The sequence below is a fragment of the Notolabrus celidotus genome, chromosome 22 (assembly GCF_009762535.1).
Source record: "Notolabrus celidotus isolate fNotCel1 chromosome 22, fNotCel1.pri, whole genome shotgun sequence".
In the NCBI taxonomy this organism is placed as follows: domain Eukaryota; kingdom Metazoa; phylum Chordata; class Actinopteri; order Labriformes; family Labridae; genus Notolabrus; species Notolabrus celidotus.
The window spans coordinates 10,092,549-10,154,267 of record NC_048293.1 but is presented as its reverse complement, the minus strand read 5'-3'; the positions used below and the strand labels follow the sequence as shown (position 1 = coordinate 10,154,267).

At 39.5% G+C, this 61,719-nt stretch overlaps 3 protein-coding genes across 4 annotated transcripts; 2 read left to right on the top strand and 1 right to left on the bottom strand.

Moving 5' to 3' along the window:
- Positions 1-4,795: 4,795 nt before the first annotated feature.
- Positions 4,796-11,290, top strand: LOC117806742 (peptidase M20 domain-containing protein 2-like). Of its 2 annotated transcripts, XR_004629737.1 has the most exons (8): positions 4,796-5,334; positions 7,332-7,480; positions 7,569-7,711; positions 9,531-9,685; positions 10,029-10,155; positions 10,327-10,434; positions 10,548-11,027; positions 11,139-11,290. XR_004629737.1 is itself a non-coding variant. In XM_034675784.1 (7 exons), the coding sequence occupies exons 1-7, from the start codon at positions 4,936-4,938 to the stop codon at positions 10,685-10,687; spliced, it is 1,221 nt and encodes a 406-aa protein (XP_034531675.1). In that variant the 5' UTR covers positions 4,796-4,935; the 3' UTR covers positions 10,688-11,290. The 2 variants fall into 2 exon arrangements, 1 of the variants encoding a protein (XP_034531675.1); XM_034675784.1 differs by having other exon boundaries at positions 10,548-11,290.
- Positions 11,291-12,386: 1,096 nt separating this feature from the next.
- On the bottom strand, positions 12,387-29,823 carry LOC117806741 (gamma-aminobutyric acid receptor subunit rho-1). The gene is made up of 10 exons (XM_034675783.1): positions 29,249-29,823; positions 22,241-22,291; positions 22,047-22,153; positions 21,020-21,087; positions 19,283-19,506; positions 18,437-18,519; positions 17,103-17,243; positions 16,480-16,632; positions 15,205-15,401; positions 12,387-14,053 (listed from the first exon to the last, which is right to left on the bottom strand). The coding sequence occupies exons 1-10, from the start codon at positions 29,353-29,355 to the stop codon at positions 13,748-13,750; spliced, it is 1,437 nt and encodes a 478-aa protein (XP_034531674.1). The 5' UTR covers positions 29,356-29,823; the 3' UTR covers positions 12,387-13,747.
- A 5,376-nt stretch (positions 29,824-35,199) lies between these two features.
- tonsl (tonsoku-like, DNA repair protein) lies at positions 35,200-53,476 on the top strand. Its single transcript, XM_034674925.1, is given in 30 exon segments — positions 35,200-35,535; positions 35,621-35,716; positions 39,119-39,261; positions 40,922-41,105; positions 41,234-41,363; positions 41,461-41,632; positions 41,731-41,845; positions 41,934-42,085; positions 42,173-42,325; positions 42,962-43,087; positions 43,167-43,365; positions 43,456-43,511; positions 43,595-43,684; positions 43,890-43,962; positions 44,051-44,214; positions 44,362-44,485; positions 44,569-44,813; positions 44,936-45,419; positions 45,500-45,699; positions 47,299-47,405; positions 47,598-47,754; positions 47,839-47,917; positions 48,006-48,026; positions 48,029-48,312; positions 48,989-49,160; positions 49,419-49,594; positions 49,678-49,751; positions 49,871-50,004; positions 52,924-52,994; positions 52,996-53,476. Coding segments are annotated over 30 exon segments (4,338 nt in total). The 5' UTR covers positions 35,200-35,510; the 3' UTR covers positions 53,128-53,476.
- The last annotated feature ends 8,243 nt before the right edge of the window (positions 53,477-61,719 follow it).

Sequence of the window (61,719 nt, the reverse complement as noted above, 5' to 3'; positions counted from 1 at the left end):
GCTCATCTGAAACAGCTGGTTCCCTTGAGTTCATGTCAGGAATACTCAACTATCTTTAGCGATAGTTTTTTGTAAACTACAGCCTTATTAACCACTCCGTTGAAGCCCACTATGACACTTTATTATAGGTAAATACTTTTTAACGGTGATGATCTAAGCCACAAAGCATGGTTAAAAATACACTTTTTGACTATTCACGGAAACAAATTATTTATTTCTGAAGCCGTTTGGTCTGAAGCCGTGTACTGTGAAGCCATTTCATCTGAAGTCAGACACCTCACTCTAATATGTACCCCGTAGTTTATGGTGAGTGTACACTGTGCATAATTCAGTGGCATAACCGTTTGCTCTGTTAGCGGATGGCACAAACCAAAACAGAGTTTCTATCCAATAACAATACAATTTAAAACAAATTAACTTTGTTACAAAAATGTATGAATATCAATACAAATTATTTTGTGCAAAACAACAACAACAACAACCGCTCTCTCTTCTTCTCTGCCTGTCCTCCAAGGTGAATATCTGGACCGGCAACTTGGCAAAGAATAACAAAATGTGTTTTGCTCTGTTTTGTCCATTTTGTCCATTGTGAGCTACTGTAGAAACATGATGGTGGTTCGTGTTGGCAACCTCCGTCAGGAGACCCACTCCTGTAAATCTACACACTTCTAAAAAAAGAACTATAGTTTTATATATGTGATTATACACACATTTTAACATAGCTATATATGTATAATCCCAATTCCAACAAATCTGTCTGCTAAAATACTTCTGAATGCTGCTAACTTCTACACAATGCACCTTTAAATGCACTGTCAAAACCTACCATCACACCGTCGTCTAGAACTCAATTTATGGAAAGAGATCAACAACTAAGACGTTGTGAAACAAAGTGTAGTGTTTATTGAATCAAAATAACATTTTACAAAGTTAGATATTTTGAAAAACACCAGTTTGTTAAAGCTGGGGTTGGTAGTCACGGAAAACTAGCATGAATTTGAATGTAGCATTTCCTCAGGACTCCGTCTAACCCCTCCCCTCCTCCCCTCAGAGCTCCAAAACCGGTCCTCAGAACATCGTTTGTGTTTTACACTACATACACAACTTATGTGTCACTCAGCGGTAAGAAAACACCAAAACATTATCATAGTGAAAGTTAAAAACACAAACAAACATGTCATGCTAGCATTATCCAGTTGTACCGGTGACACAATATCAGGAGAAAAGCTATAATACATATAATACATATACATTTCTTTAGGACTTACTAAATGTCATTAATTTTGCTTGTCAGAGCCCCCGTGGTGAGAGCTTTTTAGACTCTGATCCGGACTACAGTCCTGATCAAAGCACCTCATCGGGTTAGAGGGGACAGGCCAGAGGTCGAGCGAGAGGGTCAGTAAATAGAGGCAGGGGAAGCAGAGGCAGGGGACGGGGAGTGCACGCCGGGGAAATGTACGCCGGGGAAATGTACGCGCAGTAGGCGTGCAGAACGGACAGGATTTGATTGGTTTCATAAATTGGACCCTAAAGGCGGGGATTGGATGGTGTTTTCCCAGGTTTACTCCGGCTGTAGATAGCAGCTTTTTTTCACTCTTTTTTAAGAACACATTATGTAATGATTGCCATCGGGACATAAAGATCATTTCAACCAGTATAACAAAAAGTGTATCTAAATCTGACTACCAACCCCAGCTTTAAAGCACTGACACACTGAACTATATATTTTCAATAGAAATGTGTATGTTATTGTGGTATTGGTGCTTACATGGGAGCCATTTACAATTAAAAAAAAATGACAGAATGTCAAATATATTTGATAGGACACTTTTTATTTGTATCTGCTAAATAGAATGTACTCGCGGATACACCACATGAGTAACAGTAAGGTTGGAAGAAAATAACCTGTTTTTCTCTCCCACCTGGTGCTATTAAGTGCTGTGGCTGGATGCACAGAATCTTTTGCCTTATTCCGTTCATTAAGTGACCCCAGTGCTAAACTGACATAGACATAGGCATAACCCCTAGTAGACTGTGCATTAACAATCAGCCATAACAAAGGGAAGTCAAACAAAATACTTTCAGCTGAGTAACAATATAAATTGACCAACTGAGGCAATGTTTACAGAAAACTAGCTTGTATTGTTGCCACTTTCATAATTTATTTTATTTAAAGAAGTAAATACATCTTTGTGTGATTGTTGTGAAAGATAGCTCTGTGTAGTGTATACACAATGAATGTATGTGTGTGTGTGTGTGTGTGTGTGTGTGTGTGTGTGTGTGTGTGTGTGTGTGTGTGTGTGTGTGTGTGTGTTTGTGTGTCCTTGGTGAGTGGGACTGAGTGTTTTGCGTCCGAGTTTACAGGGAAGGTACAGCAAAGTGGGTTTGGGGGATAAAGTGGGTAGTTACTTTCTTGTTGGATGTGCCAATTCAAAATTTATATGAAAATAAAGGAACACATATCTTGATTTTTCAGTTATTTGTATAATGTATGTTTTCTGCTTTTGTATTAGTAACAGGAGTGTAAACTGTAAATCAAATATCAACCCATCCAATGAGATTTGTTATCTAGATTGTTACTATTGTGTATATTGCTTTTTTGTGTTATGTTTGGAGAAAGAAATCAACGCGATTAGTTTAATACAGTAGCTTTGGTCCTCTTTACCCTTCCTTTCAAAAAGAGAAGATGTGCTGGAGACTGTGAGAGTTATTTCAAAACAATTTGTAAGACCTTTTTCAACTTTGACACTTTTTAACAGAATGAAACATAAGCACAGCTTTTACAACACAATAGTTAAACACACCACATGAAAGATAAGCCATTTGTCTTTTTGATAAACCTGTACCCTGTGATTTGACTTTAATAATTCATATCTCATTTCTCATCATTCGACAACTGGCGAATAGAGAGGGTTGATCTCGCTGAAGAAACATAATTAACTTATGTGGCCTTTTGTGAGTGGGTGTCTGATGCTGGGTTGTCATGACTACATATATTCATAGTGAAGAAGTTTGTTCTATTTTTCATGTACTTTTTCGGTCTTTTAAACCAGGTCTTTTGAACTGTTCTTATTGGATAACACTTCACACACTTCCTCACATCACTTACACGACTAAGACCAAGATACTTTCTTCAGAAAGTCTTATTTTCTTTTTACACTCTGTTTTGATAATCTTTCATGAGATGCAACTAAGATTTAGAAATAATGCATTTGAAACAATATGGTGAGGTATGCTATTAGCAGGGGAAAAGAGGCTTTTATTATTTTAATTTTCTTTTTTGTTTGAGGTGGGAACCACTGTTTGGGCAGCATAGGTGCCTTGCTGTTCTCGGCTCAGAAACATTTTGTCATAGTGTCTTTACCTGTAAATCTGTACTTCAGGCTAGAGTTGATTTATGAAAATGTCTTATAAATTGATTTATGATAAAGAAAACATGCCTGTGCCTAAATTTTTTTATTTCCCACCTCACCACATCATTACTGATACCCAAAGAGCCATATATATATATATATATATATATATATATATATATATATATATATATACACACACACATATATATACCCACTGTCTGATGCCACCTTATTGGTTTCCAACCTAGGGTCCAGGCCCCCTGGAAATGCATCAGTTCTTCCTTTTCTGTGAGAGTCCTTGAGGGGAAGTTGGAAAACAATGCCTTTCCTGACTGATTATTGATGCCTTACCTGCCTTCCTGAATGACTATAGCTGGCAAAGTGATACCTCACCTGCCTGACTGATACCCTACGACTGATACCCTAGCTAACTGACTGACTGACTAACTGACTGACTGACTGACTGACTGATCCTATAATGACAAAGGGTCATTCAGTAGACAATTTTAATTGTTTGCCACTTCAGATTTGGACAGTTGAGGTCAAAAATATGTTCAGCTATGTGTGGTTCTCATAGACAAGGATATTGTAGAGATAGCACTATGTTGTATTATTTTTATTTTTGGAATTGAACCTTCATCTTTTGGCATTAAAATGAACCAATATTATTTGTGAAAACTACCATTTAAGTTATCTTTTGCACAGTTATGGTTAGAAATTGAGATAACAGTCTATGGTTATACCAAGGGGAATAGCAGACACGGGCTCCATGGGGTGCACGTCCCTTGCAGCTGCCGTATCAAGCTCGTTTTTCCAAGTTATCCTGAACGCACCATGAGTGGACGGGAACTGAGCGCTCTTGCTGCGTCTTTACCTTATACAGTCTATGGTCTTTACCATACAGTCTATGGTCTTTTCAAAAGGCACGCTCCAGCAGTTGCTTCTATACTTGGTCAGGATGTGCTATAGATTCACACTAAGTATTTTCGGTGTGCACAACTTTACAAACGGCGCCCCATATTTGCCCCATAAATAGATGGGGGAAATAAAAAAACGGTGTATATGGGTTTGGTCAGTTATCAAAAAATGACTTTTCATTCCGACTTTAGATACCTCTTTCTCTCATTAAAATGAAATAAAAAACAGACTACACTTTGCTAGACGCAAACAAACGCCCTGCATTCACGTCCCCCGGTACTGTTCGGAGTTTTTACTTTGGCAGGGTGTTTATGGGTTTTTGGCAATGCATTAATCGTGATGAGAAAACTCTGTGGACGCAAGATATCCAATATTTTATTTACCCGAAATAAAACAAAGTTACATCCTAATAATTTATTAAAAATTAAGTCAACATTTACTTGGTCGCGAGTTTCTACGAAGATCACGTCATTTTTTTCGACTTTCCAGGTTGTTCTATAAAATGGAAAGTGCCTCCAGATTATTTTCAAAGTCGGAAGCTGTTTTTCCGATTGTCCCACCACCACGTGAATGCTTTGTCAGCACAAGGTCCGAAGGGTGCATATGGACGTTTGTTTTCAACCAACCTGAAACTGTTGAGTAAAAGACTTTATAAGGGGACATGGAGAAACGACAGCAGATGAAAGACGACCTCCAGCTATGCATAGACAGTCAAAAAAACGAGCTGTACAGTTTAAGTCGGGACATTTGGAGCCAACCAGAACTGGCCGGAGACGAGACGCACGCGCACGGTAGGCTGGTTAGCTTCTTCACACAGGACCAAACATGGACGGTTGAAAGTCACTACAAACTACAGACCGCATTTCGTGCAAGCTGGGGCCCGATGGGTGGCAGGGAGGGTGAGCCAGTGCTTAACGTGGGATTCCTGTGTGAGTACGACGCGTTGCCGGACATCGGGCACGCGTGTGGTCACAACCTGATTGCGGAAGTGGGAGCTGCCGCTGCCCTGGGACTGAGAGCTGCTTTGGAAAACCAGACCGAACTCCCTGTCCCAGTCAAGGTATCCTGCAATGTTGAGGCAGGGGGAAGAGTGGGGTGGCCGACCTGGGGAAATTACTCCTGGAGTGCATCTCAAAGCTCTAAACGTCCATCCTCGCGTCCTAGTCCCGCCCACCAGAGATGCGAGGATATGAAACCAGAGGAGAGAGGAAACTTGTATAGGAGATTTGTATTTAGAGAAATGACAGATCCTTTCCTCCGGAGCGTCACTTGAAGCGACGTCGGATTGTGATGACGGCTTTAACAGCTGTTTGTGTCTGCACACATGTTCACTGTAATAACTCTGATCAATATAAACAGTAGCGGAGCTCTGTCTCTGTGTTTACCTGTTTAACACACACCTGCACATGAAGAGAATCTGCTCTCTGTTTATTCTGTCCTAAAGCATCACGGATCGATTCTCCTGTAAAATGCCTCATTATTAAATTATTTATAGCTTTAAGGAAAAATAGAAACCATGCAACTCTTTTCAAACCCGTGCTCATTAATGATCATCCTCATATTAAACGTTATTAACCTGACAGGAAATATAACAAGTGTTTTTGCTAACAGACAAACTTTACTGTCAGACTTAAGTTCTCTTCATGAAGAACACAAGAACAAACGGGGAAATTAACAGGAGGAATAACTGATCATGAATATACATTCTATCTATGATATTAGATGTTATGGCTCTTTCATTAGACAGTGAATCTGAAATAAACAATCAGATATAAAACGAGTGATCCTGTTATTTTGGTTTGATGATTTTGCTTTTATGTTCAGTATTTTGTGTTTGAAACTCATATCAAACACTTTTTAATCTCAGCTCATCAAACACCGATGATCTGTCTCAGGGCACCCTTATATACTGTTTTAAGGTCCGTCTTTTCTCTATTATTAAACTCAGCTGATGTGAAGTTTCAGACCGAGCCGCTGCAGCGTTCAATCAGTGAGAACTATTCATTAAGGGGGCGTGTCTGTCAGAGAAAAGACTTCCGCAAAGCCTGGTGTCTCCTCGATAATCCCTCCTCCGATAAGTCTTCTCTTTCCTCTCTCCTCCAGCAGAATTAAGAGCTTTTGGACGCAAGTTAAAATGGCGGGTCAGTAACTACTTCCGGTTCGGCAGAGGAGTAAGGAGAGAGGAGACTGCAGTTAAGAGCTTTGAGACGCACCCACAGTCTCCACTAATCAATCAATCAATCAATCAATCAATCTCAATCCTTCCTTCCTTCCTTCCTTCCTTCCTTCCTTCCTTCCTTCCTTCCTTCCTTCCTTCCTTCCTTCCTTCCTTCCTTCCTTCCTAGTGGGGTGGCCAACCTGGGGTCATGGCCCCTGAGCTCCACTAATCCTACCTGCCTGCCTGCCTGCCTGCCTGCCTGCCTGCCTGCCTGCCTACCTACCTACCTACCTACCTACCTGCCTGCCTACCTGCCTACCTGCTTGCCTATGCAATGGGTAGAGTATCCTTCCTTCATTCCAACTACCTACCTACCTACTTACTACCTACCTACCTACTTTGCCTCCTTTCCTATGCGATGGGTAGTCATTTCATTCAATGACATGATATAACATTACCATGTTTAAGAATTACCCACTGAATTAAAAAATCTGGTTGTGCATATGCCCCTGTTTTTTTTTAAGGGATGCTGGGATGAAAGTTAGGGGTGCACCCTTAAAGAGGGTCTAACAACGCCCATGCATCCCATGTACAAAGGACCCGAAAAAGACACATGTCCAGAGTCACCATGTAAAATACAGACAAAAGAAAATGTGTCACATTAAAATACAAAGAAGCTACTGACAGCCAGTGTAAACACAACTCAAATAGTTGACTTCAATATAAGTGCGGCCTCTGACAAGGCAAAAAGCCAAAAACAAAATTACATCAAAAAGCAAAACATCAGACAACAAAAAGTGAAACGTTTGAAATTTAGCCTAACACAGTTGTCTCGTGACTTGGCAGGACAACAAACAGCTGATAACTACGTCCTATAACTGGTTCAAATTATTTATCAGATAACTGTTCTGGGGACTCCCGCAGAGGAGGATATTGGAGGAAAGATCGACCTGATGAAGGCTGGAGCCTTCAGTGACATTGACTTCGTCTTCATGGCTCACCCAGCCCAGCAGGACGCTTCTTTCCTGCCCTGTGTCGCAATGGATGAGTGAGTTCCTGCTTACTTCACAGTATGTATGGATTTTCTCTGTCTTAATGCAAATAACTTTCTAACCTGCTGTTTTTATGTTACACAGGGTATCAGTGAAGTACTGTGGGAAGGCATCACATGCCTCTGCATACCCGTGGGAGGGAGTGAATGCGCTGGATGCTGCTGTGCTGGCCTATAATAACGTCTCTGTTCTCAGGCAGCAGCTCAAACCAGAGTGGAGGCTTCATGGTGAGGAAGAGGTAGAAACAGGGTTTAGCTAAAATTGAGACTTATTTTAAATAATATTAAATGAGAAACAGTTCTCTTTCAATCAAGTATGAAACATAATATGATAATGATGAAAGGCTCTGAATAAGCTTCCAAATTGAAATTGAAAACATTTCATCCAACTAGTTATTTGGCAATAATTTTAACTGTAGCCGCTAAAACTAGCCCTATAGAAGATCATAGAAAATATAGAACTTTTATTAGAACGTGCTGTCGGCTTCAACACAGTAATTGCAATACGATGAAGTGTCTTACATCTTGGATTAAAAACTTTAGCCACTGTGACATAAAAGGGTTTGAAGTCTTGCTTTCAGACCACTCTAGTGTAGCAGTGCATCAATTATTTGAATGATAAATCTAAAAGTCAAGATCATGAAGTACATTTTATAGCATTCATTTAATTCTCAAATCAAGACACAAATCGTTAATATGGATTGTTTTGAAATGCAAATAGGTTAGAATTTTAAACGTGATTTAAAAAATGCAGTTGATCACGATAATTATTACACTATTAACATTCAGCAATAATTCATCTTGATTTAAAAATCATTTTTTTGACAGCCCTATTTAATACAATTTCTTTGGTCCAATATAAATTTCTGTTATATTTAAGTCAAAATAACAACCTCTCTGATTCCCTGATCTAGTTTTTGAATAATGATGATACAAAACAAGCAAACCAAGGATGTAGTCATATAAGATGGTGTTAATGTCAACTTTCACAATTTTATATTTTGTTCCTTGACTTACAGCTTCATACACTCAATGAAAAAGGAATGAGGAGACTTGTCTGTATGAAAATGATTTTGGTCCCACTTCGAACTACCCCTGAAGTAGTAATTTGTTATGCACCAAGCAGTCCACACAAATTTAAATGTGTCCACTGCTGCTGCTTTTTGCGCTGGAAGCCCACAACCTCAATTTCAAAGCAGCAACCTCCGGCTGCTTGGTTGAAACTGTAGTTCCTCTAGTGTCCACTTGAGGCTGGCTTCCCAAGTACAAACCACATACACACAAATTCTTGTACACGCAGATCTTTACAGCAGAAATAAACATGTTTACAGCCTGGTACGAAACTTAGTTTAGTCTGGATAGCTCATTTCTCGGTCGGCACAGTAGAGGGGGTGATTTCTTTCATAAAGCGGCAGTTTTGCAGATATTCAGATTACGAGTTTTCCATTATGAGAGGCACAGCTGACTTGACTGACAGGCAGGAACACTAGCTGTTGGCTAGGAAGCTCAAAGCCCGCCTCTCTACCTCACACTAACTCGACAGAAGTTGAGTTTAGCATTTCCAACATGGGTCGGCTTCAAAACAGCGCTTCAGAAACAGATGGGTGATGTCACGGTTACTACATCCATTATTTATACAGTCTATGTTTTCAATTTAAAGCGCTGAGAGCACTGCGACAAAAATCAGCTGATACTGATGGCGCTGAATGTTGAAAACACTGAATCACAAATTATTTCTATGTTTCAGTCAGAGGACTGCAAAATCAAATTAGAAACTACCTTAGACAAGAGCATAAAAAGGCAGGGTAGTGACAGGTTTGTTTACTGCAACACATTTTAATTTTGACTGTCCAAAAAACTAGTGCAAACATCTGCCTCTGTGTGTGTTGTTGTTATTTTACTCTGGTGTCAAATGCACACTTATTTTAAGCTTGATTTTTGAACTGCTGTTTCAAGTGTAGGCAGATATTTTATCTCTCTTATGGTAATCAGAATTAATACAAAAATGTGGTCTCTAAACCCACACTACACATTTTCCTCACCACAGGCATCATCAAACATGGAGGAGTGAAGCCAAACATCATCCCTGATTTCACAGAGTTACTGTTTTATCTGCGCACCCCGCTGGTGAGGGATCTTTATATTCTGAAGGAAAAAGCTGAGGCCTGCTTCAGGGCGGCCGCTGTCGCCACTGGCTGTGAAGTAAGCCTAAAAATGTTGTATCCTATTTACTTGCTGTTGATTGGACACATGTTACATCCCTGATGTGGAGATGAACAGTCCAGCACATTTAGGAACAAACATTGTATGTAGTTTAGAAGGCTGGCTGTTATATAACGTTGCCCTTTTAAACATATTCCTGTAAATATGCTCTGAGTGCTAGAGTTATATAATTCCCAGTTATCTTCAGGCTACTTTTCTCCTACAGCTGCACTTGCTTCAGGCAAGCTCACATTACAGCGCATGCATGGAGCTCTACAAGCTGTTAAATGTGATCTCTACCTGTGCCCTGATCTTGATTTTATTTCCCTGCATTACATTTTAGGTGGAGATAACCTACCCAAGTCATGAATACCACAATATTCTGCCGAATGCCACACTTGCAAACCTTTATGAAAATAATGGAAACATTTTGGGGATGGAGTTTGAAGAGCAACCTGCCAACTTCTCTGGTAGGTGAAACAAAAAATATTCTTATTAAAACAGACATTTCAGTCTCACTGTGTCAATAGAAATGTAAAACATTACAAGAGTAACCCTAGAGCTGTGATCTTGAGCGTCCTTTAAGTTGTTCACTGAACCAACACACCTGTGATCACAGTGAATTTCTAATTGTCTGGCAGGTTCTACAGACTTTGGCAACGTATCATTCATCGTTCCTGGGATCCATCCTTTCTTCTACATCTACACTGACGCACTTAATCACACTAAGGAATACACAGAAGCATCAGGTATCGCAGCATGTGTCTGTTTGGAAGAAATGAAGCTGTCAGGTCTTTCCAGGTCACTTGGTTTGTCTTTTCAGTTTCTTTATCCCTAATGTTTATTTTCCGTCCTGTTTCAGGAGCTGAGAAGGCCCAGTTTTTCACCCTAAGGACAGCCAAAGCTCTGGCTATGACAGCTGTGGATGTTATTTGCTGTGCTGATCTACTGAGGCAAGTGAGAGAGGACTTCAGGCTGGCCAAACTGAAAGAGAAGAGATGATGGCAGGGCAGCAAAACAGCTTTGACAGCTCCAAAGATACAATGACTTTGAATTGTTAGATTTTTGTATTGTCTACCTGGCATCTGCCAAAGGGACAGCAGTTATGAATCAGCCTTTTGGCTAACACTAGCATCTTTACTCCAATGTTGATCAATGTGCATGGATCCTGAAAAATGAAAAAAAGAAAAAAAAATCAGTCTGAAAAGTTACATTTTATGACAGATCGGATAACCATTGCTAGTGTGATAACAGAACCTTTGTATTGCTACTGACTGATGCCAGGCAAATGGATATTTACATCTTGGATCCTGTCCATCATCCCTAGCAATGAGCGGAGCAGGTGAGAGCAACTTTAAGTTACTGATCGCTAAAAACAAACATAAATCATCAGGGGTGGTGATGATAACAGCAGTGTTCAAAGTTGTGACATTTGCCTTGTTTATTTTTAAAGGTGTGTCAACCACAGAGCTCAGAGAAGAAGGAGAGCTGAATGAGGACAGTTTCATGTTAAACAGACCGCAATAGATAAAAATCCATCACAATGGAGTGCTAACTGCAATGGAATCAAAATCAATTTAAATCAATAAAATTGTGCTAATCAAGGTTTTTTGTCACCGTGTTTGTATTTTAAGTTGGAAGCCGGGTAATAAACCTGATGATGTATGAAATAGAGCCCATTCAGAATGGCCAAGACCCCGACGCGATCCCTGTAAGGATTCTATTTCCCATAACTACCTGCTCACCATACATTATCCCTGACGTATTAACCTTGTCAACAATGAACAGTGAGTAATCTTTTTTTTAAAAGCACACCAAAGAAGCTTGTGGAAGGTTAGCAGGCAGCCCCTCCGGATTTCTTGTCTGCCAATAAAGAGCATTGGAGAGACAGTAATCAAACTGCTTTTTTTCAGCCTTTTCTACTGGTTTCAATTGCCTGAGTTTTTTTTGCGATGACAAAGAAAAGACACTTTTTTTATAAAGTTTGTAGCATGGCATGCCTTTGCTCCTGCTCCGAAAAACAAAAGCCAAATTGGTGTCGTTATCAATGGTGATTCGACTTTTAACGGACAACCCTTGGTTTTTTCCCTTTGCTTCACCAGCACACGGATGATTTTAAGTACTCAAGAGATCACATATTCAATAAAAAATCCTGGACATCTTACAGCTTAATTCTGCCATTTCTTTATGCTTGACCTATGTCTGTGTTATTTTGAAAAGTGTTGGAGCACATTCTTCAATTTGTCCCATGCTCTATTGGGATGTTACTGGGCATAAACAACAATATTAAAAACAAACATTTCTTCACATGGTGGTCACTTTGGCCCTTGAAATTTCCTTCTATAATATACACATAAACTAGTATATATGTCTATATGCAGAACATGTATATGACATTTTAGACCGCATGTGAATGGTATTACAGAGCATGTTTAAAAGATTCGATATGAACGCTCGTATGCAATCAGCTCTATACTAAAGATCTGAGAGAAAGCGTTCTGGCAACAATCCAATGTATAATAAGTGTGAAAGCTGCCCTCCAGCACTATTTAAATATACTGTACAAGAGAGCAGGGAAATAGGATAGGAATTTGGGACCAAGTCTGTAGAAGATTTATCATCAAAATTCAGCCAAATGCCTCTAAGTGTTTTTCTTTTAGGGTTTGTGTTTTTGTTGATTGGAATCCAAGTCAATTTATTTCCATTTGTAAAAGCAATGTTTATTGCATAAAAGAGATGATGTACATTAATGTGTCTGTTTCGCTCAGCACCTACGCTCTGTAAAAATGACTTTCGTATTTCCAGAAAAAAAAAAAAAGGCAAAAATAAATGTAACATTTTCCAGAGTTTAATATCTTTTTCGTTTGGTCTTCATAATGTCATAGACCAACAAGATATTTTTTTTTGAACATATCTTTATCTTACAAAGTATAAAGTTGTTTTAAGTTGAAAAAGACAAAACTAGCAACTAACAGGTCAGAACCTCAAAGCCTCACGACACCAAACAGAGGACATGAGCTTCATTTGTGTTTAAAAAAGAGAAGAAATTAGGACATTTGGAAAAGTAACACCATCATTTGTGTGTCAGATTTCCAAAACATGTTTTAACATTTTTTGATATTTTAATGGACTGCGTTAATTTGCTTCAAATAAATCCAACCTTTCAAATCACAGTAGTTTGACAGCACATTGAATTAAATGCTACAAAACCACAATAAAATGAAACCCACTGAATCATAGAACGTGTTGCAAAAGCAAAAGCATACTTCAATAATAAAAACAGTCAAGTGTTTGAAGAATTAGTACCAGGTTTCAGGGAACTCACTTTTAAGTGATTTCCTAACAAGGTAACACTTTCACTTTCATAAAGTCAGCTAAATATGAAGCCGCAGTTATGGGGTGATTAGCCTAGCTTAGCATAAAATACTGGAGAAAAGGAGAAATGGCTAGCAAACATTGTCTGAGGTTAAGTTTTATAAATGCTGGCTGATTGATTTTCTACCTCAAGACAGAGCCAGGCTAGCTGTTTCCCACTTTTTACAGTATTTAAGCTAATCAGCTGTCTGTACCTTCAAATACTGACATGACAATTATATCAATCTTATCATATAAAATTCCACAAGAAAACTAATAAGCTGAACTATTCAATGAAATACTCTCAGTTTGTCTCTGATTGTCAAGAAGGGAAACAATCCAGGAACATGCAATGTAAGAAATCCCATTTTAGTTCAACAAAACCTGAAATGATGCTTCAACTGCAAAAATACAAAGGTCTGTGTTTGTGCATCCATCTGTACAGTTCTTCTAAGCAGTCGACATCCAAATGTGCATCCACAGCACCATTATTCCAGTATGAAACACAGGTCCGAGTGTGACAAAATAAGCGAAAATCCTGTTCATAGCTCATCTCTAAATTCTTCAGTTTTAAGTGGCTGGGTCAAGAAGGCAATGGTACCCAATCTGTTAGTGGTCCCCATGCATTGTATGAGCAATCTGTCTGAAAAGCATCAAGCACAATCAAACCAAGCTCTTAAAAGTCTTATCATGGACGTCTCTCTTGCGTTACAAGTAGATGGACCAGTAGATGATGTTAAAGAGGATGTAGGCTCCAGGAAACATAACCCTTGAGTACTTGTCTATGGCGTGGGTGTCTATCCAAATGTTCACGTAGCCTCTTGTTGGTTTCACCTGGCCCGTGATCTGCGGGTCAGTGAGTGCCACTTGGGCCAACATTCTCGGCTCCTGGCGCCCGCCATTCTCTGGCATCCCATAATTCCCTGTTGTGTTCATATCCAGTGACCCGTAGCCAGTGATCTGGGGGTCTATCATCATCTCGTCTGGGTTTCCAATGCCACAAGTACATGGCAGCTACAAGAAAGATACACAAGATTGGTTTTGTTGACACTTCTAAATCTGCTTTTTGTGAACACTTTGAAACAAACTAAACAAGAAAATTAAGACATTGGTTTGTTAAATGTTTAGCATGTTTTCTGCACACTCAGTACTCCTTAATAACTTTGGCATGAAACATTTATAAAAGGATGTTTGTGCTGGAAATGATCCTCGGGGTACGTGGGCAATTTGGCACCATATGCTGCAGCATTTGGCAGCTGAAGAATAGCAATACAGTACACAAGCTGTAGTCCCAGAAATAATTTGCCATAGCCCCAAGAGCTTAAATGGAGCCAATTTTGAGAGTATTCATCTGCTTATTGGAGAGGAACATGAATAATTGATTTGTGTCTCCATTGGTTTAGCGATATTTTGATGTGTAAAATATTTTAATATAAAATCAGGTCAACCATTTCCTGTTTGGGCCCAGAGGAAAGAAAGTCCTGATGTGTCTGCTGGATTTTTTAAGTTAACGAGAAAGTATAAGTAAAGTATAAGTTTCTAATAAGTAGAAACTATTAAGGAATGCTAAAACTTTGATTAGATCCACAGGACCATTTTGTTGGTAATCAGCCCACTGGGAGGTTTAAATCAAATTAAAATGTATATATGCATGAAGGAAATGTGAAAAAATGTAATCAATTAAATTTTAGCATCACTAAAAGCTGAGTGGACTCAGTTGCATTGGTAGTGCACAATCACCCTGTCAGAAAAATAATCAATAGACAATACACAGCAGAGTAATTGTAAAGGATATGATATCCTCTGCAGTTTCATGTCATTGGCTGAGGCTTAATTATAGAGATAACAAAATTAAAACAGGAATAAAGCTAAGTTACATTTATTTTAGCTGACAAAACTAGAAAAGGAAAGGAGTCTGAGGATCAAACATTCATCATATACCTCTTGTGTAAACATAAAAGACATTTGAATAAATGAATCCTTTTATATTACCTTTAAAAGGCCCAGAATAAAATAAAATGTTGTATGTCTGCACTCCCCTCATCTTAAAAATGATGCACGTACTCACATTAATTACATTGGATTGGTAATGTAAGCTGTAACTACATAAAATATAAAAGGTAGACTGTGTAATTGATCAAAACAGCAAATTAAATAACACTTACTCTCTCCCTCAGTTTCCTCTCCTTCCTCTCCTGCACTGTGGAGAGGTAGTTGACTGCCGCATACTCTATCACAGACAGGAAGACAAATACAAAACTGACCCAGAGGTAAATGTCTACTGCTTTGATGTAGGATACCCGGGGCATGGAGGCGTTCACCCCGGTGATGATTGTTGACATCGTCAGCACTGTGGTGATGCCTGGAGTAAAACACACAAACAGATTAGTCACAAAGAGACTCCATTTACTAGACTAGGAAAACAGCTAGCAGGTTCTGTCTGAGTTTAACATCAGCCCTTCAGCATCTCTGAAGCTCACTAATTCATGCTTTATATCTTCTTTGATCAATCCAAACAGAGCATGAAATCTCAATAAAACATTTTTTGATTTATGGAACACTTTGTCTTGGATCACTGACAAATTTAGAGGTAACAAGTGAAGACTTGATACTGGCTACGCTTAGAAAAATCACTTGAAACAAGGGAAAAACAGCTAGCTTGATTCCAATGCAATCTGGCAGCTAAAGCTCACTTTGTAACTTGTATATTTCATTAAAAAATAATGTTTAAACATGTTAGGTTTTAGCGTTATCTTTGTTATTTCTTTGACTGACTGACTCCCGTGCCAGCTGTTTTCTCCTGCTATCTCTACTCATGCAAACAATTTTTTCTGTATAAGGTGATCAATGACAAACTTGGTGAGCATTTTTTTTGTGAAAGTTGGATGGAGCCAGGCTAGTTATTCCCCCCTAATTTCTATCATGCTAAAGCCTGGTTTACACTTCTGCGTCAACAGCACACTACAGCACTTCCGGGATCCCTGCACATCGACTGTACATCGGTTGTACATCTTCTCTCTTTTCTTCCCTGTAATCATTGCTGTATGATAAACATCAACATGTATCAGCTGTAAATTAACACAATATGTTCAAGAATGTAGCCCGGAAAAAAGCGTCTCGACTATCGGAAAGATCACGCTGCCCTCCAGCGTTTCAGCGGAGTATTGCTGTGTGGACACGGACACATCGACGCAGAAGTATGTTGTGCTCACATCCGTTAAGCTAAATGGCTGCTTGCCATGGCTTTATATTTACTTCACTGATGAAGAGTAATTTTGATCTTCTTATCTAGCTCCTCAAAGGAAATCTAATAATTGTATCTTATAAATCATGTTGCAAACCACTGTACTATGCTAACCTGATTCCCCACTTCATTCTCCTTCATGACTTTTCTTCATATGTCCCAAAATAACGCTATTCTTCTGTTTTATGTACCCTACCTAGGGGCACCCTGGCAGGGACGGCTCTGCGGTCTATCCAGAAGGACACCCAGGACAGCATGACCATCAGAGTAGCAGGGAAGTAAGTCTGCAGCAGGAAGAAGAAGATGTGGCGCCGAAGGGTGAAGTGGATGTACAAACGGTTGTACCAGCCTGGAAAATAGAAACATCAGTGTTACACATAGTTTTTAGCTGTTGTTAGCTGCTAATAAAGATAACAAACACTCAATGCAGAGGTTCCCTTCCTATGTAGCAGGCAGACATAGGACAGAATTCTATGGTGCACTTCTGAGCTAGAAGTGACTTGCATTATAAGAAGGCAGCAGAGCTTTCACACCAGCTTCTAAAAGTAGTTGGTAATAGTTGGACCCCATTCGTCTCACAGGAAGATTAAATATTCATACTTTCTTAGTGGTGTCACTTTCAGAGGATACACGATAACATTTAAGCAACACTTAATCATTTTGTAGGAAAAGGCTTATACAGTAAAATGAGATGCATTGAAGTTGAAATTCAATTGTGATGTAGTCATTACATGCATGATGCACCAGTCGGGTCAATTTGCATAATCAGTTCAGCTTGCTGCCTATATCAAATAGTGCCTGTGTTGCGGATCACAGTACCTGTGCTGCTATAGAAAGCCAGCTTGGTGGTGGTGTGAAATTTCTGGATGAGGAACTGGGACAGAGATATTCTGTCGTCGGTGTTGAGGGATTCATTGCCTTTCTTCCAGTACAACATCAGGTCGTCATCTGTGTATGCATCTACAGGGAAAAGAAACAGAAGGAAGTGCATCTTTTCAGAAGCCAAATCAGGACAGATGAAGAATGCAGAATGTTACTGTGAACTAAAAATAAGGCAAAGAAAATATTTTATAAGGTGAGACTACATGCAATATTTCTTGTCTGACATTTCCCATACACCATCTGATTTTGTCTTTGAGTCTAATTATATAAGGAGCTAAGCATAGAAGTGCTTGAATAGTCGGGGCACGATAGATTTGAGGTATCTGCTCAGCAATAAGAGAAGTGCATGTGGGTCAAATGATTGTCACGCACAAACCATGTCTTGATTTTGGTTTAGAGATATCATAGTTGGATGTCAGCAAACTTTCTACAGTGAAATGAGAACAAAACAGAAATGTAAGTGTTTGGACAGCTAATTTTACAGGATCTGACAGACCTGTCATCATATGTAGTGCTCGCAGCCAGGAATTTAGTAGTGATTTTTGACGCGTGAAGAGAGTTGTCCTGTTTAGTTATTATCAACTTCAAGCTTTCACCAAAATCAAGTCATTTTTATGTTATGTGAATATGGGAAAGGTCATTCATGCCTTTATTTCATCCTGGTTAAACTATTGCAACTCTTTTTTACATCTATCTCAGACAGAAATCCCTCAGATGGCTGCAGCTTGTGCACACCTGCACTGGTTACCTGCAAGTTTTAGAATTAATTTTAAGATTTCACTGATTGTTTTAAGGCACGGAAAGCCACCTTGCAGCTTCCGACTGCCTAGCAAGGCCCTTTTTTGTTTTCCCACAGTCCATGCTCAATACAAAAGGTGACTGCTCTGTAAGAGCACCTGTGCCAGAGGAATTAAAGTGTCATCAATCAGTGTCATCTTTTAAATACCTTCTATGAACACGTTTTTAAAAACAACCTTTAATACAAATCACCTTTTTTTTCAAATTTTATCATATCTTAGCAAATTTCTGTTCTTTTATCTGACTGTTGATGCGTTTTCAGGTGTACCCGTCTTACACACATATAACTAATACTATTCTTATTTGCCTTCATTGTTGTTGATTTGTTGTTTGACAATATGTCTTCTAGCTATGAAGGAATTTGACTTGGACCAGGCATAGGGTGGTTGAAAAGCCTGTTAGGATGTAAGGAGGGAGAAAAAGCTATGGTGTTGCTGAGCTAGATGTTTGTTATTTGTGATCAATCCACTCACAGCTCTCAATCTCCAGCGAGCAGGTTTGGGTGTCCAGGGGAAAGCGGCTGAGGTCCATGTTGCACATGGCAGTAACGGTAACTCTACGGTAACAGGAGCAAAACATTAATGAACCAATGAAGAACATCTTTAATTAAAGTTGTCTTGTTAACAGCAGGCATGCGGTACAACAAATGTACAAAACCAGAAACACTTTTACAATTAATAAGACGATTTTACAAGCAAGGGAAAATTTTTACCAGTCCCGAAACAAAATTACAAACATCAGATTCTGACGGAAAAGGAATTTACCAATGATTTTCAAAATATAAGACATCAACAACCTTGTTTCCACTAAAATATTGTGATAAAAGAACATCTCAAAAATGTGTTCCTGCCAATCAGAGCTATATTGGATTTGGAATTTCATAAAATAAATTAAGCATATACCTTTATTTTGAAATTCCAAATCCGACAGAGCTGTGATCGGCAGGAACACATTTTGAGGCGTTCTCTTATCAGTCTGAATCAAAGTATTTTAGTTGAAACAGAATTGTTAATGTCAGATATATATTAATTCACTGTCTGTTGCACATTTTGATATTACAGACTTCTTTTATTTTGAAAATCATTGGTACATTTCTTTGTAAAAAATGTTCGGGACTGGTAAAAAGTGTTCCATCGCTTGTACAATTTTCTCATTGCTTGTAAAAGTGTTTCTTATTTTGTTAAATTTTGTTTATAAAATGTAAAAATGTTTTCCATAATGTAAATTTGTCTCCAACTTTGTAAAAGTGTTTCATTCTTTATTAATTTGCTTTGCACTTCCCAGCCACCATTCTTACAGTCCCTGGCTGAGATGTTTACCTGAGACTGTAGAGGACGTTGCCGTCGGGGTACACCCTCAGCATGACGTTATCAGTCGTGGTGTCATGGATAAAAGAGCGCTTAGAGTGGACAAAGAACATGTCGGGGACCCAAATCTTCTTCACCAGGCGACTGTCGAAAGTCATGCTCTGGTTGTTGGTGCTCGGAAATGACAGCCTCTCGTCCTTCCAGTAGTGACGCAGGTACAGTGTCATGGTGAAGTCCTTTTGGGAGGTACAAAAAGGGTGGTGCATTTGTGGAGAAGGTACAGAAAAAATGCTAATTAAATTTTAGTGATTTATTAAATACTTAATAAAAAGCTTGGTGGTTGGTGTAGTGGTTCAAAACAAGGATTCAGGCCCCCCTCCAGAGGGTGACATAATATATATCAGGGGTCATGATGGGAGTTTTTTTATTCACTTTGGCAAAAAAGAGAAGTACACTGTGTTTGTTTAACCTTGTTTTTCATAATCTAAGTTGATTTATGATATAATCGTAAAAATATATAGAACTATCTGTCAAATAGCTTCATGTCGTTCCAGACTCCAGCTGCTACAGACGTGCTGGACTCAAGCAGCAACAGCTACTACTACTACTATTATTCGTCTCTTCACTATCATTGCTGTCTCTCTCTCAATCTCCTCTATCCCTCTTTCCAACCCCAACTTGGTTGGTACAGCCTTCAGTTTTCAGGCACCTCTCCTTTGGAATTATCTTCCAGTCAGGAGGCAGACACCCTCTCCACTTTTAAGATTAGGCTTCAAGCGTTCCTTTTTGATAAAGCTTATAGTTAGGGCTGGCTCAGTTTTGAACCAGTTCTTAGTTGTGCTGCTATAGGTTTAGACTGCCGGAGGAACTTGTATACTGGGATCCCATAAAAATGTAGACACAGATACAGCATGTAGCTTACCCTGCTTGAGCACATCTGACTAGATTGTTATGAATCTCGGTCCAGGCAGATAGCCATCTAACATGAGTCTGGTTCTGCCTGATGTTTCTGCCTGTTAAAAGGATGTTTTTTCTTGCCGCTGTAACTAGCTAAATACTGCAAGGTGCAATGCTCATGGTGGATTAAGATGAGGTAAAATTGAGTCCTGTCAGTAAGAGGGGATTTGATCTTTTCCTGTCTTGATGTTGGGTCTTTGTTAATAATTCCACATAGTACGGCCTAGACCTACTATGTTTGTAAAAGCGTCATGAAATAACGTTTGTTGTGATTTGGCGCTATACAAATAAAGATTGATTGATTGATTGAAATAAACACAGTGTAGTAAAAGATACAATATGTGGGGAGTAGTAGAACATTGAAATACTAAAAGGACAGTTACTTTATTATTCCACTGGAGTAAATGCACTTTGTTTTTCTGCACCACTTGCTTTCCTCTGGTAACTTTTTGATACATATACATGGGGCGACATTAGCTCAGTCCATAGGGACTTGGCTTGGGAACCAAAGGGTCCAAGTGGGCTGGTGGCTGGAGAGGTGCTTGTCCACTTGCCGAGGTGCCCTTGAGCAAAGCACCAAACCCCCAATTGCTCGGGGTGTGCTGGTTGATGGCAGTATCCTCACTCTGACATCTCTCCCTTAGCTGCATGTTCACTGCATGTGTGTGCATTGTATGTATATACCAAAAAAACTGTATGTGTAGCATGTCCAAAAATAGCACGAGTTAAAAAATGTAATTTCCCCCCTGGGGATTAATAAAGTACCTTAAAAATCTGCTTTATCATACTCACCATATCCACCTCAGAGATAGTGTCCAGACTTTCGACCTGAACATCTACTCCCACAGGAATGGGAGGACCTGAAAGAAAATGGACCTGTGTCAGAAAAGCATTACAGATACAGAAGTGTTATTTTTCATCATGAAAGCTTGTTAAGCATGCTGCTTAGGAGGGATTTTGGCTGAGACAGTCAACATGACCTTTACAGGGATGTTTGGAATGTTTCTTTTTTTGGTAATTGTGTTTTCAAAAAGAATGATGAATCACATAGATACAGAGCATTTCCTTGTGCTACGACTTTGCCAGTCTGGCTGGGATTCTACTTTTGACCTATTTCCACTTTTTACCCAGTATCATCATCCTTCGATAGCACACCAACACAATTGGGGCACAATAATAGATCAAAGTTGATGTAGCATTGGATGAACTCCATCTCCCTTCTGGTTGAGAAGCACTTGATAGTGGAAATCAGATGAAAGGATGCTGCAAGGGTCACTTGGCCCTTTTTTTTTTCCAGCAGCAGATTGTCGTGTGATTACATGCAGCTGTGCTGTAACAAAACAGCCCACGGTTCTCTAAAACAGAATTCCCTCATGGCTGTATTTTTTTTTTAAATACAGCTCACGTGTTTGCAGCTATTTGCCATTAAAGACAAAAAGATAAAGAATTTATATTCCATTACTATCCTGTAAAAACAAATTCCTGTGTGACTTTATCTCAGTGTAATCCAACAGCCAAAAAAAGCTGACATGAAATCCCTGAAATATATACTGATCCAAAGACATGTATTAACACTCTTTTGATGTAAAGAACTGAGCTGCAATTGGAAACTCAAGCACAGCTTGCATGGATGGTGTCATTAAAATCTCCCAGAGCTTAATGCACACAGGCTTGAAGCGATGTCCACTGAACGGATCTTATCCAGCTGCACTTGATGACTGAGCATGCAGCCTCTGCAGCATCCTGACTGAGATGTAATCATGTGCCAAGGAATGTCTGAGCTTGATAAGCCAGATGAAAACAAAATAAGATTCCTGACCTCCAAATGCTGGCCTCATGGTGAAATCGTGGTCGTCTATTCTCAGGAGTTGCTCAGATTTTGTCATAGGAGATTTCGTCATGTCCGGACTACGTTTGTAGATTGGGCTGTAAAAGAAAAGAAAATCAGTGACTCTCTTTGAGTTTAAATGAATTAGCAAAGAATCAAAGTTACTTTGATTTTATTAAACTCACCCTCCAGGTTTGTGACCTCCACCACCATCCATTTTGGTTTCTCTCCGCGACCTGTCAACCAGCATAATAAATAAATAATTCAGAACATCCGTCACATGGGACAGCAGCCCAACATTGCACCACTGAATTGAGATACTTGATAGTATATTTTTGTCTTTTTTGTTTTACAAGCTTTCTATTTTTAGCCAGTATAGAAGCAAAGCAGTAGCAAGTAAGAGTTTGCATGATTAGCTGATTTACAGGGGACTACTCTGCAATAACTTTGATTATCCTGTAATCTCTTTCTTAGAAAAAAGCTCATCATTTAGTGCTACAGCTTCTGAGAGGAGAGGATTTAACGCTTTTCTTTGTCATGAGTGTAAACTGCAACCAAAAAAATGGTATTTGAGTAACAATCAGACTGGGGGAATTTGTAACAAGCCAAGTTGTCACATTGTTGATAACTAGTTGAAAATATAACCACAAAGAGATAAACTTACTCAAATTAATCTTAAGTTGCTGCCCTTAATATTTGGAATGGTTTATTATTTATGAGCTAGAGGGAAAAGTACAGTCATGATTTTGGACATCAACAGAAAATGACACAGAAATTAACCCTTTGAGTCATTTTAAGGCAAAAGTGCCAAATGGGGCTGATTTCAGCTTCTTAAAATTGCATACTTGTTGCCTGATCTGTTAAAGATTAGGGAAATAGAATATCTTTAGTTTGGGAAAACATGTGATGACCTGAAATGGACGAAAGCATTAAGTGAGAAACAATCTGCAGATTAACATGTGACAGCAGACATCTTTGGCCATGTTTAAAAGACTGATGGTGTAATTTTTAAGCCTGAATCTATTGTGAACGTGTTACCAGTGGAACAATAATTTGTTTGTTTTGTTCACTTCCAAAGTTGATGTAGCATATCCCCTAACATTACACACATTTGAGCTTTGAATATCACAAAGGGCAAAAGAGCATTTCCTCATCACATCCTCTTAAGAGAAGCCAGCTCAACAATTTACTCACATTTCAAGAGAGCTGTACTATACTAAACCTGCATTTTCAAACGAAAGCAGAGTGTCTGAGAAAAAAAAAATTGCAATAGCTCTAAACTGGATTATTAGAGAAGAGCAAGCTGTGACAGACAGGGACAAATCCCTGCGAGGACCACAGACATGCATTAAGAAAACACCACAGAGGAAGAGAAAAAGGGAGGGGAGAGGTGAAGGGACAGCATAAAACATAAAAAAAAACATGACAAGAGCTAAATGAAACAGTCAGGAGGATTTTTTTTATGTTGCTGCAACATTCTGCAGGGTTCAATGTGTGCTACTCGTCTGCATCCATCCAGCAGCTGGTTCCTAATCCTCTTGGCAGAAAGGCCTCTCCAATCCCCCTCTCTGCCTGCCTACAATACACAGCAGACCGCTGACTGTCTGCAGCGTGGCCCTACGCTGCCACTGCTCTTTAGCCAAGGACCTGTATGCATTTAAAGGGGTTAAAGGGATGTATTTCTGCAGAGTGAGGCTATTCTGGACAGATTAATACATTTCAAAGTCAGAGAGCCCAGACATTGGACAAACTGAGTCTGGTCATTTTATGTATACAATATCTCTATTTTTAAAGTTATTTCACAACAAAAATAGACCTTCGAAATGTGTCAGGGAATATGGCAGCTTAATAAGCAATTTCAAAAAACAAACTCTTCATCCTTTTCCATTATATTGAAAAATGGGATATATGGACAACTTAGACTCTGTACTAAAGCTTCCCCTTGTGTCAAAGATGATAGCATGTTGCCCTTCTGGTTGTTGGTTCTGCTTAAATCAAGCTTGTAACTATCTTAGTAAGGTTGTTTAACTAGCTTTAAACAACCCTACTAAAATAGTAGTTGGCTAACCTAATACTAGCTAGTTAGCTTATGTCTGGATTTAAACCTACAATATATTGGAAAGAAAGTATGAAGATAATAGTGAAGAAACAAAGGTAAGCATATCTAACCTCAGTTAAGGTTAGCTGTGGCTAGCTCACCTGCTACCTTGATTTCCCTCCATTTTTCAGCTGTGTAGTTGACTGTTTTTTAATGGTGTTTTGTGGTAACTGGATGTGTCACAAGTTATTATCTATTTTGAATCAGGTCTGTGGTGGTCACTTTTTTCAAAAAGAGTTCTTGGTTGAGGTCCAGGATGGAGACTTTTTCATTGATTCTTGCACCAGGTGAGCGTTCCTCACTTCCCTGATTATGTCATATCCAGGATGTTGTTTATATTTTGATGATTTTTCGTCAGGTCCAGGGACGTCACACTATATTTAACTCATATCAGACGTTGCCCATCTGTTCCTAAGCGTTGTTTGGAAGCCAATCGTCAGTGGGTGCCATATTGGAAATTCTAAACACAACCAAACTACGGCTGAGCTAGTGTGAGGTAAAGAGGCGGGCCTTTAGCCTTTGCATTAACAGCAACATGGTGCCCGACTGTCAAACAAGTCAGCCATGTCCTAATGTGGGCAAAACTTGTATGTCTAATATCTTCAAAAATACAGAGAGAAAAATATATCACAGTACAGTGTGTGCCGATAGAGAAATTAGCTACTCAGACCTAAGCCATTTTTTGAACCAGGATGTAAACATGTTTATAATTGCTGTAAAGATCGCCTTTTTTGAATGAGTGTGTATGTGGTTTCTGGACGCTAGCTTTTAGCGCTTCCACATGGGCTTCATATTTTAAGACCGGAGGTTACTGCTTGATTATACCACAAAAAAGAGTTTGAGTTATTGGAGCATGTCCAACACATATAATTTCACTTTCACGGACATGTGTGACAGAAACATTTGGGAAATTAAGAACCCGAATGACCCAAATTTGTAAAAAAATTGGTCACAGCTTTATTTGACAAAGTGGCTTTGGATACGACACATAGAAAACACTATGTAAGTTACTTAGTAAATCACTCAACGTTGGAATATGACTAATCCGGCCACCCTGACCTCCTTCCTCTGCTGTCTTACTTGCTCTTTTTACATCCTCGGCTGCTTCAGTCATAATTACAACATCTACCAATCTGAGAACCCTGTCAGCTATCATCTGAAGATGATATAACCTTCAGGAGGTATGGTCAACTTTACAGGGCTTCAAGTATTACCAGCACTCAGTAGTGAAGGAAAGCAGCTAAGACTTCCTCATCCATAAATTGTCTTTGTTTACACGCTAACTAAACTTGAGAAGCAAGAACTAAATTGGAATCAAGACATCATGACATCTAAGAGTGAACTACTTGCTGTTCTTATACACAAATGTCTGTTTCAATACATTCACTTAAGCTGTATTGTCATGAGGAGGCTGTCGTTAGCAGGATTGTATTATGGCAGACTGAGCTTCACCTCTTTAGCTTTCCACACAGACTGTTTTATTTAATCTAGTCAAGGGAAGAGAAACATGAATAGATGATACCTCTTGGATTACAATCAAAAACCATAACATTTCCGGTACCAGTATCACATTTTTATGCAGAATCTGTAAGTAGAGATTACTAGAGCTACTGAAGGATGCTGCCTCACTATCATGATGAAACTGATTTGTTAACAGCTACTTTTTCAGGCAAACGATATGGCAGCATTTCTGAGAAAATATGTTAGAAAATTAAATGGCAAGATTAAAGTCAACAAAGCACATTCCAGTTGACTGCAAGCCAACTAGCCAATTGCTTTTAGCTATATGTTTTTGGCAATGGCAACCATGGTACTACTTTAAGTTGTTTTGAATTTAGATACATTTATTTTACAACTTTTACTCTTAAGATATTCCAGTGCATGTAGCATCTGCTACATCTCTGGAAAAAAGCACGTTTTATTTGAATCATCAAATGTGTTTTTCTAACCCAAAAATCTTCCAGCTAGAACAAAAAATTATCCCTCAAACCTCATTAGGGTTTTCCCCTCTGATGTTGCCTTGTGTGGGACTGTGCTGTCCTACACAAATCCCTCTTTCCTCGTTCATCCTCCTCAAGGCAGCGAGTGAGAGAACAATCTGAGTAAAGTAGGCTTGTGGAAAAACTCCCACAACCCACACCAGCAGCCTTGAGCCGCTTCTTCAATTTCACACTCAAGAGAGGAGAAGCAGAGTGATGAGAAACAGGGAGAGGAGTTTGATTCCTGCATAAGCATGCTGAGAAAAGAGAAATGAGAGATTTACATTTGATTTGTATTCTCAGGCTGTGTGTGTCGACCCCGAGCAGAGCGATGTGAGCAGACTTTTAACTAGTGTGGTTAAAAGAACAGTGAAGCACAGATTTGATAACAAGGGGATGCTGGTGTTACGAGATTACAGAGCAGCTTTGAGCAGCTTGTGCTCTCTTTCTTTTGAAGATTTTCCACAGCTGATCACAACTGTGCTCCTCTTATATATAATGATTCATCTTAACAACCTTAGGGCTGAGAGGATCACTTAAAATGGGAACAATTTCACGGAGGATTGTTTAGATTGAACACAAATAGCAAATGACTGCTGCCTCAATAAATATATTCCATTTATGAGCACCAATAGGTAAAGTAATGTCAGACACATTTATTTATCTAAGATGGATCAGAATCTTAATGGTGACTGGATTGCTTTTTGACGTCTGATCTATAAATAACAACGGTTACAACATGAATGGTGATTCTGTGTCAAAAGGCAGAAGGATTATGATTTTACAGGGTTTGCGGAATGTATTAAGAGGATGCATATCATTCAATGCTGATGGCCTTGCGTCGCGTGCAGCGCTATACTTTGTCTGCTTGGGAAAGTCTTATCTTCACCAGAGATTAATGCAAAGACAGTTTCTGGCTACAACACTTCAGGATGCATTTCTACTCTGTGCTGATATTTTCACAAGAGAATGTGCCAACATAAAATCTGTAATAGAGTACAGCCTATACTTTATTTACAGGATTATTTATCAGAGTATCTTTATTTTTTGATGTGTAAGATATTGCAAATGCTCCTTTGTTATTTGGACTTTTTAGAGTGATATGTTGAGTGGAGTATAGTGTCTCTGCTCTCTGAGCTAAAGTGTTCGACGAAGGTTTAGGGTTAGGCATGATGTGTACTGACAAAGATCAATGGTTAGGGTTAGGCACAAACCCTGAAGGTTAGGGTTAGGGTAAGGGTTTGGTCAAAGAGTAATCTTAAGGTGCTGACCTTCTACAAAAAAAAAACTGAAAACATAAGTGGATTCATGGAATTATTAAGATGCTGTTTTCCAAAACATGATTGGTAATATTATTAATGCAGGCCAAAATGCCCAAAATGTCAGGACTGATGCCTTTGTTTCATTTGTTCTTATACACCTTTTAGTATTTTGATTTTTCAGCACAGCACTTTGGACAACTTCTGTTTCGTTTGAATGTGCTTTATATAAATCAATTTAGACTGGATTGGAAAAATACATATATTTGTCTTTTTGGGACTTTTATTGTAAAAAGAGAACATTTGAAGACATCAAATGATGCCCCATGAAATGTGATGTGCAAGACGTGAATAAAGCACACAATAAAGAGATTTATTGACAAAATAAACCTCACATTGATCAATAATGAAAGTAATCATAAATTGCCTCTGTGTGTAATTTCTTTGTTTGTTGATTTCATATTGCTCTTGACAGACGCTTCAAGCCATTCGGAGTTGTTAAATTAATCGTGGACAAATCAGAATTAATCATACTCATACATACAATGAATTATGATTGTCTTACATTGCATAGACGTTCATCAGCTATCGTTCCCTTCAAAATGTGACCTCGTTGTGGATGAGTCACTGAAATAATAATCACATTTGCTTTTCTAATGAACCTTAAGGATGACATTGCTAATGTGGATTGCAATGGCTCAGCTCTGCCACTATAAATGTGTTCACATACTGCTTTTCATATGCAGACTGACATCTGAACAATCAGTTGGTTGACTGAAAAGTAATGTGGAAAAATTTCAAAAATCACTGTTTCTACCTCCTAAATGGGCATTTTTGTTTTGGGCTTTTTTGTTCGCCAAACTGTGATGTTTCACCTTTTTTTTGCTGTTGGCATTGATTTTGGAAATCAACAAAATACTCAGCAGCTCGACTGTTTAAAAAGAAAACCTTTTACTGAAGTCCTCTTTGTGCTCCAAAGTATTGACATATGAAATGGCCTTGAGCTGTTATTGTCATCTGAAAAACATCCAACCTCTCAAATCCCTGGCAGCTTTTGATGCATTTATTCAGGTAATCCTAAACTTCCTCCAATTTGTACCAAATTATTCCAGTAATGATAATCAGATCTTCTAAAAGTGATGTTAAAGCTAGTTGTTTAGTTGAATGTTTTGCCATCAATTTAATAAAATCTTGTATAAACCTGAACAAACAAATATAGTCTGTCCTTTTCAGTCCACCTGTAAAGTCACACCCTGTTCAGTCATTATTTCAGAAAATTTAGGACGCTGCAGCGCTTCCCAAATCTAGTTCATTCCTTCCTAAAACATTTAATCCAATGGACCTACCAACGAGGCAGCAATTAGCCTAAATAATCACCTGAAAATGACATTGACTACAACTGCTGGAGGTGGGGCAAACAGTCATTAACTGGCCTGGAGCAGTTGTGGGGCAAGAGAACACAGCTTTCACTAGTAGTACATAAATAGATGTGGGGATTTAGGTCTCCCTCTCTCTCTCTCTCTCTCTCTCTCTCTCTCTCTCTCTCTCTCTCTCTCTCTCTCTCTCTCTCTCTCTCTCTCTCTCTCTCTCTCTCTCTCTCTCCAATCTGCTGTCTGAAAAAATCTTTTTCCAGAGGGGGAGGGAACAGCACAGGTGACTCAGGAAACATTGGACAACATCATATAAACATTAAAAAAAATTGTCATCTCTTAGAAGATAATGAAGATAAAAGACACCCAAACATAAAGGATGTGTCTGTAACTTCAATGAAAACCTCTGTACATCCTGTTAAAATAATAAGGGCATGCATTTTAGTGTTGTTATTTTTTGGTAGATTAATGACAGCTTTTGCATTACCTGCTCTGTTTGTAGGTCTCCAGCTTGTGACCCCTTGACTGGACCATCTTCCCAGCTGCACCCGTGAGCCAAATGCAGAAGAGCACAAGTACAGTATCCACCTGCATGGTTCACATTCCCCAGAGGACGGACCTCTTCTGTCAGTCAGAATCGTCTCCCCTGCAGGGTTTGGATCACTCTGCCATCCTGAGACATTCCCCTCTCCAGCTTCGGAGCCGATAAGAGAGAAGAAAAACAAGCAGCAATAGCAACAGCAGCTGCACTATTCTACGGCCTGAGTGGAAAACATCCTACGGTGCTTAATCTCCACAGTGGGAAAAGCAATTTTGACTAAACCCATAAATCCTTGAGCGTCAGATGGTACAGATTTGATCCCTGCAGCAGCAACGGCGGCGGATGTGCCTGCCTCTCTGTGCTCTGCTCTGCTAAGATATCCTGCACTCTGATGTGCTCCACTCCACTTTGCACCGCCCAGAAACACCAATTCGCACAATGATGCAGCGTGCCTCATTTGTAAGGTCAACGGTTTAGAGAGACAGACTCACACAGGCTGCGGGGAAGCTCTGTGCCTATCTGATGTGAGATGAAACTCCTCCTGAGGCTTCAGTCAGGAATGTTTTCACACTGCAAAAAAATTGACTCATCTGCGTTGTTGCTCCCTGGTGTTCGTAGGATTTCACTAACACACACTGCAAATATATTTTCTTGCTATAAGCTAACTCCAATTAAAGAAATATTTTTGGGTGCTCTAAAAAATATTGACTAATCCGGCCACCCTGACCTCCTTCATTCCTACAGAAATAAAGCCAACAGAGATGCATTCACTGGCATAGAATTTGGATATCATGAGAATATAAAGCAACCCTCTTCGACTCTGAACTGTGTTTTCCTAACAGAGATTCAGTCCTCTTTGTTGGTAGATTAAAGGGGAAAAAATATGCAAACAGTCAGCAGACAACACCAGTCTGGTCTCACACGCACACATAACTAACGGGGATAAACAATATGTGTCTGTATTGTGTTTATTATTTTTCTGTGTCTGTATTTAGCAACGCACCAGAGGCTGCACCATAATTTATCCGTCAATGCGTGCTTTCCATCTGAACAAGCCAATCAAGAAGCCTCTCAGTGTTGACGTCACTGTCATCCAAGCCATGTGCCACGCTTTCTTTTTTTTCTCTCTCTCAGCAGACTGAACAGTTGGATTATAAGATCATGAATTTGGGTTAGCTCCATGAACGTCAATCTGAAAATTGGTGTAAGTAATGTCAGGCGTCATTTAGGGTTCAGATTTGTTTTCAGAAGTCCTGATAACCAAGGGAATTAACACCTGCTCATTGCACACAACTATCACCTCAATGGTTTTACACTCACAATTTGATGAAGTGAGCATGCCAACACTAAAGATTCTCATAAGAGTAGTTCAATCAATCAATCTTTATTAGTATAGTGCCAAATCACAACAAACGCTATCTCAAGACGCTTTTACAAACATAGCAGATCTAGACCATACTCTATGTTAAATTATTAACAAAGACCCAACACCAAGACAGGATAAGATCGTCTGTTGTGATTTGGCGCTATACAAATAAAGATTTAATAATTGATTGATAAGATCCAGTCCCCTCTTACTGACAGGACACAATCTTATCTCATCTTAAAACACCATGAGCATTGCACCTCGCTGTATTTAGCTAGTTACAGTGGCAAGGAACATTTTCCTTTTAACAGGCAGAAACCTTGAGCAGAACCAGACTCATGTTAGACAGCCAACTGCCTCGACCGAGTTTGGGTTGAAAAGAGGGATAGAGGAGATTAAGAGAGAGAGTGGTGATAGTGATGAGACGAATAGTAGTAGTAGTAGTTGTAGGTGTTGCCGCTGGAGTCCAGCACGTCCGTAGCAGCTAGAGTCTGGCATGTCCACAGCATGTTCAAACTTAAAGTTACTTAATACAGACATGTTGGATGGTTTGGTTAAAGGTCATACATGTAGACCTGCTCACCTTTTATCTTTTTGTAGTTTTGGGGTTTTTAGATGAAACCATCACATTTTGATATAACATGATAATGGGATTTTACCAGGACTGAGTGGTCAATGGTCTTTATTTGCTATGGGAGTCTTACTGAGTGAAATGACCCAGAAGTCTTTAAGTGGCAGCCATGATAAGAGCTGGTTGAATTCTGTTAATGCCAAGGAAACAATCCCTAATGTTTGCACTCATATCTCCCTTTGGCAAAGGCTACGCTGGACCAAACATAACAGAATGAAAGGCAAACAAAGAATTCCTTGCAGCCTTAAAGAATTTAAAAGATATCTTCCTTGACACGCCATTTAGTTGTTCATTGAAATATGCACACATAAGTTCGTGTGGATGAATATGAGTGGATAATTTGCATGAGAGGCTGTTCTTAATGTAACAGTGTTTCACTTTTGCAACTGACCGTCAGTTTTAATCTAAATTAAAACCTTGGTAATGAAGTCCAATATTTCACCTCTATGTGTTCAGCAAAAAATGGACGTAGTATCTGTGACTTCACCCATCTGTTCCTGAGCACTGTTTGAAACCAGTTGACAGCCAATCAAACTTCGTCCGAGCTAGTATGAGGTAAAGGGGCTGCCTTTAGCCTTTTTGCTAACAGCTACAGCCATGTCCTTATGTGGGAAAAACTTGTAAGTGAATTATCTTTGAAAATACAGAGTTATATAAATAAAATGTACCCCCCTTACAGTGTGTGCCGATAGAGAAATAAGGTACTCAGACCTAAACCGTTTTTTGAACCAGGCTGTTAACATTTTTGTTATTTCTGCAATATTGCTCAAAGTTATTTGACTTGTTTTTTTAAGGAAATAGTTATGTGAAGAGAAAATGAAACATAGATTCTGCCACTACTATACGTCTCATCACTATCATCGCTCTCTCCTCTATCCCTCTTTCCAACTCCAACTTGACCAAGGCACATGGCTGTCTTAAATGAGTTTGGTTCTGCTCAAGGTTTTTGCCTGATAAAGGAAGTTTTACCTTGCCGCTGTAACTAGTTGAATACTGTGAGGTCTAGACCTGCTATGTTTGTAAAAGCGTCTTGCGATAACGTTTGTTGTGATTTGGCGCTATACAAGTAAAGATTGATTGATTGATTGATTGATTGATTGATTGATTGATTGATTGATTGATTGATTGATTGATTGATTGACATGCAGGTTACATCCATATGACATCTCCTTGATAGGTTTGTCTTGTGTACTTGTGACAATGAGCGCTAATGTGGCTTCACAGCCTACATGGTGTGAAGAAAACAGACTGTCACCACTGGCTGGCACAAGATCAGAATCAGAATCAGAATCAGAATCAGAATCAGCTTTATTCGCCAAGTATGCTTGAACACACAAGGAATTTGACTTTAGTAAACTAACTTTACTTTAGTAAAGATAGGTAGACAATTCAACAAACAATATGAATAAGCTGGGACCCAGAGTTTTGAGCAACACAGTCAGACTGAGGTCAATAAAAAAAAAACATCTGTCAAGAAATGGAAGAATAATGAAGGCACAGGCCTAAAACAGTTGTGAGGCTGATTTTAAGACGATATAAATCTTGTTGAACAATGTTTAATGCAACTTTCACTGACTGCAATGTTAGCTGCAGTATATCTTATATTAGGTCTGTAGACTAGTATTGATTAAAAGTGCGTCAAGTATGCTCCTCATATTATCAGTCATCAAGCAAGATCTGAAAACGAATTATTTGAAGATTAAAAAAGCCTTCATTGATACAGTTACTAAAAACTGTGAATCTTATTTCAGAAATAAACTTGGAGTTAAATGGTGACACACACGCTGCATGCTGGTGGTTGAAACAGGCAGTAAGTGGAAAAACTACACACTTTCACTCACACCATCAGTTAACCAGTGTTATTAACACAACCTACCTTTTTCATGTTGAATGAAAAACTTAATGAACTTACTTTAAATCTTACAGAAATGAAGAGGAAAGACATTAGCAGTTTTTCTCACCAAAGACAAAGGTGTCCTGTTGAGTGGCCCCCTTATCAAAGCAGGAATACACCCTAATTTTATATGTGGACAAATCAACTCAAAAAGACATCCAGAAAACAGAACAATCATTGTAAAAAAATATATAAAGCTTTCACCAAAGTGTAAATATTTAAATTAATTCAGCACATAGATGTCTGCCATGTTGCCACCACTCAAAAGTGTACTGCCCCCCTCTTGCCACCCCATACATATTTTTCTAGTCATCTGGCAACAAAGAAAGGCAGAAAACTCTATTTTCAAGGTTTTATTTCAAATATAGTTACAATTTTTGTGGATATTTTTTTACTATGATGGATGAAATGTACTATTTTTCGATAACTTAAAAAAAAAAATTCTGGAAGACATCTCAAGACCCACCATTTGCACTAGGGTGACAAATGGCTTGAACATGAACATTGTCTTCCAAACTATTTCTGACATTGAATGCAATCTTACCTTTCCCACTCTTCCACCTGATTGGTTCAGTGAGGCACAGCACAGCCACACACTTGGCTACAGAAAAGACATTACCAAAACACTGTTCGTTGCTTCTATATGTAATGTCCAGATAACAACGCATTAACAAGCTCTTTGTTTGTTCTCAGACTTCATGTGTGGGATTTGGGTGCAAAAAGACAGACTAAGTCATTTACTGACAAGGTATAATTCACTTCCATTCAATTTGCTTTATTGACATGAACAAAGACATGTTGATGCCAAAGCACATAAGATGCATACACATACATTACATATATATTCATTACATATTATATATATTACATATTTTATACACATTAATGAACAAAGGTGTCACTCATACAGCATATCTCAATGTCCTCTCTTTATGCTCATAAAACCTTCACCTAAAATCAAATATTATGGGATGGTGCGTCCCCCAGGCTGTGACAGGCAGACACATATTTAGCAGCCAGAGGAGCTGCTGACCCTTCCCCCAGGAGAACTGAAAGTTTCTCTTCTGGGCAGTGGCGGAGCCAGACAGTTTTGACTTGGGTGGCCAAACTGGGGCACTGACTGTTGAAGGGGTGGCCAGGCGTGGAAAACAAACTTAAGAGCTTACCCCAAACCTAAGAGGGTTGCTTCCAATAATCACATCTACTGTAATTTATTTTATAAAATAATTTTAGAAATATTACATTTTTGTAGATGTCTAACGTTGACATATGTAACAAATTACATTACATAAATTAAAATACATTTAAATCTGCTGAACTGAACTCTTTAAGGACTCAAAATGGGGATGATTGTCCAAAGTCAAAGCATCAACAAAAATAATATTCAAATGCAAAGAAACTAGTTTCTCTGCAGCTTGTTGAAACACAACAACACAATAACTGATTTCAGTATAAGTAATGCCTCTGACATGGCAAATAGCCAATCATGTTTAAGACTTTCAGGGTGGCCACAGGGGTGGCCAATCAGTTTTCAGAGGTGGCCAGGGCCACCCCTGGCCACCCCTGGCTCCGCCACTGCTTCTGCGGTTAATGTTGGGTAGTTTGTTATGGTATGGTACCCTGGGTATAATCGAAATACTTCTGACTTACTTCTCACCACTTGTTTCTATGTGGAACTACGTCATCCTGTAGTGATAGCCAATGAAGGCGCCCTGTTTCAATGCTTGTTTTTCATACCCGACACATTACCTGTCAGGCACACTGACGACTCAGTCTCTTGCGTCCTTTCTTTCTATGATGGCTAAATCATAGAAAAAAATGGGAAAAGGGAGAGTCGTGCTGATCCAGTGCTAAGTTAGAACAAATGAGGAGGGTTGAAAGCTTCGACTGACACATGCAGTCAATGTGAGACGGCTGACTCTTTAATCCATTGAGTAGAGTGAAGTCTGTGCCTGGAAGGCTGAGATCAGGGGGTAATTAGCTGAAAGTCGTGACGCGAAGTCATTGGTTTACGCGCTACTGGCGGGGCTTTACAACGTTTACTGTGCACTGTTGGCTAAATAGGACGTTTACTTATTTATCTTGTAGCAGTATTTTATAAGACAGCACGATCGGGTACGTAAATGATAGTGATAGCATTTGTGGCCGAGCCAAGATGTGTATCAGCGAAGATGAAGTAAAAATGTGTTGTTTGGAGGGTGATTTATGATTTGTCAGTTGGTTGGTTTTGGAGTAGCTATCAGCAGGAAGCTAAAGTGTTGCGCGCTGGCTATCAGCTGTAAGTTAGCTAGAAGCGAACAGAGGGAGCGGAACAAAGATGAGCGCTGCACGGGAGATAAAACGTAAGTGTTAATGTAGTTTCAGAATGCCAGTGGAAGCTTTTTGTTCTTTCATTTATTGCTATTTTTTGTGATCATGTGTGTGTAGAGCTGCAGAAGGCAAAGACCAAATCGCAGAACAGCAACAACTTAAGAGAAGAAGCTAACATCTGCAATCAGCTTGGAGAACTACTGTCAAGAAATGGTGAGTGTTTTTCAGAATCAGAATCAGAATCAGCTTTATTGGCCAGGTATGCTTGAACACACAAGGAATTTGACTTAGGTAAACTGTGCTCTCTTCGTACAAGGCATAAGAATAAGACATACAAATAAAAATAACATCAGTTTTAAATACAAATGAACAAAAAATGGGCCTGACTAATATGTACAGGTTAAAATAATATGATAAAAGTGCAGAGGTAGTTTTTTACATTAAAAAAAAATTAAATAATACAAAAAATAGAAATATGGAATTCTGCTTGGAGAATTGTTGCATTGTATATATATCTGTAAATATACATGTATATCATACATGTATATTTACAGAGAGTATTTATCTGACAGGTATGACGGTATGATGCTTTTTATGACGACTGTCAGGGTTGTGATTCACCATATTGAACTTGCATTTGTATTAAGGTATTAATGTAGTTGGCAGAAGGATTAAATCATATAGTTTAGTTTAGTTTAGTTTATTTATTATTCATTGTGTCGTGCACCATAAAGGTGCCTGGCCCATATGGACTTACAAGACACTACAAAAACAAAACAATATAGGAGCAACAACATAAGAAGAAAAAGAAAAATAGAAGAAAAAAGAGCAGTTACAATACTGCACATGTCCAGCAATGACCTAAAGTAATTCAAAAGCACATCAAAAGCATAGTGGTACACTTCAGACATTTGACAGTGACTACAACTAAATCAGACAGAGTGTGCTCCTACGCTGCTGAACAGCATTTAACACAAACTGAGCAAACTGAAACACTTTGTGAGTAAACAGGAACTGAAGTCTCTCTTCATCAGACATGGAAAACAAATCAGGACAGTTTTGTGATATTTTGTTGAAAAGGAGGCACCTGAGATCATGATATGAAGGACAGTAGAATAAAAAGTGCATTTCATTTTCAACTTCCTCCAGATCACACAAGGAACACTTTCTCTCCTCCTCTGGAACAGAGTGGAACCGTCCTGTTTCTAATGCCAGAGGAAGGATACCACATCTCAGCTGAGCACACACAGACCTCTGAGCTCTGGTTAGGTTAAGAGTGACATAAAGCTCTGGCTGATACATTTTTTTGAACAGACAATATGTTCTTAGTTTGGGCTTACACAGGACTTCCTCTAACCATTTGTGTTTGTAAGTGTCAAATAGTTTTGTTATAATCTGACTCACACTACAAGTTAACTTGTTTCTATAAATATATTGGAGAACTACCTTATCAAATATTTTCGCAAGCTCTGAGGTCCAGGTGTAGCTGTTAGAATAATCCCAGTAGAAGATTTGTTTAGTTAGCCGGTTGTCTAGCATATTAATAAATCTATTCCACAGTCTCACCATGTCGCCCATATGCCGTATGTCACAAGGTTCCCATCCCATGTCACCATACATTGCAAGTTTTGGAGCATTTTTATGCACACCCAGAAAATAATGCATAGCTCTGTATGTAAAACCTTCTCCTCACCTACAAAGCTCTCTACAACCTGGCCCCCACTTACCTCTGCGACCTCCTTCATGAATACACTCCCTCCCGCTCCCTCCGCTCAACCTCTGCTGGACTATTAACAATTCCACCGTCACGCCTCAGTACCATGGGTGCCAGAGCCTTCAGCTGCTTAGCACCCAGACTCTGGAACTCCCTCCCCCCACACATAAGACAGTCGGACTCCATCACATCATTCACATCCCAACTCAAAACCCACCTTTATTTACCTTATTCCCTCTAACTGGACTCTCTGCACTTCACTAGTTTTTAGCTTTTATTTGTTACTTTTTCTTTTTGTTTGTTTGTTTGTTTTTATGATGTTTTAATGATGAATGTTTTTATTATCTGTAAGGTGACCTTGGGTGATTTGAAAGGCGCCCAAAATAAAATGTATTATTATTATTATTATTATCACAGATACTTGCATTTAATCACGTGTGCTTATTTTGATGCTACATGGATTTAACATCAGAATGGACAATGGTGTACTCGTGCTGCTTGAGGGGCAGGGGGAGGAAAATAGACGAGCACTTCCTCTCACACACCTGATACTCACATTTTAGGATTAATTTAAACATATCGAGGCAGAGGTAATAAGAGGGGGGTCTGTGGGTCCTCCCAAAGAAATTTTGAACATCTAACTCTGAATACCCTGCATTCTGGTTAATATTGATGTGGCCATTTGTGCGGGAATTTAAATCGTGTCAAAGGAAGAAACGAAATTATCGATACATCAATAACAACAAATTAAATCAAATTCCTGAAAGAAGCTTGCATTCTAGTAAAATTTGATCTGTTACTTTACCTGAGGTCTCTTTAAAACTGAATAGTTGAATTTAAATCAAAGGTAAAAATGTACAGATAAACACTTATATCAACAAACACTTTAACAGGCATTAAACTAAACTCCCAAACCTGTTGGAGTCAGGGGTCTCTATCAGTCATGTAGGGATAACAGCGATAGCTTAGCTTAAATAAGGGAAGCTTTGCAGTCTTTTTGTTTTTACTACAGTAGTTAGGCTACAGAAAATTAATTGTGCGGATATTATACGGCATAAAAATACTATTTGGCAGTGGAAATTTTAAGGTGGAGTATTTTCTTTCACATTACTCTGCACGAGTTAACTTTGTGTATCAATCACGCCAACTGAAATGTCAAAATGTTAACTGACCGCTGTGTTTGTTTTTAATAGTCTCATGGTCGTTGTTTCCTACAGAAGTTAAGCAGAGTCGAAGTAGGGCAGATCAGAATAATATGTTTAAACAGCTGATCGACCGACATGAAGATATACAGTTGTGCTCATGTGCTCATAAGTTTACATACCTTGGCAGAATTTATGATTTCTTGGGTAGTTTCTGTTGTCTTTATAATATAAAAAGAGTAAACACAGTTGTTTGATAAAAGTTTTGCTTCTCCCAACCACTAACCATGAGTGAAAAAAAAGTTTTTCTCTTATCATTCATATTCTCTGAAAAATGGCCAAAAAAATCACAAATTCTGCCAGGGTATGTAAACTTATGAGCACAACTGTATACATTGCACACCACAGAGTTTTTAAGGTTTAGTGTTTTGGTGTGAGGTTTGTCTGGGCAGAGTGAGAGAGTGAGACTGACGGTGAAAGCGTTTGTCGTTGGCATCCCTGCAATCAGAGTCACTAGTCAATGTATTGATCCGCTGCTATTATCAAATTGCCCTCCGCTTTCTTCTTCTGCAAATCAGTCACCTTGAGAATTAGTATTACAAAGGATGGTATTTCAACTCTAGATTCAAAATGATGGAATTTGTTTCTGTTACATAGCCACAACTATTAATGTTTCTTTTGTTTTTCCTGTTAATATGGTGGTTTACTACTGACTTACAATCTTTTTTGTTCTTCCTGTCTGGTCCCTGTCTTTCTCAGGTGATTATGAAGCTGCCATCAGTGAGCACCAGCAGGAGTTATCGCTCTCTGAGGTGTTGAATGATGTGATTGGACGAGCTGTGGCCAATCGTAAGATAGGAGAGTGCTACGCAGAGATGGGGAACATTGAGGCTGCTTTGAAAGTAAGCACATTTGCCTGCTTTATTATATATAGAGTTGCACTCAAAATTATTCAACCCCCATTGCAAATAAGGTTTATTTGCAAAATTCACAAACTTTCAGCTGTTCGCAATGAACAAATCAAACAAGAACAAATCAAATAGCTTGTGTTTTCTCAAATTTAAACAAAAAATGCCATTTTTGTTAGTATTGCAGTCTCAAAATTATTCAACCCCCAAATTAGAGATGTGTATTTTAAGTATTTTCCATGATCGATTTTTTGAAATTTTAAAGATCAATTATCGATTAATCAATAATAAAACACTGTTGTTCTTATGTCAAAAACAAGGCCAAATACGTTTTTTTTTTCCCTAAATTATATTTTCCACAGCAACTAAATGCATATAACTGTCGGTATTGAATACGGGTACAACATGTTTAACACGCTGAATATCAACGATCAGGCGCATAAAAATAATATTATCTGCAGACATAGTCTTATAAAGTGAAGGCTCCTACTATTAACAGAAAACCCTTGAATGACTGCAAAAGACCGGCAGGAACACTTGGTAGCAGCAGGCAATAAGGTTTCAGTCTGCTAAGGGAGGAGCATACTAAACGCTGAGGCTCTCCATGGTCGAACTCTAAGACGCACACTGACCCACAAGCAGAAAAGTCTGCTCCAATATGCTCAAAACCATACCAATAAGCCATAGAAGTTTGGCGTATCTGTTCTGTGGAGCAATCAAACAAAACTGGGCTTTTTGGGCCAATGGATCAGCAGTATGTCTGGAGGAGGAAGAATAAAGCAAATGTTGAGAAGAACACCCTGCCTACAGTGAAGCATTGCAGTGGCTCTGTGATGCTCTGTGGCTGCTTTGCTTCTTCTGGCACTGGAAACCTGCAACATGTGTAGTGCAAGATGGATTCATCAAGTATCAGAATATCCTAGGAGAAAATGTCATGCCATCTGTGAGGAAACTGGAGCTTGGGCATTGATGTATCTTCCAACAGGACAGTGATCTGAAGCATACCTCAAAGTCCACCAAGGTTTGGTCTCAGAAGAAGTTCTGGAATATTCTAGAGGGGCTTTCATAGTCGCCTGGCTTGAACCCCAAAGAAAATCTCTAATGGGATTTGAAGAAGGAGGTTGCCTTATGCAAACCCAAGAATATTGGTGAACTGGTGGCCATTGCCCATTAGGAATGGGCTCAACATTTATAAAGAACGCTGCCAGAAGCTGGTGTCTGGCTATGCATCACGTTTTCAGCAGGTCATAAAAGAAGAAGGGTGCTCTACTTGGTATTAAATATGCTTATCATGAAAGGGTTGATTCATTTTGAGACTGCAATAGTAACAAAAGTGGCATCTTTTGTTGAAATTTGAGCATACACTTCTTAACATTGGTTGTATTGAGCTATTTAAATTGTTCTTGTTTGATTTGATCATTGCAAACAGCTGAAAGTTTGTAAATATTGCAAATAAACCTAATTTGAAATAGGGGTTGAATAATTTTGAGTGCAACTGTATATATGTATGAGTATAACTGCAAATGTTAACACTAAACCAATTATTAAATCTCCTTACATAAGCACTGCTGGGATACAAATGGGGTTGACCAACATGAATGCTCATCTTACAGCATAAGCTACCTTGTAATGAATTGTATTTTCTCTTCTTCAGCATCAGCGCTGTCACCTGGACCTGGCTCGCTCAGTCAGAGATCATGCTGAGGAGCAAAGAGCATTGGCCACTATTGGTCGAACCTACCTCTTCCGTTATGAATCTGATCAATCAAGGAAAAGTTTAGAGCTAGCCGAGGACGCCTTCAGGAAAAGTCTGGCCATTGTGGTTGACCGTCTACAAGGTCTTCATTTTTTGACTTTGTGTTTCTTTTGCATTATGTGGGATTATATGGAGCGGGTTTACCAATCTAATCCTTATATACACATGTTTTATTACTTGTCTGTTCTCATGTTTGATTTTTACATCCAGGCAGTGTATCAGGGCGAGAGATGAGTGAGATGAAGGCACGTCTCTTCCTCAATCTTGGTCTGGTCTGTGATCATCTGGGGGAGCCAAAAAGATGCAGCGAGTTCATCCGACGCAGTGTCTTCATCGCAGAGTAAGAACATATTAATAATACTTTTATGTAAGTATTCTACAGCAAAAAAGTTGGCTATAAGCTTGATTGTTGTTTTCTCTATTGTCTTTGTGTACAGGAAGGGTCAGCTGCTGGAGGATTTGTACCGTGCAAACTTCAACCTGGGCAACATCTACTTCCGTAACGGTCAAAAGTCTAACGCTGTGCGCTCTCTTGAGCAGGCCAAGGAGTGTGCGAGGAAGATCAAAGACAAGTTCAGTGAGAGCGAGTGTTTTCACTGCATTGGAAAGGTATCACAAAAATGGTCTAGGTCAACAACCTCAGATATTTTCTATTACTTTGCTGGTACATTATATAATCACTACATCTCCATGACTTTCATCCACAGGTGCAGCTGTCTCTTGGGGATTTCGTAGCAGCTAGACGATCTCTGAAAAAAGCTCTTGTGCTGGGTTCCCAGCAGCCACTGGACAGGCAGGCTGTAAAAAAGGCTTTCAAATATGGTAAGAGTCTGTGTTTCTTTTTTTCATCTAGTATTATATATCCCAAACATTGCTGATTTGATGGTGGTATTTTTTATTTACTTTATAGCTGATCAAGGCTGTAAATTGGAGGAAGAGTTTGGGGATGATCAGGGGAAAAAACTCAGCCCCCATCAGGCTGTGGGGTTGGCCGAGCAGCTTGGAGACCTTTATTGTAAAGTTGGCTGCTACAGCAAAGCTCTGGATGCCTATCAAGCTCAGGTAAAAAGAACACAAGTTGTATTGCATTTGCATTGCATTTAACATTCTCATCAATTTGATTTATGATCTGCTTTCTGTGTGTTGTAGCTAAAAAGTGCTGAGTCATCAGGAAAGCCCGCCAGGGAGCTGGCTGTCATCCACGTGTCCTTGGCTGCGACCTACACAGACCTGAGACAGCACAGTAAGGCTGTGGAGCATTACAGACAGGAGCTTGCTTTAAGGCAGGGCAGCTCTACTGAGGTACACTTGCTCCGCCTGTGTCTTCACCCATGTTTTTTGAAAAGCTGCAGAAAATATATGTGTCGTAAGAATATAGGGGAATTATGTGCAAACACTATACACAATGTACAATGTATAGTTTCAGATGTAAAAAAGAGCCCTATGCTTTTGAGGGACCCAACATGGCTTGACACTTGGTTAAAAGTATTAAAGCATACAAACATATATTTAGTTTGAGGTTCTTACTGGTGTAATAATGATAACATAATCCAATAGTTAATGCAAATACTATCTCATTTTAACCGGTGCCTGGTTGTACTGACGGTACGAACCGTCAATGGGACAGATGTTAACCCCACTACTAGCTTCTTATTCATGACGGAGTAAATTTAGCAAAAAGAAGAAATTATTGAAATACCAATTTCGATTACGAATAATCTCAGAATACATGCCAGTGATTATCAAACAGTATTTTGTCTCGAAATGCCCATCCCTAGTAGGAATAGATATAGGAAACAAAAATTAGACCACCTCACACTGAAATTACTTTAATAAGACTTCATTGTGAGCAAACAAAACGTTGCTTTCTCAGGTTTGCTTGTCTATTTTTTGTGCTGTTATGTATTTAATTGAAAAACTTGTTTGTGCTTGTATTAGGAGTGTAGCACTTGGCTGAACATCGCAGCAGCTCAGGAGGAGAGCAGTTCTGCCTTTGAAGATATAAACAGCAGCTACAGAACAGCTCTAAACTGCGCTAAGACGTCTGGCCATGCCAGACTACAGGTGAGTAAAACTGAGAACAGATTTTAAAGGCTAAGTTACTGTTCATACCTAAGATAAATTCTCACTTTTCCTTTTACAGAAACGCGTCCTGAGGCTCTGGCTGGCATCCCAGCGACGAAGCGGTTCATCTGAGGCTGACAACACAGAGGCAAGGCTGCAGGAGCTGTGTGCTACAGAGGGCTGGAGTCCAGATGATAGTGATGGTGAGGAGGATGAAGAGGAAGAAATGGACAACAGTGAATCTCTGGAGGACAGTGATGTCGTTCTCTCAGACTCAGGTAGTCAGTCGTCTTTAAATCTTGCAATCAATACGTTGTTTAATCTTTGGATTTATGTGGATCTTATATGGACTTTGATGTGGTTTTTAGATGATGACATGGATGGTTATGACAAGATGGTGTCAGGAAGGAGGAAGGCAGGACGGGTAAGACATAAATGAGTCATCATTTTGTACCTATAGAATAGTCTTTCTTATTTTTTACTCGGCAAATACATTTTCTTCTATAGTGGAACAAGAGGAATGAGAAGGGCGAGACATCGCTACACAGAGCTTCTATAGATGGAAACCTGAAGCAAGTCCAGTACCTGGTGGAACAGGTAACAAAACTAATTTAAAAAAAATGTTTTGTTGAAAATGTGGCTGAAAATACAAAATGAAGACAAATTTAAAGCAGAAAAACAATGAAAAATGGGCAGCTGACAGAAACATTCTGAGTAAACTGCGAGACATTTGTTCTGTGCTCAGAAGAAGTTCAATAAACTTCAAGCTGAACATTAAAGACTCCACATTTCTGTACTTCAGGGTCACCCTGTGAATCCCAGAGACTACTGTGGCTGGACACCCCTTCACGAGGCCTGCAACCATGGCCACTACGGTATCTGATTTGTGATCAGTCGTGTTTCAGAGTTTTACTGTGTGAATGAAACTCTGTCGCTAATCCTGTCTGTCTTTGTCTAATCCAGACGTTGTGGCCGTGTTGCTGGAGCGTGGAGCTAACATCAACGATCCTGGTGGTCCCTTGTGTGAGGGAATGACCCCTCTTCATGATGCACTTGCTTGTGGTAATCTACAAGTTGCGAGGCTCCTGGTGGAACGAGGGGCTTCTGTCACCTTACGCAATTCTAAGGTTTGTAACGTCTCTGAGGAATTTACAGGAGTTTTTTAATTGAACATGATAATGTAGGCAGTCGTGGGAATCTCAGCAAACTCCACAAGTACTATCTGAATGTAGTTTATGCTTTCATCTATTTCATGCTCCAACCTTTCACCACAGGGCGACGCAGCCTTGGACTCCTTCCGTCAGTGGCAGAGGACGTACAGCAGAGACTTGGACCAGGACACCAAGCAGGAGTGTGTCATCACAGAGAGACTGCTGAGGAACGCGCTCGCAGGGGAAGGTAAGAACATCATAACCGTTAGGCCCCAGTTCTTGTTTTTAAAATGTCCCTTCACACACATTTTTTATCTCCATACGACACAGTCTCTGCTGCTCCTAAGGCCCCAGCCAAGCCTTTCGATACCCTGCAGGACAGCCAGCTGTTTGATGCTGAGAACTCAGAGCCGCTGTCATCCTCTGGAGGGGGCTTTCCCCTCAGCCAAGACTGGCCCCAGACTAACAGGAAGCCTGAGTTTAAAGCTGCATCTGTCAGCCCCAAACGGCGACAGAGCAATGGATCAACACAGAGACACAGAGCCAGAGGGACAGAGGCTAATGTCCTGTATGGGGTAAATTCTAGAAAAAGCTTATTTATATGAATAAAGACATTTTTCACACTTCATTATTTCTTGATCCTGTATTCAATATTAACACTCATATGGCATCATTTGCATCTTTTTAATTTCTTTAGAATAGCAGCAGCTCCTCAGACGAGTCAGACTATGACCGCCCAGTCAGTCCTCTCCGCCCTGTCCGCCCCAGACAAAGCTTCCCAGCAGCCTCGAGTCAAAAAGAAGTTCCCCAAAACAAGGACGCCAATTCCACCCCAAACCCGGGCAGGGAGAGTGTCAGGGGGGCTCCTGTGCCATCCGTCTTTGCACGAGAGGACTACCACAGCGCCATCAGAGGGTTAGGTAGCGCCAAATCTCGTCTCCAGGGTCTGACACAGCCTCAGTTCTCCAGCACTACAGCTGTCTCATCCAGCAGCAAATCAGCCCTGGTTCCTGAGGAGGAGTATTTGGCCGACGACTGGCTGGAGGACGATTTGGAAGAATTCCAGCCCAAGAAGAAGAGGAGGATGCAAGAACAAAATGGGATGGGAGGAGAGGATGTTGACGTGTCATCCGCAGCAAGTGGCCACAACAGGCAGTTAAACTCTAACAAGTCCAACAGAGGTAATAATCAGCTCTAAGTTTGGATGAATTCACTGTTCTTTGCTTATTCTCCCTTCATTATATTCTCTTTTTTTTTTCAGTGTCTGCAGTTCTTCCTTCCTCCAGCAGAGGTCTCTCTCTGAAAAAGAATGGCTCTCTAAAGCCTCACCAGGTGAAAATGACTCAGATGCCAGGAATGCTCAGGTTGGGTAGAAGAGAGGTGAGCAGGTCACACAGCCCCACACTGACAGATGATGACGACAGAGCTGAGACACCCCCGCCTCCACAGATATACATTCAGGTGAGGGGGAATTCCATTATTCTTAGTTACAGGGGGAAAAATGCACATACCAGAGTGTTATTAGCATCAGAACAGAAGTTATTGTTTATCAAAATGACCTTTGTTAAGTTAATGAAAGTCAGAGAGGGACAGCACATTATTTATTCAGGACCACACGCAGAGGAAGATGAATCATGTCACTGCATCACCAGGAGCCATAACTGGCACGTCATTTGTCAGAAATCTGTCTTGTTTCTTGATTAACTTTTAACAGTGATGTATGTGAGGGTTGAATGAGGAAGAGATGATAAAGGGGGTCGTGTCATTTTAAACCCTTGAACAACATCAGCTTTGTCTAAAAGCAAAACTCCCCCATGTTTCAACATCAGCATCAGACGGTTTTTGCACATGTCTGGTAGCGTCTGTTGTCCAAAAAAGTATTCATAACATTCTTTTCAAAAGTAAAGAGATTGGTGGCAGTCAAGTTTTTTGTGTAGCTCTCCTGGAATCTTTAGTGATGTTGTAGTTTAAAAAAGCAGGCCTGCTTGTTGTACCTAAGTCTCTGAAAGTAGTATGGGAGGTAGAGCCTTCAGTTATCAGGCACCTCTCCTTTGGAATCATCTTCCAGTCAGAATCTGAGAGCTAGACACCCTCTCTACTTTTAAGATTAGGCTCCTTTTTGATAAAGCTTATAGTTAGAGCTGGCTCAGGCTTGGACCAGCTCTTAGTTATGCTGCTGTAGGCTTAGACTGCCGGGAGAACTGGCTCATTGACACACTAGGATCCCATCAAAATGTAGACACAGCATGTAGCTTACCTGCTTGAGCAAATCTGACTAGATTGTGATAAATCTCTGTCGAGGCGGATGGCTCTCTAACATGAGTCTGAGGTTCTGCCTGTTAAAAGGCAATTTTTCCTTGCCACTGTAACTAGCTAAATACTGCCAGTGCAACACTAATGGTGGATTAAGATGATATAAGATGAAGTCCTGTCAGTAAGATGGGACTGGATCTTATCCTGTCTTGATGTTGGGTCTTTGTTAATAATTAACAGAGAGTATCATCTGTACCTGCTGTCAATCAATTCAATCTTTACTAGTATAACGCCAAATCAACACAACATTATCTCCAGACACTTTTACAAACATAGCAGGTCTAGACCATACTCTGTTAAATTAAAGACCCAACCTGATCTTATCAGACTCATGTTAGACAGCCATCTGTCTCGAACAAGTTGTGGTTGGAAAGAGGGATAGATGAGAATAAGAGAGAGAGCGATGATAGTGATAAGACGGATAGTAGTAGCTGTTGCCGCTGGAGTATGGAAAGTCCACAGCAGCAGGATGTCTATGGCAACGACTCAGAGGAACCTACAAACCTGCTATGTTTGTAAAGCGTCTTGAGATAACGTTTGTTGTGATTTGGCGCTATACAAATAAATATTATTTGATTAATGGACTGACCTTCCAGACAGAAGAAGACTTAATGAAACTCCCTGCAGCGGTCCTCCAAAGACCTCTAAATAGCCCTTATTGTGTAAAATGGTTCAGATCCTTATGAAAGAAGGAAATGCTTTTGTTTTGTAGGTATGCTTTTTCCTAACTTTTAAAATCTATTTCAGCATCAAGCACCAACTTTGTCTGCTTCCATGCCCACATCAATGCCTCCGCCAATCAGAATGAGGGTCAGAGTTCAGGAAGATGTTTTCCTCATCCCAGTTCCTCAAAGGTTGGTGTGATGTAACAACTAGGGAAGAATAATCCTCATCATATCCTCCCTCCTAGTTTCTACTTCATCAAGAGTTTGTGTCCAACATTAATATTTAAAGTCTCAAATTTACAAAATAAAACACTGATTTTATTTAAGAAGTATTCCTTCTTCAAACTAAGGCTGTGCTATCCTCCTCACATTGTGTTGCAGTGAGGCAGACTCCTGCACAGTGTCCTGGCTGTGTGATCAGGCTGCTCAGCGTTACTATCAGAAGTGTGGCCTCCTGCCTCGCCTCTCACTGCAAAAAGAAGGTGCTCTGCTCTCCCCGCAGGATCTACTGCTGGCCGTCCTGCACACCAACGAAGAGGTGAAGAAAAACTATTTGAAAGTTTGATTCCACGTTAAAAATGTTTTTCAGAAGATAATGGTAAAGATGTATTTTGTGTTGCAGGTTCTGGCTGAAGTTTGTTCCTGGGATCTTCCTCCTCTCCCTGAGCGCTACAAGAAAGCCTGTCAGAGCCTCGCAGTTGGTGAGCAACACACACACAAATAAACAAAAGCACACAGACATCCTCATTTTAAAAACCTGGATTATGCTTTCTCTTTGTGTCCCTACAGATGAGAACAAGCGTGTCACCCGGTGTGTGAGGTGCAGGATGGGTCCTCATCAGTGTCTGTGTGTGGCCTCAGTTTGGCCCCCTCTTCCCTCAACCCACTCCTGCGTGCGCTGAAACTGCAGGCTAGCCTCACAGAGCTGCGCATTTCTGGCAATCGTCTACGTGACAACCTTCTCCCTGAGCTGGTTGCCACAGTGATCACCATGCCTCGGCTTCGGCTGCTAGACATTTCTGCAAATCAGATCACGGGGGAGGGGCTGGAGAAGGCGGTGAACGCTCTGAAGGGACACAGCCATCCTGCATTCCCGGTAATGAGCTCAGCTGGAAGAGTGTGTGTGCTTTTCTTCTTCCGTCATCAGATTTTCCTTTTTATTCAATCTAGCCTGCAGCTTTTTAAAACTGTGCCATAACTGTGTCTGTTTGATCTACACTGTGTGAAAATATGACGTTAAAGTTTTTCAATTAAAATAAAAGTTACTCCAAACAAGAGTTATCATAGTCCCCAAAGGGCAGTATTGTGTAGTTTCGTAGTTGCTATTTCGTTGAACTAACTTATGCCCATGCTTATGTGTGATATTTTGTGTCGGTGTCAGAGGCATTCACATTAATTTTAGCACATCAAGACTGCAGTTCAAGTGTGTTGCAGACTTTATGGCACCTCTGTTTGTGTGGTTTGTCACTGAAATCCCCCCCCACACCCACCCCACACACACACACACACACACGCATAAGCACACGCACACGCACACACAAACACACACACACACACACACACACACACACACACACACACACACCTCCTTCTATGAGATGATTTATTTTTTTATTTTTTTCACACTGTTGTTTTTGACACGTCAAGTAGAACAAACACCTTGCATATTTTCACTGGCACTTCTGAGAATGACAGCTCACGTATTTAAAGACCAATCAAAATAACTCTTATTTTGCTCATATTTGTTCTTCTTGTTATTTGCTGTCCTGTAGTGTCTGGAGGAGCTTGACGTCAGTATGAACCCACTGGGTGACGGCGTATCTGAGTCACTGTCCTGTTTGCTGTCCTGCTGTCCTCTGCTAGCCAAACTGTCTCTGCAGGCTTGTGGCTTCACCGTTCGCCTCTTGCAGCAGCATCGACTGCTGCTTGCAAGTGCGCTAACAGGTAAGTAACTAATAAGTAACAAGTGGACAGTTTTTTGTTTTTTGCTTTTTAATTTACTGATGCTGCTATGGGTGCAGCTGAATTTCCCAAAGAAAATAAACCCTATCCTACCTTACCCTATAAATGACACAGTACAGCTACATAAGACATTTTTCATTTTAAGGGATCCAATTCTATTTGCTTCCATTTCAGCTTGAACAAAAAATGGTGGAGTGTAAATTATTAATTTCTTAATTTGATTATCCTCTGATCTTCCAGGAACAGGCCACCTGAAATCAGTGTGTCTATCCCACAATGCACTGGGCTCCACTGGCTCTGAGCTGGTATTAAAAACCCTGCCTCTCCACTGTCTGACACACCTGGACCTGTCTGCAGTCCGCAGAGGTCCTGCTGATGTCCCACTGCTGGAGCACCTCACCAAAATCCTTTCGCAGGTACGCACACATTTACAATTTACACAACCAGGTATTTTCAAAATTATTGTATGATTATACAATACGTTTGTCCATTTTTCTAGGATGAGTGTTCACTAACCCACCTAAGTCTTGCTGCAAATGGTTTGACGGACTGCAGTGTTGCCACTCTGGCCAGGTATGTGTCTGCATTAATGCTGCTGTCATACTTTCCATAATTATGCTCTAATGATTTTATTTTAAACATTTTTTGTAGTATTTAATTTCTCTATTTAAGGTTTTGTTTTCTTCTTCCAGGTGCCTCCCTTCATGTCCGTCTCTGGTGAGTCTGAACCTGTCAGGAAACCCGTCTGTAACATCAACAGGACTCAACAACATCCTAACCGCACTCAGAGAGGCTTGTCGATCTTTGACCCTTCTTAACCTTCAAGGTATGTTTGCGTGTGGCGAGTGCATTCACTGTTTCACATCTTGTATTTCTCTTTAGAGCTAAAGCATGAGCTGGATGCATCATCTCCCAAAGATACATTTACATAGAATATCTTTTGGGTAACATGTTTTTATTTTTAATTTATTTTAATAATGATATTTTTGTTTCTTACAGTCATTTTTTTTTACATTTTATGCAAATAAAGGAAATAAAGACACAAAAAGTAATATAAATTATAATGGAATTGGAATTCACAGTTTGAAAATAAATAAGTCAAAAATCTAATAATAATAGCAATAATAATAATATTAAATAAAGAGGATAAGAGTGAAAAAAAAAAAGTGTAGTCTAACTTCACAGTGAAAATTAAAGAGAAAGCAAACAACTATGACAACAATAAAATACAAAACAAAAGAAAAATTAGAAAACAGAAACTACTACATATACCCCCACCACCCCCCAACCCTTGGTTTGGTTCTCATTACATTCATTTCATACACATTTCTTTTGTTGTCCAAAAAGTACAATATGATTGACAGAACAGTATGATACAAAATAACAAAATGTTCATGTCCAGAATTTAAAAGGAAAAAAATAAAATAAAGGCATAATCCAGCATCAGTCCTCACATTTAGTTGAGGTAGAGCATCCATAAATGCTCCCCATATCAGCCTGAACATTAAAGACTTCTCCTCACATTATAAAAATCTTCTCTGGAGTACAGTATGTCAGTTCATTAAGCAAGTATCTTTGTGTGCGCCAATTAAAAATCTGAATTATAAAACCATTCACACGCCACCTTTACGCAGTGTTCCTCACAATCACAAACCACCTGGAGATTTGCACACATAGTTCGGCCTCGTATTCCGCCCTTTTCACGCCCACATTCAACCATATACTGTCAATGCAAAGCACTTTATGAATGGACATGCATACAAATGAGCCAGAAGATCAAAGGTTCTCATCGTGAGTCACGGCGACAATAGAGAGGAAGAAGGAAAGAATAAAGTTTCTGACACACAAACCGTGGTCCTCATGAATGAAGCGGAGATCAGAGAGCACTTATTGTTTGTTTCTCACAGCAGGAGGGCCACAAAAAAATATATATTGAGTGACTCCACGTCGCTGCAGCATTCATGTATCCGTCAGCAGTGCCAGAGCATCCATCATTCATCATTACGCACAGATCTCACTGCAGTGTTTATGTTTACAGACACAGACTTTTTATTTGACATTACAGAGAGCTCAAGTCGATCAGCAATCTACTCTCTCGGATATTATCTGACAGAAGTTTGATCTGTGGAAGTTTTAATATGTTGGTTTTATCACTGACAGCTTGGCTTGCGCTTTGACTGGTTATGAGGTTATGCAGGATAATAACTGAGAGAGCCGGTCATGGCTTTACTCCACACTTCCTCAACACTCTAAACACGTGATGAAGATGTCATGAGATTGTGTGAGGCAGTTGGTCCTTGTATCTGCGCTCCGTGTGCTCCGTACAGCAGTCTTTATTAAAGTATGACTACACTCAGTGACTCTGCACAGCGTTAGAAACATGAATAAATGACTGTCACTTTGCTCTGCAGCTGATTTAGTCTTCTAATGTACTTTGGTTTTTACTTCCCAACAAACACGTCAAGATAGGGTCTGTTTTTCTCCTCCACACTTTAGAGAAATGTGACAGTGAGACAAAGCTGATTAAATATTTGATGAACATTAAGTCATGCTTTATCTTTTAATGACAGCTTGGAAATGACTCATCACAGTCACATATTCAAATAAAATATGCTTGTTTTAGTGATGGGTGATGACGTGGGTCTGTTAATATGTTGTTATTCAATGAAATTAAATGTGTGAAAAGCATTGAAATATAATCCGACTTCAGTTCTCCCTCTCCCCACCTTCATCGCCAATTCCCCCTGCCTCTAAAATGAGCGTATGCATGGGTCAGGGTTTGCTTACCGGTAGGCACATTTTCCCGTCAAGTTTGATTTTATAAATCACAAAATTGGGGTGAAAACTGGCATACGCCAGTTTCAGGCCCTGTGTGTAAGGAATGGAAAGAATCTTGAAGTTTCAATGTTGCAACGGCATTTTGAAACTAGAAGACAATTTAAATCATCATAATAATAATAATAGAATCACTATTAATATAGAATCACTAGATATTTAGGCATGAACTGAATAAGGACATACTGCGTTTTAACTTACATGAGTCGATTGTTTAAATGTTTTGGGTGAGAGGTAAAAAATGTCCAACTTGCAATGTGTAAATATTTGGTGCAGTAGTGCAATGTGCAGAGTGTGCTCTTCTTACATATTGTTCTAAGCAAATGAAACCATCCTTCACATATGGCAAACTGAATCGCTCTCAGTTCAAATAAGCGGTCTAACTGAATGTTCCTCGTCATACATGCTGCAACGTTAAACCATAATTTAGGATTTATTATTTAAGGATTTTACATAATACAAAGTTGCCAAATACGGCAACCTTCAATTTTGATTCCCCACTGTTGGAAACAAGTGAAGTCTCAGGTCCTGTTTACACATTGTTTCAATAGAAATGGTAAACTATTGTTGCATTTTGGCCAATCATTTACACAGGATGCACCCTTTTAATTTTTTGAAAACGCAATTCCTTCTGTCTCAATGTACTCAAGCAATGTTTTTTTTCATTTGTTCATACTGTCCACTCCTTTGAAGACAGGCTTTAAGCGCAAGTGCATGGTGTTCTTCTGTATTGTTTTGTTACAAAGCTATACCGCCATCTATTGGCCTGACATGCATACTACAGCATTTTTGCCCTGTTGTGAACCGTATGATATTATTGTTTTGCGTAAATGAAAGACCTTTCTGTTTTTTAATGGGACTGCTTTCATGTAATCAATGCCATAATTTCTGCTTGTTGCTTCGCTCACAGGCTGTCAGGTGTTCGGCCCCTGGGATAGTGAGGGTCTTGATGGTTTGTCAGGGCTGGTCCAGGATCTGCGGTCTTTGCTCTCAAGGACTTAATAAACTGGACCGACAGGCTTTGAAGCAGAGCTGGGATGGCAGTCAGCCTCATCATGGATGCTTTGTTGATCGAAACAGCAAGTTTTTGATCTCTGAGACAGCTTCTTCATGAAGACATGAAAATGAACCATCTTCAGAGACAATGGCAGAGTCTTGATACCTGAAACAGATTCATGAATAAATAAGAATTTAAGTTGTGTCATAGTTGAATGTGACACTTGTTTTTATGAAAAGATGCTGTTTTCAGGTTTTGGTCAGTTGCAGTGAAATATGAGGCTTAAATCATTAAAAGAACCAACAGCATTGGGGAAAAAGACACTCTGTAAATAGATTGTTTCATGTGTTTAGTATACCTTATTTATGTTTACCTTTGAAGTACAGTTTGTCAGCAGTGTGTTGGATCCTTCCTGACATATTGTATGATCTGGTTCAGAAGAAAAATTAAAGTGACTTAATATGCGTGGTGTCTTTCAGTTGCCCATTTTTCAATTGAAGCCAGAAGAAGATGCTTGTCTGTTTAAACAAAAGAGATCCTACATAAAGCTGAAAGCATTAAAGCAATTAGCTTGAATAACAATTTCGGGGACGCCTATTAACACCACCAAACATCCTCCAACCTTTTATTTAAATTCTTATCACATAAATTCAAGAATTACTATTTTAAGTTTTCTGAGAAGCTCCACCACAAAAACAAATACATTTTATGTGTGATTTTTTTTCTTCAGACACTAGTTGTTATAGTTAAGCTGGATCAGGCTTGGACCAGCTTTTGTCATGCTGCTATAGGCCTAGACTGCCGGGGGAACTGGCACACTGACACACTGGGATCCTAGCTCACCTTCTTCCCCCCAACCCCTTCATCACTTACTTTAACTCTGCCTGTCCCATTAAAGTTACTAACCATAGACCTTTCTGGAGTCCCTGAGCTCCATTGTCTCGTAGATTCCTCTGAGCTGCCGTGACGTCCTCCTGCTGTGGACGATCTGGACTCCAGCTGATACGGACGTGCTGGGACTCCAGCGGCAACAGCTTCTACGACTCGTCTCATCACTATCACCTCTCTCTCTTACTCCCTCTATCTGTCTTTCCAGACCCAACTCAGTCGAGGCATGATGGCTGTCTAACATGAGTCTGGTTCTGCCTGAGGTTTCTGCCTGTTAAAAGGAAGTTTTTCCTCACCACTGTAACTAGCTAAATACTGCGATGTGCAATGCTCATGATGGATTAAGGTGGGTCAGACTGAGTCTTACCCTGTCTTGGTGTTGGGTCTCTGTTCATAATTTGACATAGTGTGGTCTAGACCTCCTATGTTTGTAAAAGCGTCTGAGATAACGTTGTTGTGATTTGGCGCTATACAAATAAAGATTGATTGATTGATTGATGAGTGTGTCAGTGGTGTTTCACTCAGCTTGAAGTTTCATGCATCCCCTGTCAAAAGCTAAAATCAAGCAGGAATCCGTGTGTTGAAATATGAAGCTGGTGGTGAAGTAAAAAAAACAGCAGTTCCATCTTCAAAAAACTGTGTGATGTCTTGAGACAACACCCTTTTCTTATATAGTCTGTGGTTAAAATATATCTAATTTTAAAAAAGATATCATTTTCTGTAAACTGACAGATAACATTAAGATTTTTATCTGGTATTTTTTATATACACTACCGTTCAAAAGTTTGGGGTCACCCAGACAATTTTGTGTTTTCCATGAAAACTCACACTTTTATTTATCAAATGAGTTACAAAATGAATAGAAAATATAGTCAAGACATTGAGAATGTTAAAAATAATGATTTTTAGTTGAAATAATAATTTTGTCCTTCAAACTTTGCTTTCATCAAAGAATGCTCCCTTCGCAGCAATTACAGCATTGCAGACCTTTGGTATTCTAGCTGTTTATTTGTTGAGGGAATCTGAAGAAAATTTTACCCCACGCTTCCTGAAGCACCTCCACAAGTTTGATTGGCTTGATGGACACTTCTTGCGTACCATACGGTCAAGCTGCTCCCACAACAGCTCAATGGGGTTGAGATCTGGTGACTGCGCTGTCCACTCCATTACAGACAGAATACCAGCTGCCTGCTTCTTCCCTAAATAGTTCTTGCATAATTTGGAAGTGTGCTTTGGGTCATTGTCCTGTTGTAGGAGGAAATTGGCTCCAATCAAGCGCTGTCCACAGGGTTATGGCATGGAGTTGCAAAATTGAGTGATAGCCTTCATTATTCGAAATCCCTTTTATCTTGTACAAATCTCCCACTTTACCTGCACCAGAGCAGCCCCAGACATCACATTACCTCCACCATGCTTGACATATGGTGTCAGGCACTCTTCCAGCATCTTTTCACTGTTCTGCGTCTCACTAATCTTCTTCTGTGTGATCCAAACACCTGAAACTTCGATTCGTCCGTCCATAACACTTTTTTCCAATCTTCCTCTGTCCAATGTCTGTGTTCTTTTGCACATATTAATCTTTTCCTTTATTGGCCAGTCTCAGATATGGCCTTTTCTTTGCCACTCAGCCTAGAAGGCCAGCATCCCAGAACCACCTCTTCACTGTAGACGTTGACACTGGCATTTTGCGGGTACCATTTTATGAAGCTGCCAGTTCAGGACCTGTGAGGCGTCTATTTCTCAAACTAGAGACTCTACTGTACTTGTCTTCTTGCTCAGTTGTGCACCGGGGCCTCCCACTTCTCTTTCTACTCTGGTTAGAGCCTGTTTGTGCTGTTCTCTGAAGGGAGTAGTACACATCGTTGTAGGAAATCTTCAGTTTCTTTACAATTTCTCGCATGGAATATCCTTAATTTATAAGAACAAGAATAGACTGTCAAGTTTCATATGAAAGTTCTCTTCTTCTGGCCATTTTGAGAGTATAATCGAAACCACAAATGTGATGCTCCAGATACTCAACTAGCTGAAAGAAAGGCCAGTTTTACAGCTTCTCTAACCAGCAAAACCGTTTTCAGCTGTGCTAACATGATTGTACAAGGGTTTTCAATGTGTTTCTAATCATCCATTAGCTTTCTAACGCGATTAGCAAACACAATGTACCATTAGAAACACTGGAGTGATGGTTGCTGGAAATGGGCCTCTATACACCTATGTAGATACTCCATTAAAAACCAGACGTTTGTAGCTAGAATAGTCATTTATCACATTAACAATGCATAGAGAGTATTTCTGATTCATTTAATGTTATCTTCATTGAAAAAAAACTGTGCTTTTCTTTCAAAAATAAGGACATTTCTAAGTGACCCCAAACTTTTGAACTGTAGTGTATGTATGTAAAAAAAAAGTAATCGTAATCGTCTCAAACCACAGAGGTGAATATAATCTTTCAACCAAAAGAGTTCATCACTAAAAGCTGAGTCAAGAGATCTGACAGTCAGGTGCAATGTTAAGCATTCAGTATGTGTAACCCCACAAGAAATAATCTCCAAGTTTCATTTGCAAAATTTATTACAGAATCTGCACTGATACAGAGATAGAAATGAACAAACAAGCTATGCAGGGTAAGTCATGATACAACAAAAATGTGACAAAAGGAAAGCTTAAAGAGACAGTTATTTGGTTTCTTCCACCAGCCGTTGTGGTTTATCTCTCTGTTGCATTAAAAGAGCAGTTCAGTTTAAAAGCTGTTTGATTATCATGCATGTGAACCCCATCAGGGATATTCATCAACTTCAGCAGAGTCCACATTCTCCAGTTGATAGAGGTGCAGGTTCAACAGCTCCTTTGGTCTACATAGAGCACCTCAGAAAAAAAATAGTGAAAATAATTATAATATGAAGAAATCCCTCTGTAATTAGTACATTCAGTATAGGTATTAATTAATTTTATCAATATATTACTATAAAAGAAGATACATAGTGCAGCAGGTTGCCATTGAAATCATTTTACTCTGTACAAAAAAAATACTTAAACATTGAGTGGTTAAATCTTGTACGCATTTTAAAAACTGGAAGTGTGTTTAGTATCTAAAATCTCAATCTGAAAAGACACTTAAATCACTGTAAGTAAAAAGCACATGCTTTTCATTTAGAATGTTTTAAAAAATAAATAAGTGGCATTGAGGGATTTTATTTTCTATTACTCTGAAAATCTATTTTTCTCTGAACAATTGCTTCATTATGAATAATTCCTGTGGAAGGACATATTTAGGTGTTATCATATTGGTGTTATATAACAGTCCAGCTGTTAGAACTCACTTGCAGGCTCCAGTGTTGACACAGATAGTCTTTACATCGTCGGTGGTGGTGAGCTCCTCGACGAGCTCTCCCAGGTGTTTCTTCACAAATTTGCGGCACAGGGGTTTTAACATGCCGATTTCATTGCAGCATGAAAGTAACTTCGACTTCACAAACTGTAAGAGTAAAAATAGCGTCATTCCTCCTCCTATAATGCAGAAATAAAATGAAACCTACCTTGTTGGACTGACAGTCTGCAAGATATTTTGTGTTACCTCCACTGTGCCGTTCTTCCCAACTGCTTTCTTCACCTTGTTTAAGGTCCACTTACATGCCCAGCAAACACCAGGAAGCTGCAGATCAAATTGATACATTTAGTCCAGTGAAGAGGGATACAATCTGGAAATAATATTCATACCACAGGATATGTAGGAGGACTATAAACAAGAAAAAATATTATAAACACAATATAACTTCATTGTAAGCATGAATTAATACAGGTGAAATGGTTTAAAACATTCTAACCACACAAGATCACATTACAGTTATCATATAAAATGTTTATATTTTAAATGTTGCCAGATAAAATGTTATTTTCATATAGTGTAACACAACCCTTTTCTTATACAATAAAAGCCTGTCCATCCATTTTTGTCTTTTAATCTAATTGATCTGATTCTGTTTGTCATGTCATGTCAGGCTCATATTCTTTATATAATAGTTTTTATAATTCACTCCCAATTTATTTGTGTTTTTCATTGCTACGCTTTTGAAACAAAATTGAATATTTACTTTACATTTACAACCTTTTACACAAGTTTAACCTTAATTTAGCCTGAAAATGTCAGTCTCTTTCCAACTATCTGGTAAAATTATGTTTAGGTCTCTAATGTTTAAGTATTTTTTTTTTAATCTTGGTAAATGGTAAATGGACTTGTACTTATATAGTGCTTTTCTAGTCTTTCTGACCACTCAAAGCGCTTTTATACACTACTTGTCCCATTCACCCATTCATACCCATTCACTCACTGATGGTAGAGGCTGCTAATGTAAGGATCCATCAGTATTAGCTGATGTCATTTGTACACATTCACACACCGCTGAACAACAGCGGGAGCAATTTGGGGTTCAGTGTCTTGCTCAAGGACACTTTGGCATGTGACTGCCGTAGCTGGGGTAGAACCGCCAACCTTACGATTGATAGACGACTGACTCTACCCACTGAGCCACAGCCAGTGTTTAAAAAAACAGCTTTTTTTTCTCATATCAGGAAGTGAATTATCCCGTCTACATTTTATCTGTGTCAACGTTGACGTAAGCAAGGTCCATTTTCTGCTCTTCCCACATGAGGTCATTATTTAAATGACTGCTTGCAACCTGTGAATGTTAAATTTGAATTTTGATTTTAAAACTCATTTGTGGGTTTTCAACATATCGCATTTCTTTCTAGACCATTAGAACAGCCTGTGCCCAAGAATGAGAACTGTTCACCTAACTATATAAAATAGAAAGTAGCTCAACCTCTAACTGCCACATCACTTAAATACTACGTAACCATTGATGTATAAGGATTTGTTATCTCATGATTTAAATAAGAAAATGTGCTTCTACAGTTTTACTTGATTAATCTTATGAAAGCAGAATTTGCACTTCACAGGCAGGTAACATTTGACTACTATTTGACAGACTATCCTGGAAAACCTAAACCCTGTCAATCAGCTATGGTACCCACAGAGATGTCCACCTCCACTGGCTCCTCGTCATCAATGTTGACCTCTAAGTGTGCACCGTTGACCATCCAGACTGTGAAGAGACAAAACACAAATGGTCAAGTATACTTCAATCATCAATCAATCAATCTCTATTTGTATAGCGCCAAATCACAACAAACGTTATCTCAAGACACTTTTACAAACATATTAAGTCTAGACCATACTCTATTTTAAATGATTAACAAAGACCCAACATCAAGACAGGATAAGATCCAGTCCCCTCATACTGACAGGACTTGATCCTATCTCAAACTTAATCCAACATGAGCATTGCACCTTGTAGTATTTAGCTAGTTACAGTGGCAAGGAAAAAAATCCTCTGAACAGGCAGAAACCTCAAGCAGAACCAGACTCATGTTAGACAGCCATCTGCCTAGATTGAGTTGAGGTTGGAAAGAGGGATTGAGAAGAATAAGAAAGAGAGAGAGCAATGATAATGATGAGGACAGATACTAGTAGTAGAAGAGTTCCGCACATCCGTAGCTGCTGGAGTCTGGAACGTCCACAGCAGCAGGCCGTCCACAGCAGCAGGCCGTCCACGGCAGCGACTTAACTTACTTAAAACACATTGTAGAGACATTTTTAAACAAAACATCAGAACGCACCTGAGCATGTCACCAGAACGCACACAAGGATGACCAAAGAGGATTTCATTGCTGCAGTTGTCTGTCAGTGAGTGTATGTTCATTTCTTGTGGTAAACACACCTTTTATTTGCAACAGAGAATGGGGGGATCACAAAATGACTCACTGTCAAGCCCCCCCAGACGGAAACTAAAACCATGATAAGCTGCTGGTCTTTTAACAGGTGGTTTCTGGGGCTACCCTTCACAGCAAACTGTTTTCACACTACCCACCTTTTTCTTGTTAAGTTTTCCAACCACACATGCACTCACTAGCATGAAAGGTAGCTGTGTGAAGAAGCCAAAGTCACACTCAAAGCTTCAAGACAAGACAGAGCAATGATAGTGATGAGACGTATAGTACTAGTACTACTACTAATAGTAGTTGTAGCTGTTGCCGCTGGAGTTTGGCATGTCCGTAGCAGCTGGAGTCTGGAATGTCCTCAGCAGCAGGCTGTCTACATTTTAGAGACATCTTTAAACAAAACATCAGAACGCACCTGAACATGTCACCAGAATGCACACAAGGATGACTGAAGATGATTTCATTGCTGCAGTGGTCTGTCGCCGAGTGTATTTTCTTTTCTGGTGGTAAACACACCTTTTATTTGCAACAGAGAATGGGGGCAATACAAGAGAGAGGGAGCAGTGATAGAGATGAGACGAATAGAATGGAATAGAATAGAATGTACTTTATTCATCCACGATGGGGGAAATTCAGGTGTCTGGCAGATAAAATTATAAAAATCACATAAAACATAAGACAAGTAATTCAGGTGTCTATCAGCTCATCTCCCATTGGCTAGAGAGTTATGAAACCTAATGGCTGCAGGGATGAAGGATTTTCTGTATCTCTCAGTCTTGCAGCGCAGAGATGAGCCGTCCACTGCTGCTGTTTCTCTGGTCCACAAAGAAGTTGTGAAGTGGATGATCTGTGTAATTCAGAATGGCCTCTAGCTTCTTCTGTTAGCATCTCTCCACCACAGCCCCCAGTGAGTCCAACCTGGTTCCAATCACAGTGCCAGTTTTTTCACTAGTTTGTCCAGTCGCCTGGCGTCCTTGTGTTTTATACTGCTTCCCCAGCAGACTGCAGCATAGAATAACACACTTTCCACCACAGACTGATAAAACATCTGCAGCATCTTACTGCAGATATCCATGGATCTGAGCCTCCTTAAGAAAAAGAGGCAGCTCTGCCCCTTCCTGTAGAGTGCATCTGTGTTAAGGGACCAGTCCAACTTGTTGTCCAGGTGTACACCTAGATAGATAGATAGATAGATAGATAGATAGATAGATAGTAGTAGTAGTAGCTGTTGCCGCTGCAATCCTGCATGTCCATAGCAGCTGGAGTCTCGAATGTCCACAGCAGCAGGACGTATACGGCAGTGACTCGGAGGAACCCACAAGACAATGGAGCTCAGGGACTCAAGAAAGGTCTATTTGTTGCCTCCCATACTACTTTTAGAGACTTTAGGAATGACAATATTAGAAATATAGTATCTGTACAATGTGAATGAAAAGGTCTATACCTCTGTCCAGCTAAATATAAAAGCAACAGCTAGCAGCCTGTTGGCCTAGCTAACAGTAAGACTAGCCTTGTTCCATCTAAATATTATTAACCCCTCTACTGGCAATGCAGGTACTGTGAGCAGTTTCACCCAACAGGGACTATACTAATACCTGAATTATACTTTTATGAAGAACATTTAAATAGTTTTCACTTAAGTGTATCTTAAAACAATAAAGAAAAGCATTGTTGATATTTGATGATCTCTTATCCCCTAAACAATGACTCAAAAATCTGCTTTAATGTAAAAATGGGACTCATGAATCCTCCAACAAATCATAAATGAATAAATTAAGAAGAATAAACTCACTGCATATTAAAAAAAGACACTTCCGAAAAGCTTTATTGTCAATGAACAATCAAGTCATTATGCACATTGGAAGAGTTGAAATGTTTCTGATTAGCTTCAGTGTGAACTATTTGTAACCAGTGAAAGATTTCGGTTTGCACAGTTTCAGTTTAACACATGTTGTTCTTGCAGTCCCACGGTGAGCTATGGCATCAATCAGTTTGTCCCCGTACTTTCTGACAAGTTTCTTGCAGGCAGATCTGATGAGTTTACAT

Bases quoted from the DNA above. Each gene is read 5' to 3' on its own strand.
- LOC117806742 (XM_034675784.1), top strand. From the start codon at position 4,936: ATGGAGAAACGACAGCAGATGAAAGACGACCTCCAGCTATGCATAGAC. The intron at 5,335-7,331 runs GTATCCTGCAAT...ATTATTTATCAG, and splicing joins AACTCCCTGTCCCAGTCAAG to ATAACTGTTCTGGGGACTCC. The intron at 9,686-10,028 runs GTAAGCCTAAAA...ATTACATTTTAG, and splicing joins CTGTCGCCACTGGCTGTGAA to GTGGAGATAACCTACCCAAG.
- LOC117806741 (XM_034675783.1), bottom strand. From the start codon at position 29,355: ATGCAGGTGGATACTGTACTTGTGCTCTTCTGCATTTGGCTCACGGGT. The intron at 17,244-18,436 runs GTGAGTGGATTG...TTTTCCCTGTAG, and splicing joins CTCGCTGGAGATTGAGAGCT to ATGCATACACAGATGACGAC. The intron at 14,054-15,204 runs GTAAGTGTTATT...TCTTTCTTGTAG, and splicing joins AGAGGAAACTGAGGGAGAGA to CTGCCATGTACTTGTGGCAT.